This window comes from Wolffia australiana, chromosome 3 (genome assembly GCF_029677425.1).
Source record: "Wolffia australiana isolate 7733 chromosome 3, ASM2967742v1".
NCBI lineage: Eukaryota > Viridiplantae > Streptophyta > Magnoliopsida > Alismatales > Araceae > Wolffia > Wolffia australiana.
The window spans coordinates 23,492,928-23,563,505 of NC_135837.1; the positions used below are offsets into that span (position 1 = coordinate 23,492,928).

Genomic DNA, 70,578 nt, shown 5'->3' on the forward strand with positions numbered 1-70,578 from the left:
TAATGAAGCAAGGTAATTGATCAAATTAGAATTCAACTGAATGTTCACCCCAATCATAATATATTTCAAGTTCAAACTGATAAACTAAAATTTAAATTAGAGTAGCCGAGGGTTACAAAGAGGTGAACAAGTTAATTTGCTCTTAGCAAGTGTCAAAATCAGATTACCCTTCAACTAGGAATCTAATGGGACTATAAGAAACGTATGCGTTAAATATAACACTGAATGATAAACCAATTAACATTATGTTCAAATTATAAGAAACTTATGCATTAGATATGACACCGAATGATAAATCAAATAACATTATGTTCATGAACAGTTGGAATCAAATTTCATTCCTAATGTGTTACTGAGTACACCAGAGGTTCACTCAAAATTAATTTACCGCTAGATCTAAGAGAAAACATTTGGGATTTATTAACCCAATTTCCTATTTCATTTGAAGAGATGATAAATTATGAATAAATCAAACGGGGCTCAGAAATCGGATCAACCCAAATGTACATAATTCATATTTAACAATTGAATGTCTATTTGCCAGGTCATCAACACTCTACAGAGTCAATAATAGTTTGCTTATGATGTTTTTTGTAATCGATTATACTATTATCTATCTCTCACATCTCTCCATATTTTCTCTCTCGGTATATAAGGTCTGTATTACAGAACTATATATTGCCGATTGGTGAGGTGATAACATGCTAAATTATTGGTTGATAGCATAAATTATATATATTTATTTGTGCTAAAATGATTATATATTCATGTTATTAAGTAAATTTTCAGAATAATACTATGCTTTTAATGGATTTTTGGATATTTATAGATTTTCCTGGCATCATATTCATGAAGAAAATAACTATTTTAGTTGAGTGTTTTTTACAGTTTTCTGATATGAAATTTGAAGAGATATTATGCTTTGAGTCAAATTATAAATTGTGGATATTTTATGAATTTTTTTGAAATTAATTAATGCTATGACTTTTCTGGATTTTTCAAGTTTTCGCGCAATGTTGGTAATCTGGAGAGAGAATATCTGAGGTATGAGAATGATTCCTCTTGAAATTGTAATATCCAATGATCCAAAATTATTTGGGCTAAAATTTTGGGTGTAGCTTTGTCTGTCCCTCCTCTTTCCATCCATATAGTTGAATCTATAAAACACTTCTTTATTCATTTAAAAATACATGAATTTTTCTTGGTTTTGTTCTTCTTTTGAAGTTAGAATATGAAAGAGAAGTGGTGGGGCTCTCCTGATGTCACAAATATCCTTGATCCTGGCATAATATAACGATCTATGATGAGTATTCTTGCATTCACTTCATTTTATTATTCTCAACATAATCCACATTCATACGTACCCATGAAAATACATCTAATACATAACATTCATTAATAAGATCCATATACATCATCCATCAATATCTAATTTATCTGTCATTGTCATTCACCACACCCACTTATTCTATTCATTCGTATTCATAAATAATTTTTTCATGCATCTATATTTTTTGTATCTCCATGAGTTTACATACTCCTTTGTATCTTCTACGGCATGAGGTATAGCTTGGCATCCCATAGACTGGCAACTTAGCTTATCAATTGGTTTAGATCAACCCTTGATTAACTCATCTATATGCGATATAGGTAATTAATAAGGATAGCCCGATAAAGGTCATTGGGCCATTCAAGTTATTAATTAGATTAACACATAGGCCTAGAGGGTCATATGCGCAAGGTTTCTAGACATTGGTGGATATATTTAAAGTTTGCGGACTTTTATTAACTGTTCTCAAGGACAGGGACTTTAATGAATTTTTCCACGTATAGTAGAAATAGAGCATCCCCTCATTTGAATACCCCTTACTTCTTCTCTTCCTCTTCCTCAAGAGTTGCTTCCAACTGGAGACTAGATAAAGAGGAAATCAGAGTTCTAGCAGCAAAGTTCATGGAAACAAGAGGAGATCCATCGTTCTAAAGATTGTGAGGATATGTCTAAAGGTTGTACGTCTGAATGGTTGGAAGATGTGCACTTAAGAAACCAAGAAATTGTAGATTTAATATCTACAAGGTTGTTTTGGTTTTTCTATGAATATGGTTTTCAGATCCGTCTTTGATTCAGTATCCCACTATGTGATCAAGTTTGTATCTTGCTGATTGAAGCCTCAAAACTCTCAACACTTTTATTCCTCTTGTTTTAGGTTTAGATATATTAATGACCTACATGAAGAAATTTGGGTTTGATTGACCTAATTTTTTGTCGAACAACATTAGACACCCTTATATTAATTTCTTGAAAAGTTAACTCATACCTCAAATGCTTGATTCATTAACTTTACCCTCAAAATTCACCTATGGTTTTCTTCCAAAATATGTATTTCTTTATTTTTTCAAATCTTAAGATGTTACATATAAATTTACATTCAACTAATGTTTCATTTGATGATTCACAATGAAGAACTATGATGAATATTCAGCAAAGGTAAAAAATTTGATGCCAATGCATTAACCATTAATCCTAATTACTTACATTTAATAATTTCTTTGACAAACGATGCAATGATCATTAATGGTGTGGTGGGCACTCTAAAGTTAGTTTGGAGTCGGAGTGGAACTTTGAGCCACTAAAGTCATAAGATGATATTCTATTTATAAATTCAACTCTCTGTTAGCAACATTTAAATCAGTTTGGTCTCTCAAAGACATGACAACACTCTTAAAGTAGCCAAAGTGTCACATTAAGACCGGATGTCAATATTCACTCATAGAGCAATCCAGTTGATCTCTCAAATACATTTAATAAAAATTCAATAAATTAACTGTTACATTGGAATAAAAATTAAAGATCTATGAAGTGAATTTATATCAGAAAATTAAAAATTAAAAAACTTTATTAAAGGCATGGCTAAGATTATCTAAAGCTCAGGAGAGGGATCTTTTTAGAGCTGGAGGACAAAAACGAATGACGATTTTGAACGGACGGAACGTATCAGAACGAAATTCTGTTGCGATATCCGTCCGGCGTGAAATTTTTCATCATATTCGTCATTCGTCACGGTTCTGTCATCTGCAGGAGTCCGTCATTCATCCATTCCATCATTCGTCTATTGAAGTAAACGGAACGGAATGGACGTCCAGGTGACGGAACAGACGTCCTTGACCCCCCCCTCGTCTGTCAGCGCTCTCCCCCTCCCCCCCCTCGTCTGCCTACGATCTCCCTCTCTTCGGCTGTCCCTGTCGCCTTTCCCCCTCTTCATCTGTCGACTCTCTCCCCCTCTCCGTATCTCGGCCCTCTCCCTCCGTCCGTCTGTCCCTTCTCTCCCCCTGTGCGGTCATGGCCTCTCCAACTCTGCCTGGGTCTGCGGATCTCTTCCTCTTCGTGCAAGTAATTGTTGAAGAAAAAAATTTCACTGCTGTCCAATTCTGTTGTGTCACATTCTTGTCATGTTGAAGACCACCTTCTTGCAATGCCACATTCAATTTGATCCAATTCAATGAGAACTCTGATCTCAACAATGGATGCAAACTGGTAAGAACACTGTCCTTCAATCCAAGCAGAAGGACAGTGTTCTGCTTGGATATTTGATACATTAAATATCACACAGAAAAAACAAGACGAAAAAATTAGACACATTTTAAAGTTTTCTTATAAATACATTAAAATTTTCGTCATTAGATAAATTCATCTGTCATTACCGTCATTTCGTCCGTCATTTTCGTCATCCGTCATTCATTACAAATGACGGATGACTAATGACGAATGACGGAAATCCGACCGTTCAGTCATCCGTCCATCTCTACGATAATGACGGAGGACGAAAAGTAAAGGGACGGATGACGTTTTGTCATCCGTCCTCCAGCTCTAGATCTTTTTACCGAAGGCCCTTCAAGGAGATTTTTTCTCCAACTCTTCACTCCAATCTCGCTTCTCTATGGCTGCCTCTGGTACTGCGCTCCTGCAACTCCGCCTGCATAGGCCTCTCGTCTCCTACCAAGAGCCCAGCTCCACCTGCTTCCCTCCCCAGCAATGGAATCGCCACCAAAGGCTTTGGAGGAGCCCATCACGACGCTCTCTACCCGTCCTCGTATCGTCATTCTCCTCCCCCGACCCGTCTTCAGCATGGGAGAGGGAGGAAGCGAGGTGGGCGCGGGAGGAGCACCGGTGGCTTCGAGAAGAGCAGCGATGGCTGCGAGAAGAATCCCGATGGAATTCCGAACGGGAAGCCCTCCTCCGTGCAATTGCAGCCCTTAATCAACAGATCGAGAAGCTGGAGAGGGAGAGGAGCCCCCAATTGGCGATGCCTGATTCTGCCATTACCCTCGAGACGTTGTTGCGAGCGATGAAGGACCGGGTAGCTGGGGCGGATAGTGGGTCTAGAGTCCCTCCTGCGGTTTTGATGGAGCAGGCTGACGTTAAGGAGATGATTCTTGAAGAGATTACTGTCTCGGAGAGCGCTCCCGTAGCGGAGAAGGCCAAGGGGGAGGATAAGGGTCGGAAGAGGAGGATGTTGCGGGTAGGCGCCGAGGGAGAGGACGTCCGTGCGATGCAGGTACGAGCTTCCTCCCCTTTCTTTATCTCTCTCTCTTCTCTACTCTCTCTCTCTCTCTCTCTCTCTCTCTCTCTCTCTCTCTCTCTCTCTCTCTCTCTCCCGTTCTCTCTCTCTCTCTCTCTCTCTCTCTCTCTCTCTCTCTCTCTCTCTCTCTCTCTCTCTCTCTCTCTCTCCCGTTCTCTCTCTCTCCCTCTCTCTGTCTCTCTCTCTCTCGTTCTCTCTCTCCCTCTCTCTCTCTCTCTCCTCTTTCTCTCTCCTCTCTTCTCTCTCTCTCTTCCCTCTCTCCTCTCTCTCTCTCTTTCTCTCTCCTCTCTCTCTCTCCTCTCTCTCTCGTTCTTTCTCTCTCTCTCTCTCTCTACTCTATCTCTCTCCCGTTCTCTCTCTCTCTCCCTCTCTCTGTCTCTCTCTCTCTCTCGTTCTCTCTCTCCCTCTCTCTCTCTCTCCCTCTCTCTCTCTCTCTCTCTCTCGTTCTCTCTCTCCCTCTCTCTCTCTCTCTCTCCTCTTTCTCTCTCCTCTCTTCTCTCTCTCTCTACGATCTCTACTATCTCTATCTCTTTCTCTGTACTATCTCTCTCTCTCTCCCTCTCTCTCTCTCCACGATCACTACTATCTCTATCTCTTTCTCTCTACTATCTCTATCTCTCTCTCCCTCTCTCTCTCTCTACTATCTCTACTATCTCTATCTCTTTCTCTCTACTATCTCTATCTCTCTCTCCCTCTCTCTCTCTACTATCTCTACTATCTCTATCTCTTTCTCTGTACTATCTCTACTATCTCTACCTCTTTCTCTCTACTATCTCTATCTCTTTCTCTCTACTATCTCTACTATCTCTATCTCTTTCTCTGTACTATCTCTACTATCTCTATCTCTTTCTCTCTACTATCTCTATCTCTCTCTCCCTCTCTCTCTCTACTATCTCTACTATCTCTATCTCTTTCTCTCTACTATCTCTACTATCTCTATCTCTTTCTCTGTACTATCTCTACTATCTCTATCTCTCTCTCTACGATCTCTATCTCTTTCTCTCTACTATCTCTACTATCTCTATCTCTCTCTCTACGATCTCTATCTCTTTCTCTCTACTATCTATACTATCTCTATCTCTCTCTCTACGATCTCTATCTCTTTCTCTCTACTATCTATACTATCTCTATCTCTCTACTTTCTCTACTATATCTCTCTCTACTATCTCTATCTCTCTCTGTAAGCCAATGCAGAAACTGTGGCTTTTCTTGGCAGGAAGCACTTCAGAAGCTGGGGTTCTACTCGGGTGAGGAAGACATGGAGTTCGAGAGCTACTCCAGTGGGACTGAACGAGCTGTGAAAACATGGCAAGTGAGTGAAAGCATCGCGCTTGTGGAGGAAGCTTCTTTCCTGTCTCGCCAACTAAGTGGAGCTTTATTTGATTGATTGGTGGATTGTTTGAAGGCCTCCATAGGACACGCGGACGATGGGATCATGAGCTTAGAGCTGCTGGAGAGGCTGCTTGGCGGGCAAGGTGAAGCGAGCCCATTGAAGGTGAGGCCGGCCCGGTAAAAAGGAGCCAACTTTCTCCCGAGCCCATGTCGAGTAGTTGCGTGATCTTTCATGGGTTTTTGCAGGGCGGCGGGAATGCGACGGCGGCGAAGGGGATTACGGAGGAAACTAAGAGGAAGGCGGTGAAGGTGGAGGAGGACACGAGGGAATTTGATGTGTCTGAGCACAGGGTGTTTCTTCTGGGGGAGAATCGCTGGGAGGAGCCGGCGAGGCTGGGGACGAAGAATGGGCCCATTGGGCAGAGGGCTACCACGCTGACGGCGAAGATCAGGTGTATTTCCTGTCGAGGGGAGGGCCGCCTGATGTGCTCAGGTAAGGCGATTGGATCAAGCTGCCGAGTTGTATTTCTGAGCTGTTCCCCGAGCTGACGTCAATCCTTTTCGTTCTATCCTCCGTTGCCTCAGAATGCGACGGTACCGGGGAGCCTAACATCGAGCCCCAGGTCTGTCCCTGTTTCTCTCTTTCTTCTCTCCTCTCTCTCCTGCTCTCTCTCTCTCTCTCCCTCTCTCTCTCTCTCTCAGCTCTCTCTCTTTCTCTCTCTCTTGCTCTCTCTCCCTCTCTCTTGTTCTCTCTCTCTGCGCCTCTCTTTCTCTCTCCATCTCCCTCTACCTCTCTCTCTCTCTCTATCTCTCTCCCCCTCTCTCTATCTCTCTCTCCCCCTCTCTCTATCTCTCTCTCCCTCCCTCTCTCTATCTCTCTCCCTTTCCTTTCTTTCTCTCTCTCCCTCTCTCTCCCCTAGGGATCGGGGATTTGGACAGATCGTTCGGATGGTCAATTGGATCGGGCATTCGAACGATCGAACCCAAACACCGATCTGTCCAGTTCAGATTCGATCCGAACACGACCTGCGCAACGGGTTCGGATCGGATTGTTTGAACAAGATGGCTGCTCGGATCAAATGTTCAAATTCGATCCGATTTGAACACGTTCAAATCGAATCAAATCAAATGTTCGAATCCAGCGCTGCCCAGCGCGGCCCAGAGGTCAGCTGCCGCCAGCGGCTCCCAAAGGCACCCATCGGCCGGCCAGCGCCGACCAGCGGCCACCAGATTGCCAGAGAGAAAGTCTCTGGCAGTCGCTGGCGCCCGCTGGCCATTTGTTCGAACTTGTTTGAACATTTCGAATAAATGGCCGATCGAACACTAACAAACCAAATTGTTGGATCGAAACTTTCAATTGAACACGAACAAAGGGTCTGTTCGATCGAAAGATTTGAACAGATCAGTTCGAATCAGCATTTGTTCGTTCGAATCTTTCGAACAAGATTTGAACGATCCGATCCAATCCGATCCCCGATGCCTACTCTCCCCCTCTCTTCTCTCTCTCTCACCTTCTCTTCTTCTCTCTGAGCTTGAGTTTTTATTCCTTGACGCAGTTTCTAGAATGGGTGGACGAGGACACCAAATGTCCCTATTGCGATGGCCATGGCTTCGTCTCTTGTGATGCTTGTGGGGGCGTGGCCATAAACTGATGGTGCCACTTCAGGAGCTTGGCAAAGATTTTTATAATCGAAACAATGCATGTGAAATTGGAAAATTATAGGGCATAATAAAAAATATTTTGTTTGAACTTGAATGCCTCTTAGGTAATGTTTGCCCGTCCCAAGCATGATGTCGGATGACATTTTTGGAAGGATGTAGTACAGGATAATTGGAAAGGATGATTCCGATACAGGATGGTGATCAGATATCGCTTGCCCCATATTGGGATTCATTTTGGTCTAAGGGCTAGGATGACAATATCAAATATTGTTGTTGGATATTGGTTTTTTTATTTTTGGACAATGTAAATTGAAAATATTTCTAATACTTTGCTGTATTACTGTGAAACATATAAATATGTTACTAAGCTATTAGACATATATTTCTTGTCTGGTTAAAAAGTATTCAATCAGGTTGAACACTTTGAAAAATATGAGAAATGTTGAATTTCAAATGGAAAATTGTTATTTCAGCCTAGTCTAAAAGATATCATATTAAAAATTCCAAGTCCAGATTAGTCAATATGATCTGCTGAGATATTCCTTGAGTGTAGTTGTTTTGGCTATGTGTTTGTTTACAAGCATTTGTACTGCTTTTGTTTTTCTTTTTTCTTCCTCATTGGACAATCCATCCTTAGAAAAGTAAACCAATAAATGATGTCGGGTATTAATCTCTAAAAGCCAGTTTTACTATGGATTTAGTTATATGATATCCTATATCGGCATCCGACACTTATTGAACCATATGATATCCATCTTGATATTGGGTATTGTTGGGTTCTAAAGGCCTAGATCTGGATGAAGATGAAGATTCCGCGCAGCAGAAGACACATAACGAAATCGAACGACATCGGAAAAAACATTGAATCGAAGTACCTTCGTACGGATTGCATTCATGATTTCTTGGATCCCGGAGCGAGACAAGTCAAGCTGCTCATGTGTGCAGCCTCTAGACGTATCCGCGTGATCCTTGGCATGTCGAATCTCCTTCGTCTTGCTGACGAGCCCTTTTCATTCTCTGTCGTTGTTGTTACGTCATCCCGATCGCATCGGGAGTGGAGAGGGTTTGTGGGGAGAAGGGAGAAGGGAAAGGCCCATGAACACATCTGCCATGGGTGAATTTCGTTCAGGTCCTTCTCCTTGTGAAATGGAAAGAACGATTGTATTCCATGTGTAGATAAATGGAGGATTACATGCCTTTAGATAGGATAATGCTTATAGGATTGGATGTACTAATCCTATGTGGGACTAATAAGAAGAGGAGATAGAAATAGTGGATTAGGCCTAATGGGACTTTTGTAACACTCCCCCGCAAGCTGGAACTGATAGATCGATCATGCCCAGCTTGGTGCTGATCCCATCACAAGAGACTCCCGACATACTCTCGGTGAAGACATCCGCAAGTTGCTGAGAGGATGCAACAAATGGAGTCGAAATAATCCCTGTCATTACTTTGTCGCAAATGTAATGGTACTCCCCCTCAATGTGCTTGGTTCACTCGTGAAACACTTCATTTTTGGCGATGAAGATGGCAGCTCGATTATCGTAGTGCATAGGCATAGGTGTGGGAGAGTCTATGCCAAGTCCCTGTAGTAGAAGTTGAAGCCATACCATCTCCCCAACAATAGCAGCCATAGCATGAAATTCGGATTCCGCACTTGAACATGCGACTACCGTTTGCTTCGTGGAATGCCATGTGACTAGATTGCCACCGATAGATGTACAGTAGCCGGTAATAGATTTGCGATCCATGGGATCAGCCACATATGACGCATCTAAATAAGCTTTAACTCGAAGATGATGATGTCGTTGACAAAGGAGCCCTTTCCCAGCACACTTTTGTTGTACGCAGGTACATGTAAAGCTCCTGCCTAATGAACTTCGCGTGGTTCCTGCATGAACTGACTAATTACACTAACCGAAAATGCGATGTCAGGACGTGCCATTGTGAGATAGATGAGTTTCCCCACCAACCATCGATATTGGTCAGCATGTGCAAGAAGTGGCGATGATGTGTCCCAAAACAATGAATGAGCCTCCATAGTAGATGATGTCGGCTTGCATCCCAAAAGTCTTGTTTCCTGAAGTATATCAAGGGCATAGTTTCTTTGGGAGAGAGCGAGTTTATCGCCCTGATAAGCAAACTCAATTCTAAGAAAGTACCAAGGAGTCCCTAAGTCACGTGTATTGAGGTGTTGCCAGAGATAATCCTTGGTGGTCTGAATACCCTTGGTGTCGCTGCCTGTAATAAGTATGTCATCCACATATATTGTGATTATGTTATTACCTGCATTTGTGATTTTGGTGAGTACTATAGGGTCGGCCCAACACGGTGTGAAGCCAAACAGCTTGAGAAGTCCGCCAAACTTGGCAAACCACACTCATGGACTCTGCTTAAGGCCATAGATAGCCTTTTTAAGGTGACACACCTTTGAGAACTCCCCCAGAGCAACATACCTCGGAGGTTGTTCCATAAACACCTGCTCCTCCCAATCACCATAATGAAATGCATTAGAGACTTTGAGTTGATGCATAGTCCATGCTTGATTAACTGCCAATGAGAGAATCACTCAAATAAAATTTAGGCAAACAACTGGAGAGAAGGTCTGTAGTCAATCCCATAGACTTGGGTGAATCCACGAGTAACCAATCGACCTTTCTGTCGAGCAAATGAGCTGTTGAGGTTGTGCTTGATTGTGAATACCCATTTGCAAGTGGCAATATTTGCATCTGATGGCGAAGCCCTCAACTATCCGCATTTTTTTCCTAGGTCTAGATAAATTTTCATCTTTTAGGTTAAGTGTTTTTCCCCTTATTTTCCTCATGGGTCCTATATAAGTAACCCCAATGTAATGGACAGATAGATTTCCCTTTGAGAGGCACCAGTTTTTGGAAAAGAAAGAGAGAGGTCCGAGTGACCTAGAAGAAGGCGGCTCCGCTGCCGCTGCGCGCGCCACGCGCCGCGCTCGCGCCGCGCGCCCGGCGCGCCGCGCCGCTCGCGCGCCGCGCGCGCAGCGCGCCCGTCACACCGGCGCGCAGCGCCTGCTGGGCGCCCGCTGCGCCTTCGCTGAGCCAGGCCGCGCCACCGTGCGCCCCGGCTCAGCCGTCCGGCCCAATGGTACGGTCGGCCTAATGGGCCGGCTCCGGCTGGCCAGGCCCATCAGCCTGGTTCCCGCGCCCGAGGCGCCGTTAATCTGCGCGTCGAGGCGCCGCACATGCGCGCCCCCAAGCGCCGGTTACCCAATCCGCCCATGCACGCAACCCGAGGCAGCCACGTCAGCCCTAAGCCCTTAAGTGGGCTGGGTTAATGGGCCTTACAAAGCCCACTAGGCCTTTGGGCCTGCTCCTGAAGGACCGGCCTAGACCGAGTCACCGCGGCCCTAGCGCGCCTGGCCTGACCGCTGCCCAGCCGCCCAGACCGCTGCCTAGTCACGCCAGCCATGGCCCACTACGCCGCCGCCGCCGCTGCCGCCGCTGCCGCTGCCGCCGCTGCCGCCGCTGCCGCCGCCGTCGCCGCCGCCGGCCGCCGCCGTCGCCGTCGCCGCCGCCGGCCGCCGCCGTCGCCGTCGCCGCCGTCGCCGCCGCCGCCGCCGTCGATGCCGTCGCTGCTTGATGCCGCCGCCGCTCGATGCCGCCACCGCCGCCATCGCTGCCGCCGCCGCCGCTGCCGCAGCCGCTCGACGCCATCGCCGCTGCCGCTGCTGTTGCTCGCCAACGCCACCGCTGCCGCAGCCGCTCGACGCCATCGCCACTGCCGCTGCTGTTGCTCGCCAACGCCGCCGCCACTGTTTGATGCCGCCGCTGCACGATGCCGCCGCTGCACGATGCCGCCGCTGCACTGTTCGCCGCTGTTCTCGTCATCCAGCCAGTTGAACTGCCCCGCCCATCGGTAGTCGGGCCCACCAGCGCCTCGATGACTATCCGTGGAGCGCCGATCACGTGAAGATAGAGACATCCTTCGGCCCCAACAAATTGAGGACCCGCGCAGGACCTTTCCGGGACACCCCAACTAGAGCGGGACGTGCCGTCCAAGATCACTGTCCTCAGATAAGGACGAACGGACCACGCTCCCGCCGCAGGACGTCGACGAAGTCCGTCCTACATCAACATCTTTGGGACGAAGGACTAATGTCCATGTGCCTCGTGATACAAGCACGTTTACTTCAAGATCCGTGGTGACTTTCCATGCAAGTACATGTGCTGCCTCATCATACGTCATGGTTAGTGACTCAAGGGCCACGACCAAGGCAAATGTACGGAAAGAAGGAGAGAGGCGATCATATGAAACAAAGTTAGAGATAGGATGTTGAGTGCACATACATGTACCTTTGTGGAGGGCAATGGGAAGGTGAAGATCAATCTATGGGAGGAGGTGGAGAGGCTGGCTCCAAGGCTTGAGAGGCTAGTGTCGAGGCACTATCGGAGACTGGTGGATCTGCATCTGGAGCCGGTGAAGGAGGCTGGGCCGTGGAGGAACTAGTGGGAGGTGATGAATCAGATATTGGACAGATGAGAAGAGAGAGCGGTATCTATAACATCGAGCAAAGGAGAGGAGCCCAATGGAGGTGTTACGGAGACATGAGGATGAATCATTTCTGGAGAAAAGAAGGGAGACTCCTTATGGAATGTAACATCCATTGAGATGATGGAATTATGTGTATGCGGAAAGTAACTGTGATACTCTTTTTCGTATGAGAGTAGCCGATGAAGACCCCTTTTTGAGCACCAGAGGGGTGGGGGGAGGGAGTTTAGAAAGTGAAGGTGAGTGATCTTGGACAAAAGAAATGCATCCAAAAAACTCGTGGAGGTAAGGAAAAAAGAATGGCATTCGGATGAAAATGACAAAGTGGGATGTTGTCGTTGAGAGTCCTGGAAGGAAGGTAGTTTTGGAGGTATGTGGCGGTGAGAATAGCATCTGACCAAATATACAAAGGGACATGCATCCCAATAAGAAGTGTGTGAGCTATGTGAAGGGTGGAACGGTATTTGTGTTCAGCAATGTTGTTTTGTTGTGAGGTGTGAGGGCACGATGTTTGGTGAATGATGCCACGATTAGCAAAGAAGGTTGAAGTGAGGTTTGTGCTAACTCTAGGGTGTTATCACTACTGAATCCTTTTGGGGTACTTGACTATTGAGTTTGTACCTCATTGAAGAATTGAATGATGGTGGATGAAACTTCAATACGATCGTGAAGGAGGAGGTCTAGCTGACTCTGATATGGTCATAAATTAATACAATGTAGTATCGATGGCCAACAATGGATGGAGTGTGTGAAGGACCCCAACATCGCAGTGGACTAGGTCAAATGGAGAAGATGTGGGTGGTCCATTGCGGCGTGGATAGGATGAACGATGATGTTCCAATCGTTGATGCCACAAAAAAAAAAATTTGTAGGGAAGATAAAAGTGCCCGAGGGCTCGCGCGGATGTCATCAGAGACAACTTCGTAGATCCCCCATCCGTTCTCATGGCCCAAGCCAATCCTACGCCCGGTATGCAGATCCTAGAAGGTGCAATAAGGTAAAAAAATGTTACGGAGCACTGGAGGGTACGGGTGATGGCATTGACTGAGAGGAGATTGACAGGAAATTCAGGAATGTGGAGGACGTGGATGAGGGGTAGGTGAGATGAGGTAGTGGTATCTTCAAGGCCTTTGATCAGACAGGTCCGACCATCGGCAATGGTGATTGAAGGAGATAGGGAGATTGGTTTGTATGATGAGAGGATGGAGGATGTGCCGGTCATGTGTTTTGAGGCCCTTAAGTCAATAATCCATTGTGAAGATAAGGAAGCGAGAAGAGTATCTGTACTTGACATGGAGGGGGCATATGTTAGCGATGGATGAGAGGATCCATATATGCCTCTGAATTGCGAAATGCATCCAACTCTGTCAGTGTGAGTATCACTTGAAACATCGGTAGTGGGATACTCGATAGAGGAGGAGGAACCGAGGTGACTAAAGGGACCGGAGTTTCCAATGATGGTTGTGCATACTGTGGCTTCCCAAATTACTTCCAACATTTGTTGGAGGGATGATTTTGTTTGTCTTAATATTGGCACGGGGGAATGGAGTTCCATCCCTTTCTTCTAGGTGGTTGGCCACCTTCAGTCCTCAGATCAGACGATGCAGATACCGCCATTGCTGATAGAGTAGGAGAAGTCCCCTACGAGATATGTGACGCTCTTGTGGTCACTCGAAGTGCATCGGAGAAGATTTGAGTAATGTTGAGGACTTGATCTGCGGAAAGAACGGTGCCCTTGATATGCGAGGAGATAGACGGATGAAGTCCATCAAGATAAGTGCCAGCGATCAACTCTTTGTGATAACGCTCCAGCATTTTAAACAACTATCATCATTGGCTGATAGATGGCTAACTCTTGAATTATCGCCTAGAGTCTCCCAAAGTTAGCATGGATTGTAGAGTCTCCTTGCTTACAAGAGATGAGTGCTTTGAAGATCTCCACTATACGACCTGATGGAAATATATGTGGCCAGCAAGCTAATCACACATTCCACATCTCGTTCCATGTTCACAAATACAACATATTCATTATAGTGCATGTGTGATGCTTATAATGAAGTCCATGAATACATGATCGAACTTAGTGAATTATGATGAGATCGTAATACGGAGATCATTAGTCTTTAAGCATGTGTTCTAAACATTCCTATTCGAAGAATTCGTGAGAAGGACATCAAATTATCTGGCTAGAATAGCACTATCTAGTCTCACTCATATGATGAGTATGGCCGGTACCGTAGCCATTAGTGTGGAGACACTAAGGATAGATAGTGGGTGATCTTTAGTGGAAAGAGTTCGCTCAATTGATCCGTACGAATCCCTGAATGGTATTATACTGAAGTATCAATCAGGTCAATTTACTTCACGGTTGTATAAGTGATCCTTAGACTTGAGACACCAAAGATGTCTTGTAGACGGACAGTTGTACTTTGACTATGGCCAACGAGTCTCTAATCGTGGGATTCTAAATGGCCTTAGTTCAGGTCCATCAAGAATTTCACAATACGATTGAGTGGTCAAGATGGGATCATCCACCCTCAGTATAAGAGGTGACATCTCAAGGAAAATGATGCGATGAAGTCCTTGGCCAAGGCAGTGAAATATCACAGAAGAGTTCTCCAATGATTTCCGAATGCATCAGTACTAACTCGGATGACCAATTAGGGTTTGATAGTTGACCATACCCTAAGTCGTCCAAGGAGCATCAAGTGGATGAGGAATTATACGTACACGGTAACTGATGATGAACATGTTCCATGAGTGAGTCGATACACACTCCTTTGTATCTTCTAGAACACAAGGTGTAGCTTGGCACCCCACGTGTTGGAAACTCGACCTATCGATTGGGTTAAATCGATCTGAAATTTGTTAATCTATATGATGATATAGTTAATTAACTTGGAAGGCCAATAAAAGTTATTGGGCCGTTGGAGTCATTAACTAGATCAATACATGGGCCTAGAGGGTCACACGCGAATGGTCTTTTGGATGTTAGAAGATATATTTAAGTTTTGGGGGTTTTTATGAAAAATACCCCTTTAGCATAAATAGGGGACGGCCTTGAATGAAATTCACCAAGGTTAGAATTGTTCAGGGGCCTTCCCCTTCTTCTCCACTCTCCCTACACCCCCCTCTCCATGTACGATGCGATCGGAACAGCGTAACGACAACGGTGGAGGTAGAACGGGGTTCGTCAAGGAGAAGAAGGAGATTCAACATGTCAAGGATCACGCGGAGACATCTAGAGGCTGCACACTTGAGCAGCTCGACTCGTCTCACTCCGGGATCTGAGGACGAACAACACAGTACCCGAGGACGGACGTTCCATGAGTGAGTTGATACACACTACTTTGTATCTTCTAGAGCACGCGGTGTAGCTTGGGCGACTGGAGTCGTTAACTAGACTTATACATGGGCCTAAAGGGTCACATGCAAATGGTCTTTTGGACATCGGAAGATATACTTACGTTTTTGGGGTTTTTATGAAAAATACCCACTTAGTTAAATAGGGGATGGCCTTGACCGAAATTCACCCCGGCCAGAAATATTTAGGGGGCCTCCTCCTTCTTCTCTGCTCTCCCCACACCCCTCTCCATGCCTGATGCGATTGGAACGGCGTAACGATGATGGTGGAGGTAAAACGGGGCTCGTCAAAGAGAAGGAGGAGATCTGACGTGCTGATGATCGTGTGTATACATCTAGAGGCTGCACATTTGAGTAGCTCGACTCGGCTTACTCCAGGATCCAAGAAATCACGGATGAGATCCGTGCAAAGGTACCTCATTTCAATGATTTTATCGATGTCGTTACAATTTCGCAAAACTCTTCCATAATGGATTGTTTCCATTTGTTCATCCAGATCTAGGCCTCTAGAACCCAACATGACCAATGTTGCTTTGTTGGTGTACATATTTTCTAGCGTCGTCTAGAGTTGCTTGGTCGGATGGATACGAGTTAGTGGCTCAGCAATTGGTTGCTCAATGCTCTTGAGCACCCACGTCAAGATGGCCGAGTCGAGCGAATTCCAAGTCGTGTATACTAGTGACTTCAATTCAGGAGGTTCCTTCATCAGATGGTGATTCAGATTATGAGACGTCAGGAAATGCTCAAACCCTACCGCCCATGATCCATCATTATGTTCATTGAAGAGAAAAGCAAGACGAGTGAGTTGTGATAACATGCATTTCTAGTACCTTATATTATTATATTTACATGTTTTTCTGCACTAAATTACTCATATTTGTATGTTATCAAGCTTAAAATGATTAAATCTATTTTTAGAATAAATTTCTGAATTGTCTACATTTTGTGGGATTTTTCTAACAATATATTCTAAAAGAATATAATTTTTGAGATAGAATATGATTTTTCTGGATTTTTTTACATTAAATTTGTAAAGATATGAATTTTATGAGTCAAAATATATATTTATACGTATTTTTGGCTTTTAATTTATTTACTATGAATTTTTCCCTTTTTTGGCTTTTTTTTGCGCAGGGTGATGTGGCACACTCATGACCACTCATTCAAAACAAAGAAAGAAGAAGAAAGAAGAGGGTGACATGGCGCGCTGCCGCGTCGCCACATCACCCTCCGAAAAAACATGTTTAAAAGTTTTTCTTTTGTTTTCTTCTTCTAGTTTTTTTTCTCTTTCTTCCTCCTAGGAGCATGTGTGCTAAAAAAGACAAATGCGCACAGAAGACCAAAACCGTAGAAGATGAGGCGTTCTGACTTCTTACTGGGTGCGAAAAATGAGGATGATGAGTAGGAGAGAGAAAATATCAATGGCTAGGATTTCTCCAACTTCAAACAGCCATATCTTTTGTTCTACTACTCGAATTTAGCTGAAATTTTCAGCATTGCTTCTCTCCCCTCCTCTTTCTATCCTCTGATCTATAAATAGAGGCCTGGATCATTGTAAAATTCATCTTGAACTTGCTTCCTACTTGTGTGGGCTGATTGAAAGATACTGAGTTTTGAGATCCATCTAGGCTGTTATTGGTGTCCTGAGTGTGTGAGAAGAAGCATTAGAGAAGAGGGGGAGCTTACCGGCACTCGTAAATCATGGTTATCCTAGCAGAATGTAAGGATCTAAGGTAAACGTCTTCGCCTTACGTTGTTTCTTTCTCGTCACTAAAATTAACAGAATTAGGGTTTATAATCGTATTTGCACGTCATCGTACTCTGTTTTTTCATCTTTTCATCTTCGCCACCATACCACTCCATATCTTACCACTGTCCTCGTTCATACCATCGTTTATCGTCATATCCATCTCAATCACTCACTCTTCTCTTTAAGTTAATTTAACTTATAAATTATGTAATTTTTATCGATATCACTAGCTAACATCCTCGAACCTTGTTTCCATCAATCTCCTCGTCCATCATCACTAGTATAAGAAAATAATTCCTTAATCATTGTTCCCTGTGGAGACGATCCGTACTCACCACCAACTACGTATTTTTAAGTACGGCTAAAAAATATTTTTATTGAATAATCTCAATCACCAACAACAAATTTTAACCCTAAAATTGAGATTATCAGGTTGCGCCATGATCGGGTGTCTCATAACGACGGATTTTAGTGGAGAGAGTGTCCCTTTTAATGGGTTAGAATCGCTGCTATTCTCCATACTGTGATTGATCGCATCAGATTGCATTGTGTCTGAATTCGTAAGGGATCAGATGAGATCGGGGCTGGCTGTGGTCTAGAGGCGGATTGCCAATTGGAATCACACTGGAGAAAGGTGACGTAGGAGAGAGAAGTCGGTTCAATGGGAAACGACGTCCAAGATGTATTGGAATGGAGCGCCGACTGGCAGATGTCGATCTATAGACTGCATGGAGTAGCGACAAAGAGGAATTCACAGGACAACCTGATACTGACGACCTGCAATAAAATGGCGGTGGGATGGCCTAGAATGGCAGAGGCCCGCGATAGGGCCCCCCAGAGGGCGCAGGAATGGACCAGATGGGAGCGACAACGAAAGCCTGGAGGGCGTAGAGTGGACCAGCTTAGAGAGACAGATTCGACACTGAGAGGAACGACGTTGGCTGGGATTGAATGCAAGCGATGATGAAGCTTGGAGTGGACTAACCTGAATTGGCCCAACGATGAAGCGGCCAGCGGCAGAGCAGCCTGGGTGGCGGAGTGGCCTGGAACGTCGGTGGTGGAGTGCCTTGGGCAGCGAAGTGAACTGGCCTGGAGGAACATATCCAACACCAAGAGGAATGATGGCATCGAGAGATGTGGCGGTAGAGATGAATTTGACACGGAGATTTTCAGAAAGAACCTTGCTCTGATACCGTGTGAAGTGGAAAGAACGATTGTATTCCTTGTGTAGATTAAGAGAGGATTACATCCCTTGCTATAAGTTAATGAGTATAAGATTGGATGGATTAATCCTATGCGGGATTAATAAGAAGAGGAGATAGAAATAGTGGATTAGGTCTAATGGGCCTTGTTTAACACCCCTATTTATACTAAGTGGGTATTTTTCATAAAAAAACCCCAAAACTTAAGTATATCTTCCAACGTTCAAAAGACCATTTGCGTAGGACCCTCTAGGCCCATGTATCAATGTAGTTTAAAACTTCAGTGGCCCAATAACCTTTATTGGCCTTCCAAATTAATTAAACATATCATCATATAGATTAAATAACATCAGATCGATTTAACCCAATCAATAGGTCGAACCTCCAACACATGGGGTGCCAAGCTACATCTCGTGTTCTAGAAGATACAAAAGAATTTTGTATCAACTCTCTCGTGGAACATGTTCATCATCGATTACCATGTATGTATAGTCCCTCATCCACTTGACGCTCCTATGATGACTTTGTGTATGGTCAACTGTCAAAACCTAATTGGTCATCTGAGTTAGTACTAACGCATTCAGAAATCATTAGAGAACTCTTCTCTGATATTTCACTTCCTTGGCCAAGGACTTCTTCACATCGTCTTTCTTGAGATGTAACCTCTTATACTAAGGGTGAATGATCATGTTTTAATCAATCAATCATCTTCGTGAACTTCTTAATGCACCCGAACTAAGACCATTTAGAATCCCATTTTTAGAGACTCGTTGGCCATAGTCAAAGTACACTCGTCCATCCACAAGACATCTTTGGTACGGATCCATTTAGTGAATTCTTTACACTAAAGATCACTCACTATCTATCCTTATTGTCTCCACACTAATGGCTACGGGACTGGCCATACTCATCATATGAGTGACGCTAGATAGCGTTATTCCATTCGGATACTTCGATGTCCTTCTCTAGTATCCTTCAAATAAGAATGTTTAAAACACATGCTTAAAGACTAGAGATCTCCGTATTATGATCTCATCATAATTCACTAAGTCCGATCATGTATTCATGGACTTAATTATAAGCATCACACGTACGCCATAATGAATATGTTCTATGAATGAACATGGAACGACATGTGGAATGTGTGATTGGCTTGCCAACCACATATATTTCCATCAAGTATTAGGTGGATATTTGATATATGCTCAATATATGGTATCTGAAATTGTATCAATTTCATCCAGATGTTGGACATTGGTTGTCTGATATTTAATACATGAAATGTACTAAAAGGGTGACTACTACTCGTATGCCTACAAAGCACTAATAGTAACATGTCATTAGCATGACTAATATTTGACGTAATGTAGAAGTGTAGGTGACCTTTATTTGCAAGTTTTTTATAGTCAAATAAAATAAAATCTAGGAAATGGGTTGTTCATGGCATTCTGATAAGGAATATTTTTAAAGTTGATCAAAAAGCAGTTTTTACTTGGTCTTATAACCATGTTAACTCTTAATGACCTGGGCATAACAACAGATGTCTCTACCCTTGATGGTGATGAAACAAAGTATCGTGGTCTAGGTTGACATTCTCTGCCACAAGTGTCTTGGACGTGTAATAGTGTCTTGGTCTAGGTCGTCAGATATGTTCACATCATCATGGAAACAAGCTTCTCACATCCCCCATGAAAGTGTCGCCACACTAATAGCTACAGGATCATCTATACTTATCGTATAAGTAGGATCAACAAGTGCTATTCTATACAAATAATTTGATATCCGTCTCGATTATCCATCGAATAGGAATATTTAAAATACATGTTTAAAGACTAGTGATCACTGTATTATGATCTCATCATAATTCACTAAGCCATCACACGTATTCATGGACTTCATTATAAACATCATATGGAATAATAATGAACACAAATATTTTATTCAATGAACTTAAATAAACATGGTAGTGTGATTGGGTCGACGGTCACATAATATCCATCAATCTCCCACTTGGACTAAAGCCAATCATCCTTGTTCAACAATCTGATTGTTTGACAATGATACTAAAAAACTTCATGAACTAGTGGCTAAGTTAGTTGGTTTGCTATGTTGTCGGTTGATGGAACCCTTTCCATGACAATATCTCCTTGTGCAATGATCTCCCTAATTAAGTGAAATTGCCTCAAAATGTGTTTTGACATCTGATGAGACCGTGGCTCTTTCGCTTGTGCTATTGCACTATTGTTGTCGTACAACAACGGAATAGGTTCTGAGATGGAAGGAAAAATACCAAGTTTCGTGATGAATTTCTTCACCTTCCGTCGTCGAGTCTGTGGTAGTACTCTACTTGGAACTCTTCCAAGATATCGCGCCTCCGTTAAGTGTGAACAGGAATCCAGATGTAGATCTACTATCATCTGAATTCGACTGGAAACTTGAGTCAGTGTAACCCTGAAGTTTCAGCTCCTCTCCTCCATAAATCAGAAATAAATCTTTAGTCCTTCTCAAATACTTAAGGATGCATTTCATGACTACCCAGTGTTCCTCTCTTAGGTCTGCCTGAAATCTGCTCACAACACTTAGAGCAAAGGCAACATCAGGCTTAGTACATAGCGTTGCGTACATGACGGATCCAATAACCTAAGCATATGGAACTTTAGACATCATCGCTCTATCTTCAAGAGTCTTAGGTGAGTGCTCCCTAGATATTTGAACTCCATGTCCCATCAGTATGAGACCTCTCTTAAGAAAAATGAAGTTATTCAAGTTCTTTTTACCAAAGAACTCTTACGGCCCGACGAGTAATCTACTAAAGAGGACACTCCCCGCTGTGCGCCCCTCCTTTAATTATTTGGTCATGCAATTCTTTTTTAATACAAAGAACAAAATGAATTTTGACCCCGTCGTAGTTCTCAATCATTTTGTGGCACCGAGCGTGGCTGAACCATATACGATGGGGGGAGCTAAGGGAGGAAGCTTAGATTAGAGAATACGCTCTCGTATCGGTTTTTTTGTAGAAAGCTCGACCTGCGATAAAAAGTGTTTGACCCAAGCCGAAAAGAGGTTGATCCACTTCATTTGCGAAGCGAATGATCTTCGCTTTGCGGGAACAACAAAAAAAACTATCTCGCTCTTTCCTTTCTTCGGTGCTACCTTTTTCATACATCATTCCCAATGAGCAGGTGATGCTAATCATCATTCCTAAAGTCGCGCCTGTTTTCATACATATATATAAAGAAGACCAGTCATTATCCGCTCCATCAGCCGCGTTTGAATTTGAAGATTCCCCGTGTCCACGCCTTCAGTCACGTCTTCATCTTAATATTCACCGCTTTCGTGCCGCTCAAACTAAAGCTGTAGATTGTATATCGATTTTTCTTAGCAGTTCCTTATGGGAACTTTTAATTCACCAACTGGTTCAATTAAAATATGTAACATTACCGATAGGTTTAGTATCTTCAAGAGAGAGTTTTGCATGTGCTTTGATAATTGACTTCTTGCAGAACCTTCAGCGGTTCAGCTTTAGGTCTCGGTTCTGGTGCTGGTGCGATGGAGTAGCGGATAAATGAAATAAACCTTCTAAAAAATTTATTGAAGAACGTTATCCAGCGGATAATTTGGAAAGAAATTTATCTTGAATGAAGATAAGGCACGAGTGAGCGGGTTACGAAGTGAAGTTTTTTTTAGTTAATTCAGATGAAGGCACGACAAGCGTGAAGATGAAGGCGAGCGTGAAGATTAAGATTCAGAAGAGTGTGAAGATGAAGGCATAACGGAGCATTAAGATGAAGGCGCGACGGAGCGATGAAGATTAAGATGAAGGCGCAAGTGAGCGTTTAGGAGCGAAGTAAAGAACACGTTCTTTTAGAATGTTCTGAAAGAAAGAAAAGTCAAAATAAAAGTAAAGAAAGATTAAAACTTTATCGGAAGTCAAGTAAATCAAAGTAAAGAAAAAAAATTTAATAATATAAATAAAAAAATGCTCAAGCTCAAGCGCTACGCATCTTCCTTCCCAACCCAGCCCTTTTAACTCTATCTAAGGTTCTGAAGGTTCTGCAAGAACTCTTTCTCCAGAAGCTAATCCACCCCGTTTACTTCGTTATGTCACCAAAGGGGCGAACGAGCAGGTTATCCGATTCTAAAAAATCTTCTTGCAGAACCTTTGTCGACCTGTCTTTTTCAGCGTAGAAGCTTGCTGGTTCAGGAGCTGAATCATCGTAGAAGAATTAATAAAAAATAATGTTGGGAATTTCTATATTGGACTTTATATTATCTGTGTACTCATCTCTAGTTCAGCTTTATGTTCAAAAAATAATTTCTTTACTTTAACTTTATAAATTATCTAAAGATAACGTTTTATGTTAAAAATAACATATATAACCTTCACTCTTGCTCCTCGCGCCCCCGCTCCTAAAGTCGCGCCTTAGAACCTTTCTTGGTTGGAAAGACCAACACCCGCTCGGAAAAGTCTCTCTATTTTTATGGGAGCAGAGAAGAAAGAGAATGAACCAAATGATTGTTCTAGTTCTAGAAAAGATCTTCCTCACAATCGCTCCTTGTGATGCAGCAGAACCATGGCAATTAGGATCTCAAGACTCAGCTACACCTATTATGCAAGGAATAAATGACTTACATCACGATATCTTTTTCTTCCTCATTATTATTTTGGTTTTCGTAGCACGGATGTTGGTTCGCGCGTTATGGCATTTCCACGAGCAAACTAATCCAATCCCGCAAAGCATTGTTCATGGGACTACTATATGGCATTTCCATCTCGCGAAGCGAATGCCAAACCTTTTGACAATAGTGTCTATGTACATAGATTGGGACAATCCTAGCAACCTCCTCAATCTATCTCCATAGATACGTATTTCCAATACGTAGGTTGCCTCTCCCAAATCTTTCATGGAGGAGTTCATCGATAACCATGCCTTTACTGATGGCAACATTCATACATCATTCCCAATGAGTAGAATATCATCCACAAATAAAATCACGAAAGTGATTGCACTCCCACAGATTTTCTTGTATACACATGGTTCATCTTCATTGTTAATGAAGTCGTAAGATCTGATAGCCTCATCAAAATCTGAGATTTCAGCTTCTTGAAGCTTGCTTTAATCCATAAATGGATCTTTGAAACTTGCACACCTTATTTGTAAATTCTTTGGATTCATAACCCTCGGGTTGTATTATATACACCTCTTCCTCAAAGTTTCCATTGAGGAAAGCGGTCTTGACATCCATTTTTCCAGATTTCATAGTCGTGGTGTGCAGCTATGGCAAGAAGAACTCTGATTGACTTTATCAAGGCAATTGGCAAAAAAATTTTGTCATAGTCAACTCCTCACCTTTGACGATAACCTTTCGCAACAAGTCTTGCCTTGTATGTGTCAACTTGTCCAAATGCACAGATCTTTTTTCTTAAAGATCCACTTACACCCCATAGGTACTATACCTTCGGGAGGGTCAACCAAGTACCATACTTGATTTTGGTGCATGGAGCGGATTTCAGAATCCATCGCTTCTCTCCATCTCTGAGAGTCAGAATATTAAACTAACTAGTATGTCAGAGGATCATCATCCTTAAGATGTAGTATTTCGACTTCACCTGATGCAATATGTCGGACATAGCGATCAGGTTGTCTCACTACTCGTCCTGACTTACATGGCTCTAGTGTATTTGCATGAACACGTTCATGAACTGAGCAATCATCTGATGAGCTAGTATTTGTGTCTTGATTTCGAACTTCTTCCAAAACTACTTTATTGCCACTATCTTCTCTTAGAAGATATTCGTCCTCTAGGAAGACGACCCTCTTTGAAACAAAAATGTTTTGTTCCTCGGGCCGGTAAAAAGTAGTATCCATGTGTCTCTTTTGGATATCCCACAAATCTACATAGCTTAATTCTGGGTTCCAACTTTCCTAGGTCATGCCTCTTCACGTGGGCAGGACATCCCCATACTCTAGCATACATAAAATTTGGTCTTCTCCCTCTCCATATCTCATATGGTGTGGAAGTTACCGACTTGCTAGGTAACATGTTCAGTATATGCACTGTAGTTTCAAGGGCATATCCCTACAGGAACAATGGTAGTTTTGAGAAACTCATCATAGATGTTACCATGTCCAACAAGGTTCGATTTCTCCTTTCCGACACCCCATTCATTTGTGGTGTATGTGGAGGAGTCAGTTGAGTCAAGATACCATTATCCTTTATGTATTGAGTGAACTGTGTACTTAAGTATTCTCCACCTCGATCCAATCGAAATGTTTTAATACTCTTTCCAGATTGTTTCTCTACTTCATTCTTGAATTCCTTGAATTTCTCAAGAGCTTCGAATTTATACTTCATTAAGTATACCCATCCGTATCTAGAGAAACCATCGGTTAAAGTAATGAAGTAAGAACATCCACCTCTAGCTTGGACAGGCATAGGACCACATACATTAGAATGTACGAGTTCCAAGATGCCCTTGGCATGCTCACCATTCCTTGAGAATGGTGATTTGGGTAACTTCCCATAATGCAAGATTCAATGGTTGCGTATGATTCAAAATCAAATGAACCCAAGTATGCATCCTTATGCCACTTTAGTAATCTTCAATTTCCAACATGCCTAAGTCGGCAGTGCCATAAATAGGATGTGTTCACTAATTGTTTACTCTTCTTAAGAGAAACATCTACTTGTAGATTATAAGAAGAAATATCCATCAAGTACAAGCCATTGACCAATGGTGCTGATGCAACCAATTTATTTTGAAAATAAATAGAACAACATTTTTTCATAATGGTCACGTTGTACTTGAGTCTATCTAAACATGAAACATATACAATGTTCTTTATTATGCTAGGAACATAATAGCAGTCTTCAAAAGACATGACATCTCCGGATGGAAGCTTAAGGTTCACTGTCCCCACAGTGATAGCAGCAACTCTTGTGCCATTCCCCCCACTCTCAGCTCCACCTCGCCTTTGCTCCTCTTTCTTCTACTTGTTAGCACCTGCAAGTCATTGCAGATATGAGAAGCACATCCAGTATCCAATACCCAAGATGATGAACCTCTACGAGGCAAGTAAGTCTCTATCACATAGATACATGAAGCATCGCCATGCTTCTTTTGAGCTATCTCATTGGGGTACTTCTTGTAGTTCCTCTTCCAATGGCCCTTTGTTCCACAATGGAAGCATGTGCCTTTCTCGTTGTTGTCCTTCTTTGTCGACAGTGCTTTCACTTGCTTCTTCCCTTTGTCTCGTCCTGAGGCAGACATCGCCTTTCTCTTCTTGTTGGTCTTACCAACAAAGAGAACTTGGGGCTTGTCCTTCTAAAGGTTCCCCTCAGTAGTGGTAAGCATGTTAAGCAGGTCCAGAAGAGTCGTCTGAATTTTGTTCATGATAAAGTTAACAATGAACTCGGAGAATGAATCAGGTAAGGATTGAAGAATAAGAAATGTGCTCATCTCAACGGGGAGTTCAAATCTTAGCACTACCTACCTTTCTATCTACTCAATCATCTTTAGTACATGAGTTTGTACATAAGACGATTCGATCATGCAAGCCCTGAATAGGCTCTTCGATATCTCATATCTCTGAGTCCCCTGTTTGGAGAATAACTCCATCAAATGGAGTAGCATTGGCCTTGGCTCCATATCTTCATGTTGCCTCTACAACTCATTGCACATAGAAGCTAGCATGTAGCATTGGGCCGTAGTGGAGTCATCTTTTCACTTCTGATATTCCATAATCTCCCCTTCAGTTGCATCCGATGCAAGCTCTCTCGGGCCATCACTCTCAAGGACATAGGCTATGTGCTCAGACTTAAGGAGGATCTTTAAGTTCCTGAGCCAATCAGTAAAGTTCAGTCCAGTCAAACGGTTGGCATCCATTATGCCACGTAGTGGGTTGCTCGACAACATCTTAGCCTGCACGAAATATATCTAATGAATTACTAGTTCAAGCAGATTCTAAGTTCATCGAATATAAATAACTCCCACTGAAATTCATCAATCCATACAACCCTCAAGTGTACGAAAGTAGAGAAACCGACTATCTCCTAGTGGGGATCGGAATTTTAACATGTGTAATATGACCTGGACTATACCCCCACCAATCATAATACACATTATTGAACACCCATCTCATGGGACTTGCAACCCTTTACAATATGCAATGATTTTGGTCCCAACGCTCATGCGGCCTGGAGTATACCCCCACCAACCACTGAGTTTGGTCTGAGCAATACCATCGTTACTTGTCCAAAATAGATTTGTGTGTAATCCTAGAGTATACCCCCACCAAACTACACGGTTCCTCTATCTCGACCTCGTGTCACACACTAGCTCTCAATTCCTCCTCCCGAAGAAGTAGGCCTGGAGTTGACTCCACCAACCTAGCTTAGAAGGGACTTGGATCCTAAGTCTATAACGACGGAGGATCACTCTTAAGTTCGTCACTTTCGCGTTGCAGCTCAAATTTTAAAGAGATGGATTTTATATGTACTTATCGATGACATACGCACATGTAATATCTCATATTAAAATATGCCCTAACTCATGTGTGGCGTATGAATTTGTATATGTGAGTGTAAGTTGACTATCTCAAATAGTCAACTCCACATTCCAATCTTATTGGTCCACTAAGTTAAGGGAACCTACATTTAATCCACCTCAGTTTTTTATTTTTCCACATCACATTCATCATGTCACATATTTATATCACAAGTGAAATCACATAACAAATGCAATATAAAACAATTAATTAAATACTTTCAAAATTCTAGCAAAGAAACATGAGTTTCCTGTTTAAAAATTCAAGAAATATTTATTGAAATATTTTAAATAATGTTCGGAATTTTATTGAAGGCTATAATAATTGAACTCTTAAATTATTCCCTTCCATAAATCCAAAAATATATTTTCATAATTTTACCAACCTCAAATAATTTTATTTTGATTTATTTGAGTTAATCAAATAAAGAAAAATTTTCTAGAATTTTTCCAGAATTGTCTGCAATTTATTTAGTATTAAATACTTTATTTCTAAATTATTTAAGTAAATAAATTACTGAAGAAAGTATTTAAAATTAATATATCTATATATATATAAATAAGAATCCCGGCTACCACTGTGCCACCCGATGGTCGTTTGCTGAAGTGCAGAAGCCGGGATCGAATCCTGGCTCCCGCGTTTCATATAAAAATAATCTTTTTTGTGGATCAGACTCGACCTGATCCAATCGGATTGGATCAGGTCCGCGCGCGGCCGCGGCGCCCATTGGGCGGTTGCGGGGCCCCTTGGGCTGCCGTGGGGCCCTTGGGCGACCGCGGGCGCCCCTTGGGCGGCCGGTGGTGCCCTTTGGGCAGTCGGCGTTGGCATTGGCCACTCAAGGAGGCCAAAAAATGTCCTTAAGGACGTCCAAAATCCAAATTTTGGACGTCCTTTTGGACGTTTTTCCATTTTCTTTTAACCAAGGCACACAAAACCTGGCTCTAATACCACTATTGGGTTTGGTGCCTTGATTCGTTCATGGAAATCACGTTTTCATGGATGCGGAAGCATAGTCGATCGATTCTCAATCGATCTTTAAAACAAAAATTGAAAGTACCTTTTGGGGAACTTGTTCCACCCTTGACTTTGTCGGTTCGAGATCGTTCTAAAGCCATTCATGCGTCCGGCCTCTCAAAGTATCCACGCAATCACTCAATGCTTGGATCTCCACGTCTTCTTCTTCAACTCTTCTTGAAAATCTAGAAGATCTTCTCACCATGAAGACACTCTTACTTGGATGTGTGGAGAAGAGAGTAGAGAAAAGGAGGGGCTCTCAAATCAGGCTTTCATGGTTGCTTAAAATGAGACCCCTTTCCCTCTTTATATTTCACTTAAGGTTTTTTCTCAAAAACCCTACAAAGTAAAATATATCCACCAATGCCCTTATGACCTTGTGCGTGTGACCCTCTAGGCCCATGTATCGTTCTAGTTAATAACTTTAATGGCCTAATAACATTTATTGACTAACCTTATTAATTAACTATATCAACATAGAGATTAATTAAATAAGGATTGATTTAACCCAATCGATAGGTTAAGTTTCCAACCTGTGAGGTGCCAAGCTACATCTCATGATCTAGAAGATACCGAGTAGTCTCAAACTCTCTCATGGAACCTTTACCGTCATCGGTTACCGTATATGTATAATTCATCATCCGCGCGAGACTCTCGAATGACGTCGAGTTCGATTTATTGTCAAACCCTAATCTGTCATTCAATTAGTATTGATGCGTAATGGGGATCATTGGAGAACTCCTTCTGCAATATCATCACTACCCTGACTAGGGATTTTTCTGTATCATCTTCCTCGAGTCAATCTCCTCTTATACCGAGGGCCGATGATCCCATCTTGACCACTCAGTCATCTCCGTAAGCTTCCTACTACATCTGCTTTATAACTTATTTGAATCCTTGATTAGAGGCTCGTAAGTTGTAGTCAAATGCAATCGTTCATTCACTAGTCGTCCTTGGTGTCTCAGGTCAGAGGATCACTTATACAACCGTGACATGAATCAACCTGAATGGTATAATACCATTTAGGGATTTGTACGGATCAATTTAGTGAACTCTTTCTCCAAAAAGCACCCATTATTTGTCCTTAGTGTCGCCACACTAATAGCCACATGATCAGCTATACTTATCGTATAAGTAGGATCAACTAGTTTTATTCTATCCAGATAATTCGATGTCCATCTCGACTATCCATCGCATAGGAATATTTAGAATACATGTTTAAAGACTAGTGATCATTGTATTATGATCTCATGATAATTTACTAAGTCATTGCTCGTATTCATGGACTTCATTATAAACATCACACGGAACAATAATGAACGTAAATATTTTATTCAATCAACTCAAATAAACATGGTACTGTGATTGGCTTGACGGCGACATAATATCCATCGGTTAGCATATAGAGTCACTTTAATCAATATTTTTTATGCATAAACATTTCCTGTTTTCAAATTCCATCGATTGTGATTTTAATTTTTGAATTTTCATGCATTGGCAATGTGTCTGATGCATAAATTCACATTTATTATGAATCAAGACTATGAATGATTTCCTATCACCGAGCATCATTGATTAATACATTATGGCATTAAGATTTTTAAGTCCATAGTGACACCATTTTACAACGATTAGTGACGGTAATCGTTACAGTCGTAGATTGGCTACAACTAGTGGCCACATTCTAAACAAATTGGATTGCAACACCTGGAATGACAGCAGCAAACCTTAGTAAGTGTAATTTTATGTATATAAAATCATTCAAATATTCCAACTTAAAAAATAATATCTTTAAAAATATATTGACTAAAAAATACCAAAAAAATTCAGCAAATCTGAACATCAATCTAAAAGTTAATTAATCATTCTAAGCTCATTAACATTCATATGCAATTCTTTTAATGAAAATAAATATAAAAAATAATGTGATAAGTGTAACAGTAAGCGTGTTATCGATCATCATGTATGGCCAATATATTTTTAGAATATGGCCACTAGCCACATTCATCGAGTATGGCCAATGGTAGCGGGTTTTAAAATAAAATTTAAATATTTGAGTCCTTTGACATTAGACTTGCACTCTAGTCATCAATTTTGTTTGTGAGGCCTGAACAAAACTGCTAAAAATATAATAATGTCAAACAAATCATGTACCTCTTGACCCATAGTTCTTTAGATGCTTCTGAAAATAGTAGAGGGCGCATATTTGAATATCATTCTCTTTATTTCTATTTAAGATATCATGCTTTTTATCCTGATTCTATCTGAACCCACTCGATATTATTTCCATAAATTTCATGAAACATATCCTAAACTTGCCCCCCAGAACAAAGTTATTTTGCATTCCTAAACGTGATAAATTTGGCATTATGGCAATAAACAATTGTAGAATGATCTGCATAGTTCCATAAAAAGTTTAGATATTTTGTGGATCTGAGGAGGAGAGGGCATTTTAGACATTGTCCAGGACATAATGGGCCATACTCCTTGTTAATAGGCCGCTCTGATGCAGTCTTGGACTTGGAAGGTTTTTCTGGAACGCTAGGGTTTAAATCTGGACCTTTCAAACTCCCATGGCGCAGTTCTATCTCGTTTAGCGGACGGCCGGCTAGGGGATTTCGTCTTGGTTGATTGGGGGACCGAAAATGGTGAAGAAGAGCAAGAGTAAGTCTTTGAATCGCCCATCGTTCGTTCTTCTTCCTAATTCGTTCTTATTCGTTTCACGGGCTCTTATACGTGCTTGTTCTGGCAGAGAGCAAGAGCAAGAGAGTGCCGCTGCGACAGAAGTACAAGATCATCAAGAAAGTCAAGCAGCATCATAAGAAAAAGGCAAAGGAGGCGAAGAAGCTTGGCTTAAATCGGAAACAAAAGGTTGAGAAAGACCCGGGCATTCCTAATGATTGGCCTTTCAAGGAACAAGAGCTCAAAGCCCTCGAGGCTCGTAGAGCCCGCGCCCTGGAGGAATTGGAACAGAAGAAGGCCGCTAGGAAGGAAAGGGTGCGTCTTCCAACTCACATCCCTCTTTCATCGGAGAGGCATAATTTTCATTCTGTTCTCATTTCCTTTATAAAATTTGATTTCATCTTAATCTTGTTTCCCTCTTTTGCATTGGTCACCTCTTGTCGTATTTGATTGGGTAAATCGGTTCAAATTTTCCCCTGAATCGAGTGGCATAATTTTTCTCGTTAATTACCACTCGAGGACCTTGAATTTATCGATGGGTTGTAGCCTTCAATTGACAAGCGATGTACCTTCGCGACTTCTGTTTACTCAGTATCAAATATTTGTCATAAATTTATTTTTCATTACTCCAATGTAGTTATTTTCCTCAAGATTATAGATTGCCTCGCTCTCTGTCAGTCTTTCATATTTGATGTGTTCGACACGCAGGCCCAAAAAAGAAAACTAGGGCTTGTGCTTGATAGTAACGCGGAAGAATCTTCTGATGTGTTACTTGCTGAAGGGAAATCCGGTCTCCCTGACGCTTCCCGCAAAGCAGCTCAGGGTATGATTTTACCATCCTTTGTTTAACGTCATGATTCCCATGAATAAGGATGTGATTCATCAAGTGAGTCATTTATTTTTTTTAGATCATTCGGAAAGGTCGTTTTACAAGGAACTGGTGAAAGTTATTGAGGCATCCGATGTCATTCTGGAAGTCCTCGATGCCCGAGATCCACTCGGAACTCGATGTGTTGATATGGAGAAGATGGTGCTCAAGGCAGATCCCAATAAGCGTATCGTATTGCTTCTTAATAAAATAGGTGAGAAGTTTACACTTAATTTTCATTCTCCTTTAGGAAAAAATAGCAGATTTCAATTTCGTTTTTTTGGTTTTTAATCTCGTGACGATTGTGCATGTAGATCTTGTGCCGCGGGAGGCTGTGGAGAAGTGGCTTAAATATTTCAGAGAGGAGTTGCCGACGGTGGCTTTCAAGTGCAGCACGCAGGAACAGCGTTCCCATCTGGGCTGGAAGTCCGGGCCGAAAGCTTCCAAGCCCAGTAACACGTCTTATACCAGCGATTGCCTGGGAGCCGAAACCCTTATAAAACTTCTCAAGAATTACTCCCGGAGCCACGACGTATGCACATTAAATACTTTTTTTTTGGGTAAAAATCTGTATTTTTGAGCTGTTTTGTTGTGTTACAGCTGAAATTGTCCATAACGGTGGGAATCGTGGGCCTTCCCAACGTGGGGAAGAGCAGTCTGATCAACAGCCTGAAGAGGTCTCACGTGGTCAACGCCGGGGCCACCCCCGGGTTGACCCGGTCTATGCAAGAAGTCCAGCTGGACAAGAAAGTCAAACTTTTGGATTGTCCCGGCGTCGTGATGCTCAGATCTGCCGCCGACGACCCCTCCATTGTTCTCCGCAATTGCAAGAGAATCGAGAAGCTGGACGATCCTGTCGTGCCAGGTTGTCAACCGCCTCCGTTGGCATTCACCTGCCATCATTGCCGCCGCCGCCGCCTGTCGCTGAATTTTCTTCTCCTTGTTTCTCTTACTTGCAGTGAAGGAAATCTTGAAGCTCTGCCCAGCAGAGAGGCTGATGGCACTGTACAAGCTTCCCAAGTTCAGCTCAGTTGACGAGTTCCTACAGAAGGTGGCAGGCCTGCGGGGCAAGCTGAAGAAGGGTGGCATTCTCGATGTGGAGGCTGCTGCCAGAATAGTCCTGCATGATTGGAACGAGGGTAAGTGCAGTTGCAAGCAACGCCGCCACCCGCCGTCCGCCGCCTATTTAACATGGAATTGATTACTTGTGGCAGGGAAGATCCAGTACTACACTCTGCCTCCGGAGAGGGAGAAGGCGGGCAAGATCTCGATCGTGGCGGAATTCGGGAAGGAGTTTGACGTGGATGAGGTGTACAAGGCAGAGGAGGCCGCCGTGATCGGCAATCTTGTGGCGGCGACGGACCTTAGACATGTGGAGGTCCCTCCGCGGTCGCCGCCAAGCCTCGACGACTCTCTGTGCGAAGAAGAGCCGCAGGTGCCACACTAACTGATTGGATTCTTATCCTGCGCCTACAGCTTCCCACCCATCTCCCCTAATCTCCTCAGTCTTTTTATATGCCTTTCAGCAGCAGGTCAACGAGGACAACGATGGTGGCGTTGCATCTGGTGATGATGAAATGGTGGGAGAAGGGGAAGAAGAGGAGAAGAAGAAGAAGAAGACGGAGGGAGGCAGAGTGAAAGGGCAGAACGATAAGCTATACACGGCGGAGGGTATTCTGGACCCGCGGGTGCGGCGTGCGGAGAAGAAGAAGAACAAGAAGGCTCAGAAGGCGGCGGACATGGACGCTGACTACGACTTCAAGGTTGACTTTTTCGGCCGCAACGAGCAGACCGTTGAAATGGAGGAATAAGACACATTTATGTTGCCACATTTTATAATCGAGTATTTAAAATGGGTTTTTTTCTGGGCCCAAGAGAATTTCCTTTTTGAGCTGGTTTAGCCCATTTTTAGAGTGGGGCAGGAGCGTCTTTTCCGTTTTCTACGAGGATTAGGCTACACTTTGTTCTTTTCCTTGACGGGCGCGCACGTAGAAGAACGAGCACCGACCCGAGGGAGAGCGAGGGTTTCGCGGTCGATCGATCTGCCGGAAGAGAGGAGCCAAGATCGAAATCCCTTCAGCAGGTTGGGCTTCGGTCCATATAGGGTTACTTACGCCCGTCGCAGAGGTCGAATCCATTCCTCGTCGATTGAGGGTCCGTGGTGGCGTTTGCCCGTCCTCCGATTTTTTGGTATGAATCCTCTCTGATCTGTTTTTTTCTCTTGGATTTCCGGTCATTCGTGCGAATATCGTTCTCTGTTCTTGGGGGCGAGGGAAGGAGCTTCGCTCGATTCATTTGCCTCAATCTCCTTGCGAGGGGTGTCGGCCTTTTTTAAAACTCTATTACTCGTCTCGCGGGCGTTAGAGATCATTTGTCGAAGACTCTTCGCTCGCCTGGATTTCATCGTCTTATCCGTGGGACCTCCCTCAATGGGGCACCTCTCCGGTCGGTCTAATCTATCACTCGGTGGAGGTCAAGTGAGTCTTTCGTTCGGTGGGATAGAAAATGCAGCGGACCCATCTTTTCAAAACTCAACTTTGCTTGATAAACGTCGAGAATCTGTCCTCACTCTCTTCCTCTTGGTCGTCTTTGTATCTGAATTGCTTTGTATTTCTGAAAAAACCACTCAATCAATGAATTTTTTATAAGCGATTTTTCTCCTCCTCCATTCAATCCATTGGTCTTTGATGGCATTTGATGGCGTTTGATAACATTCAATCGTTTGGCAGGTTCCAGTGAAACCGGGTTGAGCCGTCATGGGCGGTCACTCATTTTCTAGCTCGAAAGTGGGGAGGAAACAATGAAGTAGCGGAGAGATGAGATGAGATGAGGAGGAGCGGTGGGAGAGGAGGGGACATCGGTTGCGCAAGGAGAGAGATTTAGGCGATGGCCGAGGAGGGGATGGGGGGTCTACGCCCGCTGGGGGGAGACGAAGACGAGGCGGCGCAGAGCTACAGTCTGGCGGTGGGGCAGGAGTTCCCGGACGTGGAGACTTGCCGGAGGAGGCTCAAGGACCTGGCCATCGCCATGCACTTTGACCTGCGGATTGTGAAGTCGGACCGGAGCCGGTTCATCGCCAAGTGCTCCAAGGAGGGGTGCCCGTGGCGGGTGCACGTGGCCAAGTGCCCGGGGGTGGCGACCTTCTCGGTGCGGACGCTGCAGGGGGAGCACACCTGCGAGGGGATCCAGGACCTGCACCACCAGCAGGCGTCGGTGGGGTGGGTGGCGCGGTCGGTGGAGGCCCGCCTCAGGGACAACCCCGCCATCAAGCCCAAGGAGATCCTGCAGGACATCCGCGAGCAGCACGGCGTCGCCGTCTCCTACATGCAGGCATGGCGGGGCAAGGAGCGCAGCCTCGCCGCCGTCCACGGCACCTTCGAGGACGGCTACCGCCTCCTGCCCGCCTACTGCCACCAGATCCGCCGGACCAACCCGGGCAGCGTCGCCCTCGTCTGCGCCGGCGCGCCCGAGGGCTGCTTCCAGCGGCTCTTCGTGGCGTACCGGGCGCCCGTGGCGGGGTTCCTGCAGGCCTGCCGCCCGCTGCTGGAGCTGGACCGCGCGCCGCTCAAGGGCAAGTACCTGGGCGCGCTGCTCTGCGCCGCGGCGGTGGACGCGGAGGGCGCCGCGCTGCCCGTGGCCATGGCGGTGGTGGACGAGGAGACGGACGCCAACTGGATGTGGTTCGCGTCCGAGCTGCGGCGGCTGCTCGGCCCGAGCGCGGACAAGATGCTGACCGTGCTGTCGGACCGGTCCGGGGGGATCGCGGAGGCGGTGGAGGCGAACCTGCCCGGCGCGGTGCACGGCTTCTGCCTTCGCCGGGTGAGCGAGAGCTTCCGCGAGGAGTTCAAGAACACCAAGCTGGTCAACCTCTTCTGGAGCGCGGTGCACGCGCTGACGCCGGTGGAGTTCGACGCGCGGGCGGGGGAGATGCTGGAGATGGCGCCCGAGGTGGTGGGCTGGTTCCAGCGCTTCCCGCCGGGGCTGTGGGCCGCCGCCTACCTGGAGGGCGCGCGCCGCGGCCACACGGCGCTGGCGATCACGGAGCTGCTCTACGCCTGGGCGCTGGAGGGCCACGAGCTGCCGGTGGTGCAGCTCATGGAGAGGATCCGCTCGCGGCTGGCCGACTGGTTCGAGGAGCGGCGCGGTCTGGGCATCGCCTGGGCGGGGAGCTCCTACCTTGTGCCGTCTGCGGAGAAGCTCGTGGCGGAGGCGGTGGCGGACTCCCACTGCTACCAGGTGCTGCGCGCCAACAAGGTCGAGTTCGAGATCGTCTCCTCGGAGCGGACCAACATTGTGGACATCCAGGCGCGCTGCTGCTCGTGCCGCCGCTGGCAGGTCTACGGTGTCCCCTGCGCCCACGCCGCCGCGGCGCTCATCTCCGGCGGCGAGGACGTACGGCTGTACGTGGACGACTGCTTCACGGTGGCCAAGTATCTGGAGACGTACGCGCTGCCCATACACGCCGTCCCGGACAGGGCGCTCTGGCAGGAGGATGTCGCCGAGCTTGACGCCGTCGTCCGGCCGCCGAAGATCCGCCGGCCTCCAGGCCGGCCCAAGAAGAAGTTGCTCCGGGTAGAGAACCTGAAGCGCCCCAAGAGGGTGGTGCAGTGCGGCCGCTGCCATCTCTTGGGCCACTCCCAGAAGAAGTGCACCATGCCCCTCTGATTTGATCTCCCCCACCCCCATCATTCTTCCTTCCATTGCCTCCTGTTACTTTCTGCGACCTTCCACGCCCGAGATGTTGGTCTTCATTATTAGATAGATGCCCAATAAAAAATATGAGATTCAATCGCCAGTGTCTCCTTATTCATGCACGCTAGCGATGCCCTTGCTCTACCGGTCCAATTTACATTAGAAGCTCGCGCAGGCGGACCGGTCTCTTCACCGCGTTGGTGAAGCCCTGACGGGTGGAGATCGGGTGAGGGGATGAGATTAATATACGGAGGGAAGGAGAAGACCAAGAGATTTTTACCTCGTTGTATTTGAAGAGCAGAGGGCGGCGCCGCCGCCCCGTGTCGTCTGTCTGCGCCTCCGAGATGTCATCGTCAGTCTTGCGCTCCTTGCTAGCTTTCCGAAACCTGAACCGAAAGCCGACGCCATTGCCATTTACTATGAACTGACCCAACAGATCAAACGAACGCAGCGGCGAGCTACTTACTGGACACAAAAATCTAAGAAAATACCTGTCGAAGAAGTTCTCCGACCGGCGAGGTTTGCGTGAATCTTTCTGGACCTTCTTGGGAACGCCGCCGGTGGTGGAGGCAAACTTGCCGAGGCCCATCGCCGGTGGGGCTCCCTTGTTTTTTCTTTGTCCCACAGGCCCAGCAAAAGAAGAAGAAGAAGATGATGAAGGGGGCCTAGTTCCCAGATGAGTTGCGTCAATTCTGCGAGTGTCCCCGTCTTCCCCGGCCAATCTCGCCGGCCCCGAGCTCCGCAGAATCCTCTGCTTCTCCACCTGCAACAGTAGAGGATGAGAGAAAATCGTCTTCTCGCAGAGCACAAAAGACCAGAGATAAAAGCCACCGAACTCACCTCATGCACAACAATCTGCTTGATGGCCAAGGCGAGACCCGGGCGGACCAAAACATGACCCTTTTGACAACAAAGACAGCGGGAAAAGCGGCTGATCAATTCCAAGTGGTGTATCAGGGAAAAAAGTGAGCTCAGGTTTTGAAGTTCTCAAGTGGCAAAACCTGGAAGTTGACCAGCTCGTCGAGCGGGGGATCGAACGCGAACCCCGCCGCCGGAACTTCAGCGGCGGATCCGTATTTCAGGTGGGCCTGCGCGGTTGCATCGGCCTTGGGTTGGTTCTTGTACGTTATCGAGTAGGACACCATCGTGTCAACCAGCTGAAAAAGCTCTTCCTTCTCCGTCTCTGAAAGCAAGTGCAATGCGACCTTTGGGGCCAGGGAAAAGTACGTAAAATAAGAGATAGAGAGGGAGAGAATGAAATGTATATAAATAAATATCTAGATGGGTAGACTTACTGGTCTGAGATTCTTCGGCGACAGAATTTGTAGCAGTGGAGATACGACGTCTTGCACGAACCCCTCCGTCGAAAGGTGCCTGGAAATGGACGGCGAGATCCCGTTGAGCCAAGTCTTGACGAGATCCTTCTTCTCCACCAGCGTTCCGCGGTATCTGGGCCCCAAAGAACGGAATGATCAGCCAAGAGCGAGAAGTGAAGAGGATGCGGTGACGGTCGAAAAGAAGCACCTGTAAAATGATTTTGGCCACTCGATGTTTGGCCTCTCCGCTTGAGCTATCAAACGGTTAATGGCAATTGCATTGCCCGGCTGATAAACTGAAAACATCAAGCCGTCAGGCATCTTCACGAGAAAAATGAACAAATAATTAATGAAAAAATTGTGACTTAAACCTTGTAACGACATTTTCTGGGTGCGCAGGATGTAGCGAAGAAGGCAGTCAGAAGTCCCCAGAACATCCAGACACCCGACCTTGGCGAAGAAAACTCAAAAGTTTCAATATTGAATGTGTTTAATATTATTATTAAGGTAGGAATTCTGAAGCCAATCAATGAAATGAATAAGAGTCGAAAAGGACGTACGGTCTTCTGCATTAAGGGATCATGAAAACCTATTTGCAAAAAGTTTTCGTGAATGCCATCCATAGTAAGTTCATAGTCACCGCTGAAAGAAAAAAAAAAGAGCAAACGTGAGAGTTCCAAGAGTAATTAAACACCTAGAAACAGGAAAGTGCTTTCCAGCCTACCGGTTAGATATTAAAGAGTCCAGAAACTTGAAATCCCCTTGCAAGCCACATTCTTTCATCATTTTTCTCTCCTGCTTTGCCTTTTTCTTCTGAAAAACCTGGCCATAGAATTGCAGATCACGTCAGTAGCATGCCTCGAGATTGTGTTTACATCAATGATGAGTCAAAACGAACATAAACCAAGCTTATAATTCAGTTAATCAGTTTCTCCATCCAAAAAAAGGGATAAATCTTTTTGTCTCCACGAGATATTAATCGGCATTTACGGAGAAATAAATATATAATTTATGAAATTAGTAATTATCTTATATCCAAAGGTTTTAATGGCATATCTGCACTCAGAGTAGGGTGGATTTTGTACCTCCTTCCACACATCAAACGCGCTTCTTGACACGTCCTTGCGACCAACCACCTGAGAAGAGATCTCCAACTGAGAAAGAGAAGGCGCCAGTAAAAACATTAGATTGCACTTGTAAAGTATAAAAAGCAGTCGCAAAGAGAAGACGGATGTAGCTTACAATATTAAGTTTCTCTTTCTTCTTATTCAGAAACTGAAGAGTATTAAGGCAAGAACGGATATCACACTCTGCCGATGAAAGAAGAACACTGTTAGCTTTAAGTAGTCAAATATGGATAGAGTTGCCATAGTTTAACATTATCCGAGAGCAAATTGAGAAAAGGTGGGACAAGAAGATGTCCTCTTCTTTATGAAAATTATAGTTGAGAGAAATATACCTGTGTACTCTGCCAGCGCAGAAAGAGCAATGGAACTAGTCTTGAGGCCTTCTTTATGGCAGATATATTTCAGCCTGTCCGTGAAGATGAATTATTAATTGAAGTAGATTCCTAATAGAGCGTGAAAATAAATTTAACCATGAATCATAACAAAATACTGCAGTCTATCAAGTTCCTGCAGAAAGAACAGATAAACACCAAAGAATACTAAAACGGCACGAGCATATGCCCAGTCAACGATCGGAGCATCACCTGTTGACCACGCGACTCGCAGCAGGCTGAACGAACATGTGAACCCTGAATAGTGAACAAGAGAAACATCAAAAATAAAAAACAAACCAAGAAAATACGCCCAAATGTCAATAATGAAAATTTTAATATTCACTTACAAGTCATAACTAAACATCATTTTAATTGCTAAAGCCTGATGAAGGCAACAAAATATAGTTTGAATTCAAGCACGACAAGTACTAGATTTTCGCTTTGACACTAATCCACTCTGCTTCTTATCCTATAAAAGCAAAAATAAATAGCGAAAATGACTCACTGCGCTATCTGACGAAGCTGTCTTAAAGCAGGTGCATAGAGATCGTTGCATATGCAAATTACCTACATTAAATATCATTTAATGACAGCGCATAAATAATCAAGCCAAGGCAAGTGCAGCAAGTTCCCAAATATTTTCTTACAGGTCGAGACAGTGTAGCAGTGCTTCTTCTCTTTGAAGCTGCCTTTCCTACAGAAAAATCTGAAGCGGAATCTCTATGGCTAGAGAGTTTCTTTTCGGCAGTAACCTACAAGGCATGACATAAGTGAAAAAGAAAATCCCGCGATGACATTAGTGAAAAAGACTGTCAATCAAATGAAAAAGGTTTCACGTTCTCGAAAAATTAATTCCCCAAGCTGAATTCAGGTAATGACACCTGAATTTGAGAAAACTCAACTAAAATAACGAGTCAAAAATAAGTAAAATCAATGGACTTCAAGTCAAATACGAAGCATCTAGAACGAGCTAATAAAAGCACTCCCCGCACAATAATGAAAGCATACCCACGAATACCCACGAACAATAGTTAAATTGATGAGCTCTTTCAAGACTAATGAAAGCATCTACTGTGATATTTCGTCGTAATTGCAGTGGAAACGTAGAATTCAACGAACTATATTAGCACAAAAGAAATAAGCAAAAAGACACGCGGAGCTCATCCAAGGTGAACGAGAGTTTGATCCAACAGTCCTAGATCATCCTATGCAGCTCGAGAGTGTTCTATGGACTGTTTTAAATGGAGGGGTTGACGATCTAGCAAAGGTATTCCAGTAATTCCAATGGCATAATGTGAGGTCTGCCTTAGGGATGGGTTAGACTGTGGCGGGCCATGCATTTAGTGTGGACACTATAGAGCCCGTACTGGGCAAAATGTGGCATGGATATCCTAGATAAAATTCATATCGAATCCAGTGATGTAGCACCCTTGGAATCAGCTATAACTTATAGCATAGTGATAGGCGCATGAATCTTAATATAGAAACAGAGCCAAGGTTGAGGGTCCAAAACCCAGAAAGAGCATGGTGAAATAAAAGGCAGGTTTTGCCGAGTGTCGAAGCCATCGTCCTGCCTTAAGTTAAGAAATGTAGGGCTCTTGCTTTCAGCTACAACTTTTATCACAGTGGTAGGCACTATAATCTTAACAACATTTCTTCAAAAAAAAATCTTAACAAGCTAAACATGAGTCAATCTTCATCATTTTTGTTATTTTTTAAGCATTGGTGACTGCCTATTTAGAAAGAAAACAGAAACTTACCAATTTTAGGATAACATCCACAGCTCCTTTTCCCTCACCAAGCGCTCCATCTATTTCATCTATGACCTGCCAGACTTTTGAGCTTCGTTCAAACCATTACAAACGTGGAAACAAAATTAAAGAACCTACCAAGCATTTAGGTCTGGCATCAGAGATGACAGAGTTCATCTGCACGGCATCTAGAATTTTTGACTCAACTGTTGCTGATGAACGGTCATCGCTGGCATTTATCTGCGAGAGTTACAAATGACAAATGAAAAGAGAGAATGAATCTACCAATACTTTCCACGATAAATAAAATTTAATCCTTAAGGCACTCTCATTCGCCGACAGTAAGAAGCACATGAGAGTGCTCGCTCGCAAAGAATGTAGCGCAGAAGTCATGAGTCGTCAAACCTCCACAACACGATAACCACAATGCTTCGCTGCCACATGAGCCAAAGTTGTCTTCCCCAGGCCCGGCGGTCCACAAAGTAAGAGGACCTACACTTACGTTGGAATTAGATTAACAAATATACTTCAACAATTAACAAAAAGGCAAAAGAGTAATTAGCACCATTCACAGATTTCACAAATGAACGCCAATAAAAAAATATATTATGCCAAATTCTATGCCGGATACATCGGAAGTAAAGTGAGCGGCTAGAGTAATGGCAAAATTTGTCTCAGGGACAACCTTCTTAAGTGGAGTCCCATCATTAACTTCTGCTAGTTTTTTCCAGTCAGAAGAATCTAACACGGAGCCATCCCCATCAGCCATAGAATTTGAAGGCTGAGTTCTGAAATTCTTCTTTTCATAAGATTTTTTATGCTGAGCAACAGTTGAGTGTCTTCTAAGAGCAGACAAGACACCATCAGAAGTTGCTCGAATATGAGATCCAAACACACAAGAATCCCATTGTTTCAGCCAGAGCAACACCTGAAATAAAAATAAAGCCGTGTTTAACATGAGTAGCAGATGATTATTATGAATTCTTAACGCACTAATGGAAATGACTGCATCCCAACGTACGTCGCGATTTGTCTGCTCGTCACTCAGAAGTTCAGTAAAAGATCTGGGAGCATACTTCTCCACCCAAAGTTGTTCGTTATCAGGCTTTGTTACATTAACAGAATCAACGGAAGGCGCTGAACTCTCCTGTAAAGCCTACAATAAAAATTAATTATCTCTCGCATTAGAGGGAATAAAAATGGTATGATATTTAAAACAAGTATGATAAGTGATTGTAATAGGGAAGAGAGTAATAAGTAGCACTGTTCTAGAGAGTGAAATAGTGAAATTTCAAACCTTGGAAAAATCATAAATTCGAGAAAGAACTCCCCTCATTCCACAGAATTGTTTCCGCCGTAAAAAGAAAGCATTAGAAGTTTTACATAAAAATTTATCTACCTTAAACGGAAAGCCTTTGAACTTGATGGCGTGTCGCAAAGAATATTTGAGTCAATTATTTGTTACAAAATTAGATTGTTTATCTTTATTCCTCCAACATCGAATGCTTCTGTAAAGTAACCGATTGGAGATACTAAACCATCAGAAAAAGCACGATTAAGACGTAAAGGTTCTAAAATCCCAAAAAAAATTAGTCAAAAAATAGATGAACATGCGCCAACGAATATGCAAGGACATAAAATAGACCCATCACTGAAAGATTAAATAGTTTCACTCGAAGAAAGAAGCGTATGACTTCGCATGCAGTATTTTTTCTCTGCTCAAAAGAGGTTTTAATTCTGCGACAGAGATGTTCCCTTAAAAAGGGAATGATGATTCCGTTCTTACAATAAAAAAGTGTAAGACCTTGGAGACGAGAAAAATAAGACACACGAAAAGATAGCCATCGGTTTAACTAGCATGGATAACATTCTCTCCGCTTTACGTCCTTGTTATACGACAGTCCAAAGCGAGATTGGCCGCCTTTCGCGAACAGAGTTAGAAAGAGGAAGCATATATTTTATGACCATCTATCATAAATTTTCAAGAAGTACTACATTGTACAGGTACAATTTATAAAAAAAACATATTTCACTTCTCTTTTTAATTGAAGTGAAATTGGATACCTTTCGTAAGGCTTCCTGTTCCAGCCGCTCCATCAGGGCATCGATAGGTTCAGAGAGAAGCCCTAAAACAGATAAAAATAGATAAGTTGTATTCGAAATGTCGTCAGAAAAGATGATGCCTGAGGAGATTTAGTCCGGTAAGAGGAGAATGATCCCAGTGAAAAATGTAAAATGTGATCAAATGAGAAATATGACAAACTAAACAAACCAGATTGTTCAATTCGCAAGCCTTTCGGTCCAGAGGCTGCGGCGAGGGCACTCATTTTAGCATAAACTCTCTCGCCGCAAGGACCCGTCACCGGGACGCAGTCGCCATCGATCTCAGAGGCAAATCTCGAAAGAAACCTTTCCTCCACCTCATCGGGAGGCGCGAGATCAACAGCTACATCACCAGGAACGGGAACTACACCAGCATTTTTTTTATCCTTCACTGGACACAAACTCATCAGATCTTCGACCGCATCATCGACATCAGGAAAGCACTTCCTCCCTCTTTTCTCTTCGTACGAAATTGCAGTCAAATCGTCCAAATCCAAAATCAAGGGCCGCTTCCTGCACGCTGCGAATCCCGACGCCTGAGATGGTTCTTCGACGCATTCTTCCGCGACGTAAGAAGATTTTGAGGCGTCCTGAAGCTCTTCCTCGTACTCCTCGGCAGGTTCCTCGCACAGGAATGCGTTTTCGAGCAACTCCAGCTCTTCGGCGAGAGGAGCTTCCATCTCTTCCGTCTTCTCCACGCCCTGCCCTTCTTAACTCTAAGACAGCGCGCGAATTATAACGGGTTTTATGGCGGGAAGGGAAAAAAGTTTATGACAGTAAATAAATATAATAAATAAATTAATTTACCTTATCAACACAAGCGGGGATAGCTCAGTTGGGAGAGCGTCAGACTGAAGATCTGAAGGTCGCGTGTTCGATCCACGCTCACCGCATTCCCATTTTGCCCTTCCTAATTAAAAACTTTAATTATAATATGCTTGGAGCAATTATCTGAAATCAAGAATATTTTGCAGTATGTCATTCTGAAATGCAATGAGCATTTATTTCCACGGATGATTGTGTTGCCAATCATTGCAGAACACAATACTTTGTGAAGCATAGTGGGGCCAGTCATCAGTCTGAGCAAGCAATGGGAAGCATAGTGAAACGTGTGGCCCAAGGGGAGAATCCAGGGACTTATCGTATTCAATGGGACTGATAATTAAATCTAGCTAGGGATGAGTAAGGATCGTCTCCCATGAAATATTTATTTAGGATTTCATATCCTTAAAGACAAATCAACGAGATGAGAGGATATACGTATAAACTAGAGTATAAAGAGATGATAAAAATGCAAGGGGAGGTGGTGATAATTATTAATAAGATTAATATGATCCATATAAATTATAATAGATGAGACATAGTGATACGAGTATGATGATAAGAATGAGAGAGAAAGAGGATGATTGGTGCAATTTTACTCATCATTTGCAACCGACAAAATTGAGAGACACGTGCATGTCCTGATCAAAAAATGATACAAATAAAGATAAATGAATATAATTACTATACAAATGATGTGGAGATGCTTCCTCACGTTCCACATCAATGAATTCCCTCTTCCAAAATTGACATGTGGACACGTGTCATTAACGAGATAAACAATATGGTAAATGACATGGCGAAACACAATATGGTAAACGACAAGGCAACACTGATTGTGGCTCCACATCAATGCATATTTTTTCACTTTCCACCGTACAATGGTTACCATACCAGCACGCCCCCCTTTTTTGAGTTTTCAACTTTGAGTATAACACATAAATAATTTTTTCCGTACTCTCTACAACACTTTTACTGAAATTTGAATCCCATGTTTTTTTCCTTTATCCATGTCATCGTACAGGTTAAAATAAATAAGAAGAGGTCAACTAATCATTGATCATTATGTCATCACCATTTACAATGCCAGAATGGCACATTTTGAAGAAAAAAAAATATTAGCTATGGTAATCATTGCGAAAAAAACTTCACTCAGTCGCCATTTGATCGAACCAAATGGCAACACATGGAGGTAGGAATTTTGGTAGATTATATGTGGTCCTCAAGCCTACCACACCACCGAGATGTGTTTGACTTCATTGAAAATAATATTTATTCATCATTATTCATGTGTGATGTTTATAATGAAGTCCATGAGTACATAAAGTGACATAGAGAATTATGATGAGATCATACTATTGAAATGAATAGTATTTAAACATGTATTATGACTACTCCTATTTGATAGACAATTGATATGGACCTTAAATTATCCAGTTACAATACCGCTATATGATCCTACTTATATGGTAATTATGGCTGATATTGGGGCCGTTAGTATGGAGACACTAAGGACAAATGGTGGGTTTGTTCACTTGATTGATCAGTATGAATCCCAAAATAGTGTTATACCTAAGGAATTACACATCAGAGATGGATGGCTTGGGCATGATGGGACGAATGATGGGTGGTGACGTCAAACTTGTCATGTCTCTTTCCACGTCAAACGTCCCAAGTTTTTGACAAAATCCTTCATGTTTTCATCACATGTCTCTAGACTTCTTGTCCACTCCTCTCGTAACCAAATGGCGTCCCTGTCACAATGGACATAATGACATATTAAAAATTACAAATTTTAACTGTCTCGTTTCCCTCTCTTGGTCTCATGCTCTCTTGGACTCCCTCTCTCTCTCGATACATGCATTTCTTTTTTTTGATCTCCCTCTCTCTTTGTCTCCCTCTCTCTCTCTCAGACTCCCTCTCTCTTTATCTGATTTCTGCTATCTCTATCTCTTAGATGTTGGAAATATATGTAGCCCGCAAGTCAATCACACATTCCACATCTTGTTCCATGTTCATTAATAGAATATATTCATTATAGTGCATGTGTGATGCTTATAATGAAGTCCAAGAATACATGATCGAACTTAGTGAATTATGATGAGATCGTAATACAGAGATCACTAGTCTTTAAATATGTGTTCCAAATATTCTTGTTCGAAGGATACACGAGAAGGACATCAAAGTATCCGGATAAAATAGCATTATCTAGCCTCACTCATATGATGAGTATGGCCATTCTCGTAGCCAGTGCAGAGACACTAAGGATAAATAATGGTGCTCTTTAGTGGAAAGAGTTCACTGAATTGATTGTATGAATCCTTTAATGGGATTATATCAAACTGTCAATCAGGTTGATTCACGTCATGGTTGTGTAAGCGGTCCTTAGACCTGAGACACCAAAGACATCTTGTGGATGGTGGTTGTACTTTGACTATGGCCAACGAGTCTCTAATCATGAGATTCTAAACAGTCTTAGTTCGGTGCATCAAGAAGTTAACGAAGACGATTGAGTGATTAAGATGGGATCATCTACCCTTGGTATAAGAGGTGACAACTAAGGAAGATGATGTGATGAAGTCCTTGTCCGAGGCAGTGAAATATCGGAAGAAGAGTCTCCTATGATTTCTGAATGCATCAGTACTAACTCGGGTAACTGATTAGGGTTAGATAGTTGACCATAGCCAAAGTCATCCTTGGAGCATCAAGAGGATGAGGTACTATACATACACGGTAACCGACGGTGAACAGTTCCATGAGTGAGTCGATACACGCTCCTTTGTATCTTCTACGACGCAAGGTGTAGCTTGCCGCCCCACGTGTTGGAGACTCGACCTATCAATTGGGTTAAATCAATCCGACGTTAATTAATCTATATGATGATGTATTTAATTAATTTAGAAGACCAATAAATGTTATTGGGTCGCTGGAGTCATTAGCTAGACCGATACATGGCCTAGAGGGTCACACGCAAATGGTCTTTTGGACGTTGAAAGATATACTTAAGTTTTGGGGGTTTTTATGAAAAATACTCACTTAGTATAAATAGGGGAAGGCCTTGAAAGAAATTCACCCAGGACAGAATTGTTCAGCAGCCTTCCCCTTCTTCTCCCCTCTCCCGATGACTTCTCTCCACTCTCGATGCGATCGGGATGGCGTAACTGCAATGGAGGTTGAACGCATCTCGTCAACAAGGAGGAGATCTGACGTGTCGAGGACCACGTGGATACGTCTAGCGGCTGTACACTTGAGCAGCTGGACTCATCTCGCTCCTTGATCCAAGAAATCACAGATGCAATCTATGCACAAGTTCTTCGTTTCGTGGTTTTATCGATGCCGTACGATTTCACTTAAGTTTTCTGCTACGGATCATTTTGATTTCTTCATCCATGTCAAGGCCTATAGAACCCAACATTAGACACCCTCTATCTATCTCTCTCAGAATCCCTTTATCTTTCTCTCATATCCTCTATCTCTTTCACTGTCCATCTCTCTCACTCTCTCTATCTCTCTCCCTCTCCATCAGACCCCCTATATCTCTCTTTTCGACTCCCTCACTCTTTTGAACTTTCTCGCTCTCTATCTCCCTCTATCTCTCTTTTAGACTCCCTCACTTTTCAGGACTTCATATCTCTCTCTCTCCATCTCTCTCTTTCTTTTAGATTCTCTCTCTCTAAATCCCCCTTGTCACTTGGGTGCTCTCTCTCTCCCTCTCCCTCCCTCCCTCTCTCTCTTTCAGACTACCTCTCTCTCCATCTCCCCTTCTCGCTCTGACTCTCTCTCTAACTCCCTCTGTCTCTCTTGATCTCTCCGCCTCCCCCTAGGCTCTCTCTCCCTCTTCTTGTCTCCCTCTCTATCTATCTCTCTGTCTATCTTTCAGACTACCTCTCTTTCCGTCTCCGCTTCTCGCTTTGACTCTCTCTCTAACTCCCTCTCTCTCTCTCTTGATCTCTCCGCCTCCCCCTGGGCTCTCTCTCTCTCCCTCTCCTTCCCTCTCTCTCTCTCTATCCATCTGTCTATCTTTCATACTACCTCTCTCTTAGTCTCCCCTTCTCGCTCAGACTCTCTCTATGACTCCCTCTCTCTCTTGATCTCTATCTCCCTCTGGCCTCTCTCTCTCTCCCTCTCCCTCCCCCCCTCTCTCTCTCGATCTTCCTCTTTCTTTAGGGTTCCCCCTCTTTTTCAGCCTCCCTCCTCTCTCTATCTCAGCCTCCCTCTCCCTCCATCCTCTCTATCTCTCTCAGTTTCCCTCTCTCTTTACGACTCCCCCTCTCTCTCAGCCTCCCTCTAGCGCTCTCTCTCTCTATCTATCTATTTATCTATCTATCTATCTATCTATCTATCTATATCTTTCTCAGTTTCCCTATCTCTTTGGCACTCCATCTCTCTCGATCAATATATCTCCTTTTATTATTAACATACAACTATTTTCTTTTAGTTTTTTCCATAATTAAAATTTTTTACGTGTCATATGCTCTTACCCTCGCTCCACAATTATATTTACTTAAATACTTTATATTCATTTTGGCATCACCATATACTCACTGGGATGAAAACTATTAACATGTTACCAATTATTTATTTCATCCTCTATTTATAAATATTGCAATGTATGTGTAATTTTTTAAAAAAATTATTTTGACCAATATATTTATTATTTTGATTTCATACATAAACAATTCATATTACCCATTTCCCCTTCTTAATTGGGGAGAATTATGTCACCGTTGTCATTTATGGCGACCGTTTTGTTTATAACCATAAACTAGGAATAAAAATGTCATTCAAGGCTTCAGTTTTAAACAAGAATGTTATGATTTTCCTTATGAGTATATAGGGAGCAAGAGTTAAAACCACAGGGAGCAAGTATTTAATAGGTGAAAATTATCTTAAATTTCTATTTATTAATTTTAAAATATTTATGTTTGAAATTTAATCTAATTTAATAAAAAAACTAGTAAAAATAATTATAAATGATTAGAAAATAATTATCCTAATTGGTCTAGTTTATTACTAATTAGTAAAATGTGAATAATAAATATTTTATCATTCTTATTTTACCAACAGGATAAGTGACCTCATCCGCACGTGACCAACATGACAATTGGTGCTTTTCCTTTGTGTGTGTTGATCTGAACTTCACCCCTTCAATCAGTTGCTCTTGGAGTACAATCACATACCCAAACGAAATTCTGAAAGAAAAAATAAATCTGCTGATCACAATTAGGAACAAAATCTAAGGTTGCATTTTTTATAACGATGGCAGATTTTACTTACAGATAAAAGATGGTGAATGGATAGCAGAAGGAAAGATGATACTATCCTCAAATGTCAACCTAAACTTCTCCTGGATTGTTAGATATCATCCTTTGAATTTGGAGAAATCTAAGCCATCAGACGTTCTCTCTCCTCCAGTTGGGTGGCAGATTGCCAGTGTTTCATACTTCAAAATGTCGAGTAGAGAACTCAAAAAATTCATTTAAAATATTTAAATAATTTCAAAATTATTGTTTCATACTTCAAAATATTTTATTCACGATTTTAATTTAAGAAAATCCATAAAAATACCAAAAATCAAACAGTTGTACTTAAATAAATAAACAACACCTTAAAATATTTAAATAAATCTAAATAAATATTTTAGGACATACAAAGTTATTTCATTCATGAAATTAATGCTAGAAAACTATGTTAAAATAACATAAAATCAATTAAAAATGGAAATTTTTATAGAAGTGGAATAAATCATTTAAACATTTAATATCATGGATTTTTAAATGAAAATAAGTGCATACGACGTGTGAAATTATTACATAAAATCATTATATTCATGGTTATCATCTGTCACAGCACCCGTATGAGACCCTTCTTCATTACCATGCCACCCGCGATGGGTATTTGGTCATGTGATCTGTCAGAATCATTAGTCTAACTAGTGTCATTAGTTACTGTCACATTGATTACACACCATATTAATATCTTAATGGGATGATTTTTACGTATTTATTTCCATTAAACTAGTTAGATATGCATTTCATCAAGCCTAAAATGATTACATCCATTTTTAGAATGATGCTCTGAATTTTAAATGTTTTTAGGGATTTTTACGACAAAATATTAAGAAATAAAAATAATTATTAGAGTCAATATATGACTTTTCCTTAAAAATTTGATATTTTATTCATAAATATGTAAGTTTTCCTACTTTTTTTGATATTAACGATATGAAATATTTTGCTTTTGTTTCCGCCATCCCACGTGTCACCATTTGATTCATCAAACAACGACCAACCAGCGATTATGGTTAAGGATTGGTGTCAGCCAATCATTTAACACAAATCGTATGGCATTGCAATAGCGATGCCATAATGGCATTTATTACTATTGGATTCTCTTTATTGTTTCTTTTATTTTCATGGTGATGTGGCCCAATAAAAAGACATTTTCTCAGAAGAACTGCACCGCAAAGACATTTTCCCTTTAACCAGTCTAATATTGTTTCACCATCCAACATGTCATGAGACATGTGGTGACACGTATACAAGTACATGCACATATCCATTTTTCATTGATTTCTTTTTAAAGCACGGGTTGATGTGGCATCCGCTGATAAAACACCACATCGTACATGCATTGGCTCCTCTTATTTAAATATTATTAACATAAATTATATTGTTATTCCTACTTTTTTGTCCTTTTCAAGAAGCGACATGTGGTGTAATGATAGCAGTCTATCTAGGATAATGCGGGGCAATCTAAACCAATGATTGGGCTTAATGCAATGAGATGAGATAAAGCCCTACAAACTGACAGGACGACGCTGACGAGTATGAGGAGAGAGAAATATTTGGAAGAAATCAACGTCTAGGAATAGTCCAACTTCAGGACTTGATATCTGAAGATCCAAAACTTTGATTGAGCTAAAGTTTTGGGGTAGATTTGTCTTTCTATCATCTATACATTCTAAAGATTCAATTTGAAAGCAAGTAAAAATTTGAAGTTCCATCAAGAGAGTCTTTGTGTCTTGAGTACTTTGAGAAGGTTGGTAGAGAAGTGGGGAGGCTAATATGCATTAGGAAGATGCCTTCATCCTGGCAGAACATGGGGAACTAAGGTTACTTCCTTGCCTTACATTGATCATTCTTTAACACATTCATTTAGATAGATCCTGTTCATCATCACTATCCCTCGTCATTCATCCTTGTCTATTATCATCTGCCACCCATCTCAAATATCACCTACACCATCATGATCTTGTCACATGTTCCCCTCTTTATTTATCCACCAAAACCTAAACCACTATCTTCCTACATTTCATTCATAGCTCTGCTCCTACTTCTCCCACTTTCAAAGCCTCAGACCATGATTTCTATATGTCTCATCTTATCATCACCCTTTCATGTCCTACTTCATCCTAACCTTTCATTTTCACTAGCTTCATTTACGATCCACTATCTACCACTTGTGTGATACTCATCTCATTCATCTTAAATAATTGTTATCACGATCGGCTATCTCTATTTTCATCCTACCACTACCTCTTAAGCTATATGTATTCATTCTTTTCCTCTCAAATTCAACCTATAGAGAAAGTTATTTCCCAGATTACATTCTCTGTGTAGACGACCCATGCTCATCACTAACTAGTCAAATTATGTTTTGAGTAAAGTTTTATAATTTTATTGATGAAACTCAAATCCATATTCTGTATGATACCCTCTGCCATCGTCATGTCACATGTTACGGATTTTTTGTCACATCATCAGTCATCGTCATGGGGATAATAAATGTTATACATCGCAGTCATTTCATCCATCACTGATATGTCACCATGAAAAATGACATAACAAATGATTTATGATGTTCCATAATTACATATAAACGCTAATCATTTCGATTCATGTTATGGTCGAACAAGTGATTCGTCGGTGTGAGACATGAATGACATGTCGAGGATGGATATGTTTTAGCTATGGCTCATGACTATATAATCATATGATTTTTATATTTTTAACCTCAAACATAGTGATAAATAAATGAAGGTGATCAAGTGGTCAAGACTATATCGTTTGGCCTTAGTATAAGAGCAAATTGACTCAGGTAAGATGATGTCGTTAGGGAAGGACACGGTCTGAATGAAATTCGGTCAGACCGGACTGAACTGAACCGTCAGTCAGCCTTTTTAGGGCTGACCGGACCTTCTGGTCTGGGTCCGATTCGCTCATCGAACCGGACTGAAGACCGTAACTATCTCTTACCTGCTCCCTCTCCGCCTCTCTCCTTCCTTTCTTTCTCCCGTCCCCACTCTCTTTTTCGTCCTCTCTCCCTCTCGCCTGCTCGTTCTCTTTCTCTTTGTTGTCCTCTTTCCCTTTCGCCTGCGCGTTCTCTCTCACTCTCCTGTTCGCTCTCTCTCCCGCTCGTTCTCTCTCACACTCCCGTGTGTTCTCTCTCCAGCTGTTTCAGTCTCACTCTCCCTCTCATTCGCTCTCCCGCCCTCCCACCATTTCGCCCTCTGTCCCGTTTTCACTCTCCCCCTCTCGTTTCTTTCCCTCTATCCGTCTCCCCATCGCGTTTGCTCCCTCTCTTTCTATCGCCCTCTCTCCCGCTCTCCCTCCTCTCTTCTCTTCTCTTCTCTTTTTCTCTCTCTCTCTCTCCCTCCTTCCCTCCCTCCCCCCCTTTTCCGGTCTTACTCTCTCTCTCTCTCTCATTCGCTCTCCATTCCTCGCTCCCTCTTTCCACTGCTCCCGTTCTCACTCTCTCCCACTCATTTTCTTTCCCTTTATCCCTTTCTCTATCTCGTTCTCTCCCCCTCTCTCTCACCTTCTCTCCCGATCTCCCTCTCCTCCTCTCTCTATCTCGTTCTCTCCCTCTCTTTCTCACCCTCTCTTCCTCTCCTCTCTCTCTCTCTTACTCTCTCCCCCTCTCTCCTGCTCTCCCTCTCCTCCTCCCTCTCTCTCTTGCCCTCTCTTCCTCTCACCCACTTAGTGTTCGCCCGTCCCGATACCAGTACCGGATGCCGGTATCGGGACGGATGGTGTATCGGATACCGGAAGGGGAATTTCCGGTATCCATTTTTTTTGATATCCGGATATCGGATGCTACAGTGCCGATATCCGATACCGATATCCATCTCGATGTCGGCATCCGTCTCCGTCTCAGGGGGAAGGATAACGACACCGGATATCATTTATGGATATCGGTTTTTGATATCCACATCAAATTTCATTAACTTAAGAATTTTCATGTATTTTTATTTGAAACTTTGAATAAAAAATACACGAAAGAGGGGAAGAGAGCTGAAGGCAGCGGACGGCGGAATAGGCGGATGGCGGACAGTGGACGGCGGCGTCAGCGGACGGCAGCAGCGGCGGAATCAGCGGATGACAGACTCGCGAGTACGTTCCAGCATTTTCGTCAGTTTAATCTTTGTATTTTCCGTCCATTTAATCATATTCTATGCTGATGAATATTTCTAAATTTTACTTGTTTTCTGTTCTTAATTCATCTCTTTGCTGATTCTTCTTCGATTTTTTACATCTAATTATTCTCATTCTCTCTGATTCTTCTAAACTGTTGTACTTCTAAGTCTCCCTCTCGCTTCTCATTCTCTCGTACTCTCCACTCTCCAGCCTCCAATTCTCCCTCGCCCCTCTCTTCTCTCTCGATCATTCTCTCTTACTGTATTATTCTGCCTTTCCTTCCCCCAGTCACTCTTACAATCTAATTCTCCCTCTATCTCTCATTCTCTCTCACACTCCATAAATTTCTAATTTATAGTTCTAACTTCTAACTCTCCCTCTCTTTTCTCACCCTTTATAACTCTCTAATTCTCCCTCTCTACTCCCTTCTCTCCCTCTCATTCTAACTTACTCCGTAATTCTGACCCTCCCTCTCTCAATTTCTCTTACAATTTGATTCTATCTCTTACCCTCGTTCTCTCTCATGCTCTGCTGATTTTTAACTTATAGTTCTATCTCTCCCTCTCTTCTTCCACCCTCTATTACTCCCTAATTCTCCCCCTCTCCTCTCTTCTCTCTCTCATTCTAACTTACTCTATAATTCTCACCCCCCCCTCATTTTCTCTTACAATCTGATTCTATCTCTCTCTCTCTCTCATTCTCTCTCACACTCTGTGAATCTTGAACTTACAGTTCTATCTCTCCCTCTCTTCTCCCACCTCTATAACTCTCTAATTCTCCCCCTCTCCTCTCTTCTCTCTCTCTCATTCTCCCTTTCTCTATAACTCTCCCTCTCCCTCTCTCAGTCTATCTTACATTCTAATTTATAGTTCTAACTTCTAACTCTCCCTCTCTTTTCTCACCCTTTATAACTCTCTAATTCTCCCTCTCTCCCTCTCATTATAACTTACTCTGTAATTCTGACCCTCCGTCTCTCAATTTCTCTTACAATCTGATTCTATCTCTCACCCTTGTTCTATCTCACGCTCTACTGATTTTTAACTTATAGTTCTATCTCTCCCTCTCTTCTCCCGCCTTCTATTACTCCCTAATTCTCCCCCTCTCCTCTCTTCTCTCTCTCTCTCATTCTAACTTACTCTACAATTCTAATTCACCCTCATTCTCTCTCACACTCTCTTAATCTACAAATCTCCCTCTCCCTCTCATTCTAACTTACTCCATAATTCTCACCCTCCCTCTCTCAATTTCTCTTACAATGTGATTCTATGTCTCACCCTCGTTCTCTCTCACCCTCTCTTAATCTACAAGTCTCCCTCCCCCTCTCATTCTAACTTACTCCATAATTCTCATCCTCCCTCTCGCAATTTCTCTTACAATCTGATTCTATGTCTTGCCATCGTTCTCTCTCACCCTCTCTTAGTCTACAAATCTCCCTCTCCCTCTCATTCTAACTTACTCCATAATTCTCATCCTCCCTCTCTCAATTTCTCTTACAATCTGATTCTATGTCTCAACCTCGTTCTCTCTCACCCTCTCTTAATCTACAAGTCTCCCTCTCCCTCTCATTCTAACTTACTCCATAATTCTCACCCTCACTCTCTCAATTTCTCTTACAATCTGATTATATCTCTCATCCTCGTTCTCTCTCACCCTCTCTTAATCTACAAATCTCCCTCTCCCTCTCATTCTAACTTACTCCATAATTCTCACCCTCCCTCTCTCAATTTCTCTTACAATCTGATTCTATGTCTCACCCTCGTTCTCTCTCACCCTCTCTTAATCTACAAATCTCCCTCTCCCTCTCATTCTAACTTACTCCATAATTCTCATCCTCCCTCTCTCAATTTCTCTTACAATCTGATTCTATGTCTTGCCATCGTTCTCTCTTACCCTCTCTTAGTCTACAAATCTCCCTCTCCCTCTCATTCTAACTTACTCCATAATTCTCACCCTCCCTCTCTCAATTTCTCTTACAATCTGATTATATCTCTCATCCTCATTCTCTCTCACGCTATGTAACTGTTTGAACTTACTCTCTACTTCCTCAAATCTCCTCTTGTTCTTTCTCACGCTATGGTCATTTTTAACTCTAATTTATAACTCTCCCTATCCTATCTCACCATCTCTTACTCTATAATTCTACCATATTCACTAACCCTCCCGATCTCATATCATCTCTTTTCTCGCTCTCTCTTCTTGTTTACCTTTTTACCAATAATTCTCCCCCTCTCCTCTCAATGTCTCCCACTATCTATTTCTGATTCTCTAATCTCATTCTCTTCCACTCTCTTAGTCTCTCTCATTCCCCCTCACCCTATCGTACTCTCTATTTCTTCCTCTATCCTCTCATTCTCCGCTACTCTCCTCTATCGCTCTCTCTTCTTTTTAACTTTTTAACCTTTGATTCTCTCCCCCCCTTCTCATTCTCTCCCACTATCAAATTCTGACTCTCTCCTCTCATTCTCTCCCCCTCTCCAATTCTCCCTCATTCTTCTCATTGTATCACACTCTCTATTTCTCCTTTTCCCTCGTCTACCGTCTATATTGGTCTCCCATCTTTTAAAATTTTTAACATCTAATTCTCCCCTACTCCCTAATTCTGCCTATCTCCTCTCCTTCTCCCCAACTCTCCGACTCTCCTTCGTTCCTCTCATTATCTCATGCCCCCTAATTACCCCTCATTCTCTCTCACCCTCCCTCACTCTCTAATTATCCCATCCCACTCATTCTCTTTTACTCAATAACTCTAAATATCTCCTCTTGAATTCACCCATCTGTCATTCTCTCGCGTTGAATTCCACAATTCTGTCATTCTACATCAGTGCTCTGTTTATTTATTGGTTATATTCCTTGTATCCGTTACTTACTTCAGAGTTTAAAACGTAGTTCAGCATCATGCGATGCCGTTGTATTAAATCATGCTTACCAAAGTGTGCCTTCAGAAACATGAACCCACCCGGAGGCAGCGGCCCAACCCAAGACAGATCTGGGTCGGGAGCTATAGGTCCTGAACATACGACTCGGGAACTTCTCGTGCCGTATAGAGTCACCCTCGTTAAAATTATTCAGTCATCATTGACAACTTCAAACACATGGAAGATGGATACTACGCATGCTTACTGTGTGGGGAGATGAACCCGCACAATAAGAGAAGCGATAAAGCGGCAGGCCGACAAAAGCACCAACGTATTTTGACGACATTTCAAAGCTTGCCATCTAGATCGTCACGCGGAGCTTAAGGGCGAGGTGTCGGAAGACCCTGATCAGCGACATATATCGCACATATTGCAAAGCAGACAACATGGAGAGCAGAGCCGACGAGGGCCGATGAGGGGGCATATGTCGGAGGAAACGAAGAATGTCATTGCACTGTTCATATGCATGACTAATTCGCCATGGAACATTGTTCAGAATGTTGCCTTCAAGGAGATGTGGCGTTATGCGACACTTCTCGACTTGGATCCTCCAAGTGCGAAGGTCAATAAGCAGTGGACCATCCAAATGCATGGTCGCATGAAACAAGATGTGAAGAAGCTATGGGAGAACGTGGACTGAGTCTCACTGACCGTAGATGCGTGGACTGCTAAGAACGGTACTTGAATGCTGGGCATCACCATCCAATGGGTGGACGATAAATGGGTGTACCGAGAGCGGGTTCTTGCCATCGGAGAAATCATTGGCAAGCACGGTGGAGAAAACATGGCAGCCATCATTCTCGAAGCTCTAGAAGAATTTTGTCTGCTGCCGAACGTCAGCATAGAACGACAAACTTTATCTTATTAACTAGCTTTGTGACTCTACACGTGACCGATATTTATGCAGGTCTACGTCGTGACTACTGACAATGCCACGTCGAACAAGAGGATGTTGGCCTTGATGGCGAGGAAGATAAAGATCGTTAACCTGACCTTTAACGCCAAAAGACGTGTCCCATGTGTCGTGCACATTCTGAACATTGTTGTTCGTGCGGCAATAAAAAGCTTCATCATTCCTTTGGCCCAAACTGTAGAGCCCGAAGAGGGCAACATGACGAGGACAACAGACCACTACGACAACGATCATGGCAACAAACTTGGAGATATGTTCTCAGCATCTGACAACCATGATGGAGCACACTGGCCGTTATGCTTAGGTGATGCAGTTGCAAAGGTGTGGACACTAGTCCGCGGTATTCTAAGCTCTACGCAAGGGAGAGAACATTATGCGAAGGCATGTGAAGAAAACCCTTAAGTTGTGACTCCAACATGGTCATCTTAGACTGTCCGACCCGATGGAGCAGCACTTACACTATGCTAGCGGCCGTCGTGAAGAAGCGTGATGTTATTGATGAAGTGTCGAAGGCTTTTGGCCGAAAGGCAATGGCGACAAAGATGTCGAAGGACAAGTGGGAGTTAGTGAAAGAGTTTTGTCGCATCCTTGGTCGTTTTGCAGTATCCACCGACCATGTTTGTAAGATAGTGACGTCGGCGATATGTGACGTACTATACCTCATAGACAGCCTCAAAGAACACATGGAGGAAGTGGTCCAGCAAATCGAAGATGGCAACTTCTTCACAAGCGACAACCTGTTCCATGAGACAGATCATTCCAACATGGCGCAAGCATGTAAGGCTATGCATTGGAAGCTTGCACAGTATGCAGAGATCTTGTGGGCGAATGAGGCAATCACCGCCATGGCATTGATGGATCCATTCCACAAAGGGTCAATGCTCTGTTTGGTCATTCGAGAGGCAACCATTGCATACGTACGGTCCTTGTTACCGTGTGACTCACTGCGGCATGGACCGAGAGGGGACGCTGATGAGGGACCCGCAAGAGGTAAAGAGTTGGACACTTGGCTTCAGAGCATTAAGCAGAAAGTCCAATCGGCACGTGCATCAATGAGGTCGACGTGGGACGAGTTCAACCAATACCTAACGGAGGTCGTGCCTGATGAGGTAGTGTTCACTCCACTATCTTGGTGGGCCAGCACAGGGGCGAAGCGTTTCCCCCTACTTGCAACCTTTACGAGGGAGCTGTTGTCAGTATGTGCGATAAGCACTCTCGCCGAGTGCATGTTCTCAGTGGGCAACGCTATTGTTATGTACAAGAGATCACGTCTGTCACTAATAAGCATCGAGACACTAACCACTGTGATGCAGGATAACTAGAGGAACGCGTGCAGGAGACTAAGGAGATGAGATGGACGACGATGGGTGCGGAATGCAGGAATGGTTTAGGATAGGGGGGATAAACCAGACCACAAATCCACACGACTGGTTTCGAAAACTTAAAATCGATGAAATGATGGTGGTGCAGTCCCTTTCCTCGTTGAGGGCGGGAGTACTGTCTTCAACCACCGCGATAATGCCAAAGCACCAAATCCAATACTTTCGACTCCACATTTGCGGGAAAACTCACGAAAAGACCTAATCCACTAATTGTTGAAATTCCAAGAAACTCAAAGCAAATCCGATGGCGGTGGAAGAATTCTCGTGGAATATTGGACGGAGAACACACGACACCAAAGAGTTCAGGCGTACCTCGGCACCAGAGTGCATGATGAGGCTGCGGGAAATTCTGGTCGTAACGTGGCTCGGCAATCCGGGCGTTGTATGGCCCCGCTTGGATGATATAACTTGGCGATCCGGGCGTTGAGCGGCCCTGGTGATGGGATGGCCGGACTAAGCCTGGCTGCTCGGTGGCCGGAGTGCTTGGGTGTGGGGCGTCATTGGCGGGATGATTGACGTGCGCTTCGACAGGGTGTCGCGAATCCAACTGCGCAGTCAGTTGGTGGGGAGTCAAGGGGGGAGTCGCCCCCTTGCGGGGTGCGGGGCAGCACCCCGACACCAAAACGATATGCACGACGACCTGTGGCAGCGAGGGCGTCCGGGGCGTGGGTGGTCGGCGTGGCAGCCTGTGCGGTGTCGCTTGCGCGGGCGGCCGGGGTAGCGGTCTGCGCGGGCGGTCGGTGGCAGCCTACACATGCGTGGTTGGCGTGGGCAGCCAGCTTGGCTGCCTGTGCGGGCGGCATTGGCGCTTGCGCAGGCGGCCGGGTTGGTGGCCCGCGCGCGCGGCCTAGGTGCTGGCGGCCAGTGGAGGCCTGCGTGGGCATGGCTGGCACGGGAGGCTGGCTTGGCTGCCTACGCTGGCGGTGTTGGCGGACGGTCTGCGTGAGCAGGGTGCCAACGATGGAGATGGGGATGAAGACCGGCGACGGCGGCAACGACGGTCTGATGAGGATAGGGTTAGGGCAAGCCTTCCAAGAAGAAAACTCAATTCTTGAAATAAACTTTGCCTAAAGGTTTCTTACAGCTTTGGCCTTCATATAGGCCTTGGAGGAAAGAGAAAATATGGGAAATGATGTAAAAATAAAATGTGGGAGACGTGTAATCATGTCACGTCAATGGGCAGTTCTGGATCTGTCGTTGACGACGTGTCATGGCGCGGGAAGTCTCGAGAGGCAGTGGTGGCACGTCCGAAGTCTGGCGGTTATTTGGTTGATGTCGTTGACGATTCTGCGTGCGTGGCGTGTCGGATGACGTCGTCACCACCACACTATGAAGTGTTGGCTCCATGCAGACAACAAACAATGGTAGACTGACATTGAGCTGGATTCGGATGGCGATGATGAGCAAGATGGTGTGGTTGCATGTGCTAGAAGTACACATCAAGTTCATGAACTACATGTTCCCCATTTTTTACGTAATCATTGGTTTTTATTTCTTAACTTTTACTACGAAGGTGACAACCAAGTAAGTACAAACCTCTGACAGCGCCGTGGACAAATGCCTAGGGGAAGAGCGTGTTTTTGACATAGCCTCATTTGTTTAACACTTCGCACCGTTGTCCTATATATTTAGTGAATTTTGTTAAAAATTAAGACCTCTCCCTGTATATAATTCTATATATTTTTCTATTGATTTCTGTAACACTTTCATGAAAATTGTTGAATTCTAATAATTCACACCTAAGCAAACAAGTACAGTACTTAGTTCAAATGTGCACTTTATTTAGTATTATAAATATTGGTTCCACGGACCATGTTAAAGCACCAAAAAGTGGGGGAGATTTTATTAAATATTTTTCCAACATTTTCCGAAAAGGTTCTTGAATTTTCAAAAATTAAAAATTCACATTTAACTGTCCAAGTAAAACACTTAATTCAAGACTGCACTTCATTACTTATTATAAATATTGGTTAAGTCAACTTATTGAGGCACCTAAAGGTGGGGAAGAACTTAATTAAGACTTTTGTTACAACTTAATTAGAACTTAATTCTCCTGAAATAATTGTTCAATTTCCCAAAATTAACAATTCTTTATATCTGTCATTACTATATCTCTCTACCCTATCCTCTATAAAATCTTAATATCACTCAAAATTAATAATCATTATCATTAAGTATCATGCTAAGCTTAGTATCCTTCCTCCTATATCTTAACTGTAAGTCGAAAATAACCCTTCCCTAATATCTTACACTCTCCCCTTATTATTAAACCGTCAGATTTATTATTCCTCTTACTAACCACTTCTATTATCTATTCAAAGTACTAATTATATTGTGCAATTTTATTTCCTTTAAATTACATTATATTAATTTCGTTAAAACATTAATTGTAAGTCTAAAATAACCCTTTCACTGATATCTTACACTCTCCCTTTTTATTAAACTGTCAGATTTATTATTCCTCTTACTAACCACTACTATTATCTATTCAAAGTATTAATTATATTATGCACTTTTATTTCCCTAAAATTCCATAATATTAATTTCGTTAAAAACTTAATCTAAGTCTAAAATAACCCTTCCACTAATATCTTACACTCTCCCCTTATTATTAAACCGTCATACTTATTATTCCTCTTACTAACCACTTCTATTATCTATAAAAAGTTTTAATTATATTACGCACTTTTATTCTTAAAATTACATCGATATTAATTTTTTTAGAAGATTAATTGTGGCCCACACGTATGCTGCTAATTCAACATATTAATTTCGACATTTTCCAATAATAGGGACATATCTAACTTATTCAAGATTTAGCATCTATGGGCGTGCGCTAGGGAATTTAAATGATAATGGCTGAGTCAAATTTAAACCTTCCAAGAATTCAAAATTTTCCCATATGGGATTGCAATGGAATGGGAAAAAAATAAGCGAATATCGGTTTCCGATATCCGGTATCCGTCGGGTCCCTATTCGTACAGTATCCGATACTGATATCTGTCTAACCCTCAGAGACTGATATCTTCCGATATCCGATATCCGGCCCCTTCCCATTTTTTCTCGGATATCGGATATTGGTTGTCCGATACCAGATGACGGACGGATATCGGTTGGGCGAACACTACTCCCACTCCCTTTTCTCCCCTCTTCCTCTCTCTCTCCCCCTCTCTCTCAAACTCTCTCCTGCTCTCCCTCTCCGCCTCTCTCCCTCTCTCTCAAGCCCTCTCGTTCTCTCTCACACTCTTTGTCACCCCCTCTCTCTGTCACCCTATCTCCTGCTCTCCCTCTCCGCCTCTCTCCCTCTCTCTCAAGCCCTCTCGTTCTCTCTCACACTCTCTGTCACCCCCTCTCTCTGTCACCCTATCTCCTGCTCTCACTCTCCGCCTCTCTCCCTCTAGTTCACTCTTTTGTTCTCTCCCTCTCACCCTCTCTCTCGCAATCTCTCTCTATCGAGCTCTGATAAATCCAAAATGATAGTAATATATATGTGCAATTCTAGCTAATTTATCTACTTCTTTATCTTTATCTGAATATATTATCAACATTTATGTTAAGTTGTAAAAATCATGAAATAAAATCACCTTTTTCTAATTTGGAGTTAATTATTATCATTTGTGGGACTAACCCCACTTAACTTAATGAGTTAAGTGGAATGAATCTCACTCTCTTCTTAGTTGATGTGGAAGATGCAGGAATTAGGTGAAACTTCCATGAATAAAGGGGATATTTAAATGAAGAGGAAGCTATTTGGAACAGAGGAGCAGGCTCAGCCACAACCCTGGGCCAAGAAAGAAGGCCCAAAGCAAGACAGTTGGCTCTAGTATAAAGGCCCATTAAGGAAGCTCCACTAAACCCACTATGAGAGGCATGTTGGGCCAAAGAAAGGAGGGCAAGGGGAAGGTCCAGTCATGATTATTTATGGACATTTCAGGGGCTTAAATGCTGATTGGAGGACAACCTTGGACGTGGATCCAAGCCAGAGAAAAAGATCCAGCCATTCAATCCACAAAACATCCAAGTGTGGAGACTTAAAGATAGCACCTTTAATGCTAATTAAGGAAAGAAACTTTGAACATCCAGGGGGTATTTCAAAGGTCTCAATGCTGATTGGAGGACCATAATGGACGTGGATCATGACCCTGAAAAGAAGATCTGGCCATCCATTGTATTAAAAATCCAATGGCTCTCATTTTCTCTCTCTCCCTATATAAACCCCTTCACCCTATTGTAATATTCATCTTGTGATTCAATCCAAAGTAATGTTTGGTGGCCTAAGTGAAATTTATTCATAGATCCATTCACCTCAGTGAGTGCCAGGCTGAGCAGGAAGCATCCAGGGCTGAAGAAGCTGGTGGAAAGGAGAAGAAGAAGTCCCTTGGACCTTGGCAGGTGTGACAAAGAGGTTACCTTCTTATTTCTCCTTTTTCACTCTTTTCTGTTCGTCTTTTTCTTTTGGTTAGTCTTGGATCAGCTAGCCAATATCCATAAGGTTCCAATGCATCCAACCACGCTCTAAAATTCATTCTAGAACTCATTCTAGAATGAATTTAGTGCAATACATTTTTTCTCTCTCCTCCACCAAGCCACTTTCCCCATTTGGCATCCGGACGTAGCCAAATTTTGACTAAGCCCAGAGCGCCAGCCTGTTCCATTTCCTATTTTTTTTTGGCTTTAAAACACTCCTACAAAATCCTGAAAAAATATTTTCTGCCTACTAATATTATTATAATATTATAATTATATTTTTAACTTTCCTTGTTTTATATTTTTATTTAATTAGTTATTTATCTTCATATGTAGCAAACCTACTTCTAAAATTATTAAAAAATATATAACTAAAGCACAAATTCTTAATGAAAATCCATTTCTCCCTGTGGATCGACCCTTACTCTCCCTGCGCTAGTAAGGTTATTATAAATTTTTGTTGTTTTAATTCGGATAAACCAACGACACTAATTAGTGAAGTTAGCTCATCACTAATTACCCCAAAATCTGAATTATCAAACTCCCTCCCTCTCGCCTTCTCGCTCTCCTTCTTCCCTTACTTCCCTCTCTGGCTCTCCCCCTCTCATTCCTCCTTTGTCCATCTCTCACTCTCTCACTCCCTTCCTATGGTACTCTCTCACTCTCTCGCTCTCATTCTCATTCTCATTACACACTGCTTCAACACTAGAAGTGACATTAGATGCAGTGAGAAGACCACTTCAACCTAATGTTGACTAGTCAACACGACTGACCGAAAACTGGACCGAACCGAACTTCAGGTCTAGGTTTAGGTTTTCGGTAAAACCGGACCGAGACTGGACCGTGTCCTTCCCTAGATGTAGTTAGATCTGTGTCCAAGATATTGAAGATACTGGATAATACGACATTGGATCCATTCTCTAAATTAGAAGTTGTCCAGCCATCATGTCGCCAAAGTGTGTGTTTCTATCTTGGCAGTCTCTTGGATTATGCATCTATGAAAAAAGCAGCTAAATGTGACTCAAAGCAGGGAGAGTTTTCGGAAAGTCCCTGTCCAACACAATATGTTTCGTCCAAGCGCAATATACGCATCCGTGCAGTCGTCATCAACCACGTTCAATGCCGAGGCAAGAGCTGGATAAGTATCTAAACATCCCATGTAGCGAAGAGGAGGATAATCGTCTAAGTTGGTGGAAGGATGTTGGGATGCGGTACTTTCCGAATTTGAAAAAAAATTCTTGCCAATTTCTGGCAGTGAGTCTGACCTGCGCACCGGTGGAGCGGCTTTTTTCAGTCGGCCAAGGCATCAAAACGTATCAAAGATCACTCCAAGATGTAGAGAGCATTGAGATGTTGATGATGCTTCACGCATGGTTCCGTTGTGTAGAGCAGGACTCGTCCAACTCCGATGATCACTCTGACGACGATGACAGCTCGGGTGCTGGTGCGTTATGCTCTATCGCTTTCCAACTTTTTGTTAGCATGTTTCTTTTTCCTGACTCTCTCTATTCCATCTTATAGAGTAAGGTCGAACAACATGATCGCAGTGGACGGGTTTCATTCGCTGATACACTCTAACATTTAGTGTAAGTTATGCTTCTTTGTTACTCTCTCTCTATTTCATTTGTTGATTCATTCCATGTAACAGAGTGTCGCCTTATCTTTTGCGTTTTAGATGACTACAGACGGACGTGCTCTCATTTACCATAAATTTATCGACTTAAAATCCTACACATGAAACTGACCTGTTAGCACTCCATATTCATTAAACGCATAATGGTATCTTTATTTCATATCCTCCATGCTTGACACGTCTCCATATTCATGTAACGCATAAATGGTATCTTTATTTCATATCTTCCATGCTTGGCACATCTCGATCAAAGAGCCTGATGAAAACAGACTTGATTCCATGCGAGAAGCTCTCCTTATATAATTTTGTTCCCCTTTTAAGTTGTGCATTTTGATTCTTTTTTTTTTTGTATGAATTGTGAATAATTTTGGGCTATTACTCACAGTAGGTTTTGAAGAGTCCTCTCGCTGCATGCCATGGCCTCTATCAAGACCCAACCTCACCTCGCCTTTTCACTAGCCTTGTTCAAACATCTTCCCATATTGTGAATTGGTGATGCTCTTTTGCTGTTACTTTGACTGAAGCAAACAAAACTATTATTGCCTACTCGATTTTCACCCATGCAGTTATTCCATTGTGAAATATCTAGTTTTCATTCGTACCCATTATGATTTAGAGACTTGGATTGGGTTTCATGCTGTCCTCTCCCAATAAAACTCTGAAATTTTGTGGGGCAAAAGTCATTTTCTCGCTGCGCTCTCTCAATCAATGGAAGCCAAGAATATCTCCATAATTTAATTACCTTTCCCTTCAAAAACATCTGTACCCGGCTTTGGTTGGGTTTTCTTGCAGTTCTCTCTCAAGAACAGGTAAAAAACTTGGGTTCAAAATACTTTTGGATTTTCCACACCACTATTTTCTTCTATAAAGTTGTTTTTCAGATTTCCTCGGTGCTCATCCACCAGGTCTTCCAGGAGTGGCCTGGAAAATATACCATTTTCATAGGGGGGTTGGGGCTGACTTTCCAGAAATAGCAACTGTTTTACAAAGTCTATAAGAGAGGCATCTTTTTACAGGGATAATCACCAATTTGTTGGTTATTACATTTTCCCTTGATGAACTCTACAGAGAGAACCAATGACTCACGGGCCATGAGATCTTTCTCCATATCTATAATTAAATTTGATAAATTAAACTCCACAATTAAATTCAATTAATTAAATAGCAAAGGGACTCAATTGTAAGAAAAAATACTTACACTGCAGAGGGGAGGTAACGACATTTTTTCATTTCACTGTAATTTTTTTACATTCTTTGAGAATATAATCCAAATAAAGATGCCATTCTGAAAATTTTTATTTACTCTAATTAGACATTACACTATTATTAAATCCAATGAATTTAAAAAATAGACTAATTTAATATGATGAGATTGGAATGTATAGAAATTGATTATAAGCTTTACTAAATAGGGATTAAATATTGCCTTTTCCAAGTTTTATTGTAAATCCATACATTAATCTAGCAATTCAATCCACTGATGTAAGATGAGAATGACATGTAGTAAAATTTATTGTATTCTTTATTAATCAGGGATACAATAATGATTTTTCCATATTTATTTGGAAATCCATACCTTAGTTTGGGAATTTAATCCAAATTTATCCAATTTTTTTTCGTCCCACATTCGTCCGTCCACCGTCCTCATCTTTCGGACAGACGAACGTTTTCGTCTGACAGGACGAAAATTGTCCCATCCCTGGACAGGATGATTTTTTCATCCACAGCCAAAAAAACCGTCCGGTCCGCGTCCCTGCACTATAAGAGAGAGTGAGGAATGGAAAAGGAACTGAGACAGAGACAGATAGTGAGAGAGAGAATAACGAGATATATATAGTGAGAGAGACAACGAATGAGAGAGAGAGAGAGAGAGATAGAGATAGTGATAGAGAGAGAAATAAACTGAGAAAGATAGAGATAGTGAGAGAGAGAGAGAGTGAGAGAGAGAGACAGCGACAAAGAGACAGAGCGAGAGAGTTCTCCTTTTTTCGAACATTAAGAAATTCTCGTCGAGCGATTTTGATTATTGGAATCGGAGTGTTTGAATCTCTAGAGCGATCTTGAACAATTTCATTGTTTGATTAAGGAATCCAATCAGTTCGGATCGAATCGATTTCTCATCGAATGAATCTTTCGTTGAGAATTTGAATGATCGGATTCGAACCCCAATCCCACCTCAAAGTCTCTTAACGTATGAATGATTATTCATGTCTGACCTCTAAACTTATTTTCACGGATTTTCTCGTTTTACCGTATCTGCTTAATTCGATTATGGGAATCTCGTTTTGCCAACTGAGCTCACCAGTGTACTCGTTTACTTTCTACTAACTGCTCCTTATCTCCCTGCTGGTTACAAAAACGGGTTTTTGAAAGATATTCAGATCAGGTAAAGAAAATCGTAAAAATTAAAACGTCTACCTTTCCAACCTAAACGTGAATGGTCAACCATTCTGGAAATAGTTCCGACTCGTTTTTCTATCCTTGATATTTCAAAATAGCTCATATATCAAATTACAATCTAAGAAATTGATTGATTAATTTAAAAAGAAAGCTAAAATTGTTTGGGTTGGCGATGAAAAAATGTCATGGCTCAGGATTCAAGAAATATTCAATCAACTTTTCCGGGTGAAAAGAAGAAATCATAAAAAAGAAATTTATGAAGGAGTCATGTACAAGAGGCATCGCTTAGGAAGCGATATATGTATGCTCTTCAAAATCGGTATCCGGAGACTTCTTTGAGAGAGGATCAAGTTCGAGGGATGCAAAAGACGATTAGAAGTTTTTCCCCGTTTAAGAACAATGCGGAAATACTAGTATTTATTTCCCCTCAAAGCTAAACAATGCGGAAGTACACGTTCCCATTTGCCGAACTTCATGTAATGAAATCCATTGAATAAATGAAAAGCTTCAGTTTCTTAAGCGCAAAGGGAAACAGAAATGAGCCGTGCACCTTGGCCATTACAATTCTGAGAGCAGAGTATGATAAAACATCAATTACGGCAACTCTTTTTTTTTTCCCTGAGGAGCCATTCTGAGACGAGCTCCGATGCAGTGAAGAAGGATGACAATACAAGCAAAGAACAGTGACTAACTTTTAAAACCTACCCTCCTCCTTCCCCCCATTTTCTCTATTTTCCCCTCTAAAGAAACGAATAAAAACACGACAAACCTCGCTCAAAGGCGCCGACTGAAATCCAAGTCTAGGCCCGTCCCACCTTCCTTGCTCTGTTTCCCCGTCGTAAATTCATTCATCCACTGTGGCAAGAGACAGAGCAAGCAAGAAAGCCGAGGCGGTTACCCCTGCGCTGCCGCCATCCTGTCCCTGCCTCGTCCTCCGCGGCTGTAACCCCTCCCCCGCTCGTACCCGGCGGGTGGCCCGCCTCCTCTTCCTCCTCTCTCGTACCTGCCTGGCCCGCCACCGCCGTCTCTGCCCCTCTCGTATCCTGCACCTGCACCCCACAGTATCTCTCTCAAATCATTGTTTTCAGGTAAATCAGTTGTTTTGTTAGCTAGAATGATTTACCGCGATAGCCCCAGCCGCGGCCGCGTCCTCCACCACGCCCGCCGTAGCCATAATCTCCTCCCCATCCACCATTGTCTGCAACCGGACTTAGCATTCTCAGCCGGCTCATAAAAAAGAGAGGAAGAGGGAACATGACTATGTTACCTCCTTCGTTACCATAACCCCCAGCTTCATTACCATAACCACTGTTATCATAGCCCCCCTGCCTCCCGCCATAACCACGACCGCCCCGTCTACCGCCATAACCACCATAGCCCCCGTACTCGCCGCCATACTCGCCACCACCATATCCACCTCCATAGCCTCTGCCATCGTAACCACCATAACCGCCACGACCCCAACCCCTTCCCCTCATTCTGCCGCGGCCACGGCCATATGAATCTACAGACAAGAAAAAGTGATGCCAAGGTGGATTTTTTGCATTAGAAGAAAAAATTATAACAATAATCTAACCTTCATAGACAGGTCCTGGCCCTCGACCACCTTGCCGTTGCTGTTCGTAATGTGGTGGCGCCTGCTGTTGCTGCTGCCGGTACTGGTACTGCGGTCTGGAATGCTCCGAGTGCGTTGGAGCTTGGTATCTTCAAATGGGAGAAAAGACAAGCAAATAAATATAAATGTAAATAAATTAGAAAAAATGAACCAGTTAAATTACCCTGGCGCATTCTTGTCTAGCTCTCGGGTAGATAATGTGATAGAGATCATTGAGACATGGCGAGTAGTCTTCAGCCTGCATTACGCAATCAGAATGTTGAAATGAAAAAATGAATCAATAGGAGCAGAAAAAAATGTAAGGATAGACACCCACGTCTCAAGACCCTCCTCAATCGGCTCCCACACATCGGTGATGCTTGTCGAACTGATCGCTGTTTCTTGATACAAATTTGGCATCCTCTTCTGTTTTTTCAGATACAACAGATACAAATCAAGTGAAAAACATTTACTAATAAAAATGAGAATCAAATGTAGGGAAAAGATACTAGCCTTAATAATCTCCGCAATCGCAACACCCTTGCTGATGGCTTGACCCATAGCTTTCAGAACTATTTCCCCCGCCCTTCTTTCCTGGAGTTGGCATCGGACGGTTAAGATACGAATCAGAAAAAAAGAACCTAAGATCAAGGATAAACATTTCCGAGGAGACGAACATGGTGGAAAAACAAAAAAGGTAATAGAACAGAAGCAATAGAACAGAAGCAAAAAAATTCACAGAACTGTATTCCACTTACAGCAGACATCCGTACAGGAACCACTAATTTCCATAGGAGCTTGGTCATTTCTACGGCGGGTGGTCTGTTTTGAACTTTCTCGGGTAAACCATGACAAAAGTTTCCATCCCGGGTTTCAACGACACGACGCATGAGAGTCAGTACTTCCGTCGTCACCAATAAAGCCTCTAGAGAAGTAATCAACCTAAAGATTATATTTGATTTGATGCTGACCAATTGAATTGCATCGGTTAGTCTTACGTGACCGGAATCCTGGCGTTATAAACCCTCTAAGTCAAAACTAGGTCTCTGATCAGTGAACTGACTCGACGTATGGACGTAAATATGAATAGTATCCGCTTGTTTTTTGAGTTGAATATTTGTCTCAAAATTAAGTACCTAAATTCTGTACTTCGTATCCTCCTTAACACAAACTACTCACAGTTTGTCGAAATGTATTCAACACTTATAAAGTGAAAAGCCTTTTCTCCGAATCATGCAAGGATGTGATCAGATCGTATGACGACAAGTGTAGTATGAACAGTGAGATGATTGAAATTTGTGTAACATGAAAAGACCAGTATAAAACACTCCAATGAGAACCGTATAGAGTCCTGTAACAAGATCAAGACAATATACGGCCTAGACAAGCAAATAAAATTCGGGCAGCAAAACGGATCGTTTCCCTAAGCAAGAAAAAAAACACAATGAATTGACTAACGAAGTGGATCTACCAGAGTAACGTCTCAGATCAACAACCCAGATATAGGAGTTGAGCAGAAAATAGAGATGAAAGCCGCACCAATGGAAGAGAAAACTTAGACACTGGAAAAGGGCGGATCAACGACCGCAACACAACATGACATCGCAAACGTCCCATTAATCTCAGTTCGTTCAAAACCAATACCGACACACAGAATGCACCAAATACACGAAGACTAACATCGCGAACGAAGACTAACATGCCCGAACAAAGCGATGCAAGTATAACGAAAACCCATGTCGGAACCAGCAGAAAAAAGACAAAGCGCAATCCACCCTCCACAAAGAGACCCCATTGAGAACCATAGATAGAAACATCGCCCAACCTGGAAGAGACTGGTGGCATAGCTGATGTAGTTCCGAATCAGGCCCTGGGTCGTGATACGGATCTCATTCTCTTTTATGGCCGTATCCGGCCTGGGCTTCTCGACCCTCTGGTACCTATCCATTCCGGCCACTCCACGGCAGGGTTTCAACTCTTCACCACGACTGAGAGAGATAAAGAGGAGTTCAAGGAGCCAGGGCGAGGGAAGAACGAGAGGAGTCGCCTAAAACCCTAATTTTGGGGGGCAGAGAGGGCGAAATCGGGAGTATACAACGGGTTGTGTGGAGGCAGCGGGGGGAAAGATAAGCTCGGGCCGGTCTCCCTAG

General features: G+C 42.9%; 5 protein-coding genes and 1 non-coding gene across 8 annotated transcripts in view; 4 read left to right on the forward strand and 2 right to left on the reverse strand.

Moving 5' to 3' along the window:
* Positions 1–3,904: 3,904 nt before the first annotated feature.
* PTAC5 (plastid transcriptionally active 5) lies at positions 3,905–7,659 on the forward strand. Its single transcript, XM_078573186.1, has 6 exons — positions 3,905–4,553; positions 5,794–5,889; positions 5,983–6,072; positions 6,156–6,402; positions 6,495–6,532; positions 7,466–7,659. Exons 1-6 carry the CDS (start codon positions 3,936–3,938, stop codon positions 7,559–7,561), a joined length of 1,185 nt encoding a protein of 394 aa, XP_078429312.1. The 5' UTR covers positions 3,905–3,935; the 3' UTR covers positions 7,562–7,659.
* Positions 7,660–30,478: 22,819 nt separating this feature from the next.
* Positions 30,479–33,385, forward strand: NSN1 (GTP-binding family protein). Of its 2 annotated transcripts, none has more exons than XM_078573191.1 (9): positions 30,479–30,634; positions 30,723–30,967; positions 31,361–31,475; positions 31,561–31,734; positions 31,835–32,052; positions 32,121–32,385; positions 32,480–32,659; positions 32,735–32,955; positions 33,047–33,385. In XM_078573191.1, exons 1-9 carry the CDS (start codon positions 30,616–30,618, stop codon positions 33,329–33,331), a joined length of 1,722 nt encoding a protein of 573 aa, XP_078429317.1. In that variant the 5' UTR covers positions 30,479–30,615; the 3' UTR covers positions 33,332–33,385. The 2 variants fall into 2 exon arrangements, with proteins under 2 accessions (XP_078429317.1, XP_078429318.1); XM_078573192.1 differs by having other exon boundaries at positions 33,050–33,385.
* A 106-nt stretch (positions 33,386–33,491) lies between these two features.
* Positions 33,492–36,315, forward strand: LOC144701376 (uncharacterized). Of its 2 annotated transcripts, none has more exons than XM_078573188.1 (2): positions 33,492–33,710; positions 34,250–36,315. In XM_078573188.1, exon 2 carries the CDS (start codon positions 34,407–34,409, stop codon positions 36,183–36,185), a length of 1,779 nt encoding a protein of 592 aa, XP_078429314.1. In that variant the 5' UTR covers positions 33,492–33,710; positions 34,250–34,406; the 3' UTR covers positions 36,186–36,315. The 2 variants fall into 2 exon arrangements, with proteins under 2 accessions (XP_078429314.1, XP_078429316.1); XM_078573190.1 differs by lacking the exon at positions 33,492–33,710 and adding an exon at positions 33,725–33,997.
* Positions 36,252–43,606, reverse strand: CTF18 (P-loop containing nucleoside triphosphate hydrolases superfamily protein). Its single transcript, XM_078573187.1, has 23 exons — positions 43,053–43,606; positions 42,845–42,906; positions 41,802–41,936; positions 41,466–41,708; positions 41,186–41,272; positions 40,919–41,020; positions 40,790–40,855; positions 39,677–39,781; positions 39,535–39,596; positions 39,240–39,284; positions 38,988–39,061; positions 38,771–38,838; positions 38,614–38,682; positions 38,253–38,350; positions 38,089–38,170; positions 37,900–37,978; positions 37,737–37,824; positions 37,508–37,661; positions 37,214–37,417; positions 37,053–37,112; positions 36,704–36,975; positions 36,493–36,598; positions 36,252–36,420 (listed from the first exon to the last, which is right to left on the reverse strand). Exons 1-23 carry the CDS (start codon positions 43,561–43,563, stop codon positions 36,367–36,369), a joined length of 2,826 nt encoding a protein of 941 aa, XP_078429313.1. The 5' UTR covers positions 43,564–43,606; the 3' UTR covers positions 36,252–36,366.
* A 97-nt stretch (positions 43,607–43,703) lies between these two features.
* Positions 43,704–43,776, forward strand: TRNAF-GAA (transfer RNA phenylalanine (anticodon GAA)). Its single transcript has one exon. It is a non-coding gene; the product is annotated as a tRNA-Phe (tRNA).
* Positions 43,777–67,295: 23,519 nt separating this feature from the next.
* The window catches only part of LOC144701455 (uncharacterized), a 5,489-nt gene continuing 2,206 nt past the window's right edge, over positions 67,296–70,578 (reverse strand). The window contains exons 2-9 of the mRNA XM_078573263.1: positions 70,254–70,475; positions 68,942–69,022; positions 68,766–68,854; positions 68,613–68,687; positions 68,411–68,538; positions 68,102–68,338; positions 67,958–68,032; positions 67,296–67,883 (exon numbers count right to left, since the gene is read on the reverse strand). Of these exons, the coding sequence (XP_078429389.1) occupies positions 67,729–67,883; positions 67,958–68,032; positions 68,102–68,338; positions 68,411–68,538; positions 68,613–68,687; positions 68,766–68,854; positions 68,942–69,022; positions 70,254–70,475 (1,062 nt within the window). The 3' untranslated portion in view covers positions 67,296–67,728. The remainder of the gene's footprint in view (positions 67,884–67,957; positions 68,033–68,101; positions 68,339–68,410; positions 68,539–68,612; positions 68,688–68,765; positions 68,855–68,941; positions 69,023–70,253; positions 70,476–70,578) is intronic.

Excerpts from the sequence above, each read along its gene's own strand:
- PTAC5 (XM_078573186.1), top strand. The coding sequence starts at position 3,936 with ATGGCTGCCTCTGGTACTGCGCTCCTGCAACTCCGCCTGCATAGGCCT. Across the intron at positions 4,554-5,793 it reads AGGACGTCCGTGCGATGCAG|GAAGCACTTCAGAAGCTGGG; the intron begins GTACGAGCTTCC and ends TTTTCTTGGCAG. Across the intron at positions 5,890-5,982 it reads GAGCTGTGAAAACATGGCAA|GCCTCCATAGGACACGCGGA; the intron begins GTGAGTGAAAGC and ends GATTGTTTGAAG.
- NSN1 (XM_078573191.1), top strand. Across the intron at positions 31,476-31,560 it reads TTCCCGCAAAGCAGCTCAGG|ATCATTCGGAAAGGTCGTTT; the intron begins GTATGATTTTAC and ends TATTTTTTTTAG. Across the intron at positions 32,660-32,734 it reads CCTGCATGATTGGAACGAGG|GGAAGATCCAGTACTACACT; the intron begins GTAAGTGCAGTT and ends TACTTGTGGCAG.
- LOC144701376 (XM_078573188.1), top strand. The coding sequence starts at position 34,407 with ATGGCCGAGGAGGGGATGGGGGGTCTACGCCCGCTGGGGGGAGACGAA.
- CTF18 (XM_078573187.1), bottom strand. The coding sequence starts at position 43,563 with ATGGAAGCTCCTCTCGCCGAAGAGCTGGAGTTGCTCGAAAACGCATTC. Across the intron at positions 37,979-38,088 it reads ATCCCTTAATGCAGAAGACC|GTCGGGTGTCTGGATGTTCT; the intron begins GTACGTCCTTTT and ends TTCTTCGCCAAG. Across the intron at positions 37,825-37,899 it reads CCAGAAAATGTCGTTACAAG|TTTATCAGCCGGGCAATGCA; the intron begins GTTTAAGTCACA and ends TGATGTTTTCAG.